The 72,089-nt window shown below is 37.4% G+C and overlaps 2 protein-coding genes across 6 annotated transcripts; one reads left to right on the top strand and one right to left on the bottom strand.

The window, feature by feature from the left end:
- The first annotated feature begins 31,957 nt into the window (after positions 1-31,957).
- On the top strand, positions 31,958-40,024 carry LOC122042149 (RNA polymerase II C-terminal domain phosphatase-like 4). Of its 5 annotated transcripts, none has more exons than XM_042602120.1 (9): positions 31,958-32,177; positions 32,635-32,804; positions 33,710-33,795; positions 34,489-34,613; positions 35,304-35,484; positions 36,999-37,288; positions 38,932-39,120; positions 39,198-39,236; positions 39,497-40,024. In XM_042602120.1, the coding sequence occupies exons 2-9, from the start codon at positions 32,659-32,661 to the stop codon at positions 39,812-39,814; spliced, it is 1,374 nt and encodes a 457-aa protein (XP_042458054.1). In that variant the 5' UTR covers positions 31,958-32,177; positions 32,635-32,658; the 3' UTR covers positions 39,815-40,024. The 5 variants fall into 5 exon arrangements, with proteins under 5 accessions (XP_042458054.1, XP_042458055.1, XP_042458056.1 ...); XM_042602121.1 differs by having other exon boundaries at positions 32,632-32,804; XM_042602122.1 differs by lacking the exon at positions 31,958-32,177 and adding an exon at positions 33,535-33,574 and having other exon boundaries at positions 32,665-32,804.
- A 2,504-nt stretch (positions 40,025-42,528) lies between these two features.
- LOC122039969 lies at positions 42,529-43,126 on the bottom strand. The gene has a single exon (XM_042599372.1). It carries the CDS (start codon positions 42,989-42,991, stop codon positions 42,686-42,688), a length of 306 nt encoding a protein of 101 aa, XP_042455306.1. The 5' UTR covers positions 42,992-43,126; the 3' UTR covers positions 42,529-42,685.
- Positions 43,127-72,089: the final 28,963 nt, after the last annotated feature.

Below are 72,089 nucleotides of genomic sequence, written 5' to 3'. Positions count from 1 at the left end.
ATATATTTTACAACGGATAAAACCATTGTCTTTTATCACTTTTTACAAAAAAAATCCGTTGTGGTTTACATAGTTTTTACAACATTTTTAACTGTTGTCTTTAATGTTCATTAATACCAAACAACCAATCTTATTTTTATATAAGTAAACCACCAATACAAAACTAAATATTTACTACATTAAATCCAAAATAAACATCCATATATAATTCATCTTGTAGCCACACATATACAAGATGAGTAGTATCAAACCATGCATAAATCATATGTTTTCCAGTACTGTTCTCCATATGACTTTTACACATTAGCAAGGCAATTTACAACCTAACAAAGCTCACTCCTTACATCAAAAGTCTCAAGCTACACGAATTGACTGAGTTACGTACCTGCAACAGAAAAATTAAACAAAACTTATCAATTCTGGATTTAGATTTATTCATATAAATCTACATAAAAAACAAGCAATATAACCAACTTATGGTCTAAGAAATAAAACTTATGCAATACAAACTTATGCAATACAAGAAATTCTAAGATTTCGCATAGCTCTAATATAAAACAATTCCATGACAACGGGCAATACCAGAATTCCAGAATTCTGATTTAGATTTATTCATATAAATCTACATAAAATACAAGCAATATAAACCAACTTATAGTCTCAGAATTTAACTTATGCAATACAAACTTATGCAATACAAGCAATTCCAGGATTTCACATAGCTCTAATATAAAGCAATTCAATTACAACGGTCAATACCAGAATTCTAGATTTCTGATTTAGATTTATTCATATAAATCTACATAAAATACAAGCAATATAACCAACTTATAGTCTCAGAATTTAACTTATGAAATACAAACTTATGCAATACAAGCAATTCCATGATTTCGCATAGGTCTAATATAAAGCAATTCCAAGACAACACTCATTTCCAGAATTCCAGAATTAGATTTATTCATATAAATCTACATAAAATACAAGCAATGTAACCAACTTATAGTCTCAGAATGTAACTTATGCAATACAAACTAATGCAATACAAACTAATACAATACAAGCAATTTAACCAACTTAGAGTTGTCTTGGTAACTTCCATTGGAAAACTTATGCACATAGATTTAAATTTGCAGAATAAGTTTACTCTGCCTGTGCCTGTCTATTAGATCAATGAATGTCATTGACCTTGCCATTGAGTTTCTAAATAATCAGTCAAAAATATTCTTAAAAGATACCCGTGGCAATAAGAAATTAACTAAACCTGCAAAAAATGTATCTAAACATTGATTTATGATGCAGACTTGTTGAGTTATAGGCAGGATTGACAAAATGACAAGAACTTGTCTATGCAAATGTTGAAAATAGACAAGGAATTTGATATATGCTTTGTTCCTGGGAAAATGTCTTTATATACAAAACATGCTCATAATTCCAGTCAACATGCTATAAACTCCATCTACTAACTCAGCCGAATTTAATCACTAAACGACGAGCTTATTTCCCAGAGGCAAAGTTTAATAGACAAAATAAAAACAAAATCATAAGAACACCACGACAATACCTATAACTAAATTCACAAAATGTTCAATCAACAAGATAACACATGGATGTATATTAGGTATTGATATATCAAAGCAAAAGATGATAACAAAGAGAGACAATAATATTAAGTATCCACAATTAAATACATATATACCGATGGATATCCTTTACGGAACAGCCGATGAGGGTATACGTTCTGCCTTCTTCTATTCTTTTGTTCATCACTTACTCTCTAGTTAAAAATTAAAATCAATTAAGTTCACTATCAACATTCAAAATATATATATGCGAACTTTAATACAAATTCTCTGTGTTGTAGAGAAAGAATAGCAATCTATGGAAGGTTCAAGGAAACAAACAATTAGAGAACCCAACTATTAGAATTACACAAGGAAACAAGTAATGTTATCTGTTAGAAATATTGTTATAACAATTATCTCTTCAATTAAGAAACAAAGGAAATATTAGAGAGACAACTAACTGAGCAAATGGAAGCAAATGGAAGTATTGATTTCCTATGCTCTGGATGTTGATACAACAACCTACAAAGAAAGAAAAACAAGCATCATCAAGAACAATATATCGAAAAAAACCCTTAAAATATTCTATGAGAACAGTTTCTATGCATCTTTATGAAGGTCTTAACCAAAAGACAGTTTGATCAGATCAGTATCACTGAATTATCGAATCTGCAATCTGAGTTATCGATGCTCACCTGCTATTTCAAGCAACAGAATGCGTAGATCTTCATGCCGAATAGAGCACGAATGGTACTGCAAAGCATGTAAACAAAATCAGCTACTAATGCATTGTGTACAATAAGAAGAGGCATTCACCATTTGTTGCAGTCCCGATAACTTGCATTATGAGGTTAGTATCTAAATTAACTTTCTACCTACTCCTGCCTTGATGATTCTTCTAGGTGATATAACTAAAGGAATGGAACATATCAATTCCTAGAAACTTTTGCCAACAAAATACTGGAAATTGGCTTGTACACTTTTTGTTAACTCTAGAATATTCCAACTCCTAGCCAAAGGTTAACCAAACTGCACACCAAACTAGCTCTAAGTTTAAGTATACCAAATAGCTTCCATGATTAGGAAGCTGATAAGTCCTTCTATCTTGTTGCATATTGACTAATAAAACTCATGTTGGCTCACCTCCCACTCCCAGCACTAATAAAATGTCTTACAACTTACTTCTGTAGTGAGTGGGGAGGCAGTCATTCCTGCATTGCTATGTCTTGAGCAAATTGATGACAACTAGCAAATTAGCACTTACCATCTTTCTATACCATGTATCACTTTCAGTGCAATAGTAGTAGTATAAGCACAGTGAGAACTTCGGACATTCATGAAGAGAGAAGAAGAAAAATCATAAACAAAAATATAACCGAAAATGGCTATTATAAATGGACCTTTTGTAGAGATTCCTTTCATTAAACATCCTGCATCATATTTCTCTTGGTCAATTGCCACATAGACTGATTTCACCAGATCAGTATCCATTGGCTCTAGGGGATGACTTGCTCCATTGAAAGAACTTCTTCCTCCTTCAAAGGAGTCAACACTCTTGAAGCTATCAACCTCAGGGGTTGATTCATTTTGATCAACCAATGTGCCTTGTATTTCAGATTCATTTAGAACAAGTGAATCAGCATTTTGAGATCCCCAAACAACATCCGCACATTGTTCATTCCTTGAGCTACTTGCGTGCACGCTTGAAACCTTATGAAGAGAAGAACTTTGAGTGGATAGCATCTTGAACTCAGGAATCCTATCCATTTGGAGTAAAGTTATATCATCACTTACGTTTGTCTAATCATGTGATTACAAGAACTCCGAATTCTGCTATAGCAAAAGCAGTAGATTACACAGCAAAGTCTCATTTCTTATCGTCTCCCAAACTATAAATCAAGAGTGACTATTAGCTTATTAACTTTGACACTGCAGACATGATGAATTCCAGAAGCCGAGCAGTAAATTCTCCACTTTTCTCTCCAGTAACCTAAAATACCAAAAAAAGAAACACTTATTAGAACAAATCTGATTAACTGATCTCCATACCCAAATCAAAGTGCTATATCATCCTTTGTAGCTTGTAGAAATGGATAATAAAATCATAAATAGGAATGTAATTAGACATTTTTATCTGTGTTCCCTTCCTAATCTTTTTGAAATAACCAGGTAACTGCAAGCATGCCAAAATTAATATTGAAATAATAGTGTATACAAAGCATTCACTATAGGAATGATTTTAGATGATGCACCCATCCTACCTTGACGCTACTTCCTTGCGAACAGTGTAACGTATCTTCTTCTCAAAGTTACGCTCTTTTCGCTTTTCTCGGAACCTCATTAAGGATGCAATTCTATGAGGCACATCTCCACGCTGACACATATCAAAAGCCACTGAACTCATTAATGCATGAAAGCAAATTGGCATGTGGTAATGTTTAAGCAAACCTTAGTTGGGATAGAAGATGATGGAAAAGGATTTAATCCGACCTGCATCTCACGACCTCCCAGTAACAATAGCACGACTTGAACCTAAAATATCAGACAAATGAAGAAAAAACTAGTAAGATTCAAAGTTTAGGACTACAGTGAGTAAACCGAATACTAGATGGTGACAAAACCAACCTTTTCGGGAGAAACATAATCGAAAACATACACTTCGCCCTGGAACGAGAGGGTAAGCTAATTCCCGCCTGGCTGTACTGTTACTAGAGGCTGAGTATCACCCAGATGACTCGAACCAGACAGTCCATCTGCCTCCATCTCCCCATTCTCCACTGCTCCTACGCCTTCCTCCTCTATCCCGTGGCTGCCGCTGCTGCAGTCCGCCTCCTCGTACTGCTGCAATGCCCGCGCATCTGCGGCGACAATCATCTCCAGTGCCTCCTATTGCATGACCTCCATCGACATGGGACGTAAACGACACACCGGGATGAACCTGGTGGCCGACCGACATGCTGTGGATGTGGTGGCTAGGAAATCTCTCGATGACTGCCGGATTAACGCCATCAAGCGGGTCAAGATTTCCGCTCATCCCTAGTAGTGGAGATCTTTTGCTAGCGCTCAAATTCTTTAAGCCTCTGAGTTAGATTAGAAAAAATTTAGGAACAGAAGTTCAAAGACAACAAAACAAGTCAAGTCTAACAAAAAAGCAGAATGGGGGAAAAAAAAGGACACCATCGTGGAGGAAGATCCAGCAGAGGCGGACGGTCGGTCGATAGGACGGCGTGAAGAGATTGTATGAGGAGAGGGAAAGAAAAATGGCTAGGGTTGAACGCGAAGGGGAAGACACTGCGCCGAATAGATATTCAGAGAGAGGGAAAGCAAAAATTGCGCTCGAGGGGAAAAAGACCAAAGTCAAATACAACGGTTTTATCAAAACTGTTGTTGTAACCCCTAAAAACGCGGATAAAGACAATGGTTTATAAAACCGTTGTAAAAAGTGTTGTCATTTTAAAAAGAAGTCGCTCAATGACAACAGTTTTCACAAAATCGTTGTCTTTTATATTTAATGGGGAGTTCAAAGATAACAGTTTTGGTAAAAATCGTTGTATTTGAGCAAATACGCAACACTTTCTCTTAAAACCGTTGTCGTAGGGGTGTTATCTTTTAACATTTTTGTTGTAGTGATTTTAATGAACACTATTGAAGTTACAAAAACAATAGCTACCAATTTATTTTTAAGTCAAAACTTAGTTAGAGATTAAAGCTATGTTACAATACTATTAGAAATTTCCTATCCCATATTGCATACTTAAAACCCACTGTTGGACCTAACCTATTGGAATTTCTATACTAATTCACAACCCAGAGTAAATTTTTAGTTTATAGAAGGGAGAGATGGTCTCAAGTTTTTGATATCGGGATCAGAAACTTGGTAGTGATCGTTGAACAAAGTGGCCAAAGTCTCAATTTATCAGGCTAACGTTGGGCCTGATATGATACCATATTAGGCCCAATATGAGCCTGATAGTATTCCATATTAGGCCCATAATAAGGCTGAAATTTTTTGCAACATTTAATCACCTTTAGAGAACTTTACATCAGTAATGGATAGTACCGTTGGAGTCATTATAATACCAAAATGTCACAAGACTTGAAATATGTGCAATTAGAGGTGTCTAGGTCCATCAGTGTGGTTTGACCAAAACTCACTAATGGCCCTACGGTACTTGGATTTCTTTAAATTCATGTTTCCTATGAAAGTTTGAGAGAGCAGAAGCTATATATGATGTCAAAACTTAGTTATAATCACTACAAATGAAGTTCTTGCTAAATGCTAGTTAACACAGAATAGTGCACTTGATTTTTATTCAATGAACAATAACTCGTATCCTATTTTATTTTTCAAGCACAACAACAATCATTTTGTTTAAGTCATAACTTATTTATAGTTTTAAAAAAATTATAAGACTTTGAAATTTCCAACCCCAACCTGTTGAATTGAAATGCACAGTTGGACTAAGCCTATTATATTTCTGAATATTCACAATTGCTAGCGCATTTTTATTTTACAAAATAGAGATATGATGTAAAGTATTAGGTCTACCTTGATGGGATTGGTTTACACTTCTTATATCATAGATAACACTATATTAAAAAATAAATACTACATACAAAGATATAACAGTAACATCACTTTGCATAACTTTTTTCTTATAATTCTATGGATGTACTGCATGCAAAATATATGGATCCACTCCTCCTAGTTACAACTATTTAAATCAAGCAAAATATTCCTTTACACATATACAAGTAAGTCAAGAACTAGGTACTGGCGACATTTTACAAGTCCTTCGATTATGACCTAGTTGTTTGAACCGACTGTATTTGATTTTTACCTCCCCATTATGTTTCGACTCGATCCGTGCCTTCTTTCGTCTACCCGGCTACACAAGGTTATAGGGACATAGAACTATAATGTTGTTTACACCCCTAGGCTAAAATTTCTTACTTCAACATGGGTAAATACGATCCATGTATGTTGCATTCTAATTCTATGAATAAAAATAATGCTCATAATATGGGAGTGTATCCATGTTCCAGTGAATAATGACGACAATAGTTGTGAGCAAGGTAGTCCTGAAATTTGAAATTCCCCATAGTTACAATATTTTTTTCTAAATCAACAATGAATAAAGCATCCCATGTCTCTACTGTTGGGACCTTGATGCCCGCTAGGGGGGGGGGGGGGTGAATAGCGTCTCACCTAAAACGTCGCTTCCTACAATAGTTAGTACGCACAGCAGAATACAAAAACAAATACTAACAATAAAAAGCAAACCTAACATGTTGATTTAACGTGGTTTAAAGATAAAGCTCCTACTCCACGACTGTCCGTAAGGTAGACGATCCCGATTCGTCGGTGGATGATTCCTCGGAGAACTTCCGGCTAGCTCGCGTAGCTCCTTGTGGGTGGAGAAACCTCACCATAATCTTGTACAAACACGCTAGATCACTTTGGCACTTGGAGACTCTAATTAGGGTTAACCACCACTAATTTCGTTAACCTTGGCCAAGCACCCCGAACTCTATTTAAAACACCTACTGTTTTCCCCGCCACCAGTTAACTAGTCCTAAGTGAAATTTGACCGTTACACACCAACGGTCGCTACCAGTCGACTGCTATAGTAACGCTACATTAATGCTACAGTAACACTATAGTAAAACCCTAATCCTAGGATCTAATCCCCGAGTACATTCACTGAACACTCATTCTCGCTCGACCAACCTAGACCTAGCCTTCTAGCCTCCTCCATTAGCCTTGCGTCCCTCGGATCCCTTCCCATCCTTCACGTCTTGCCTTCTGGAGCTTCCATCGGCCTTGTCATTATTGTCGGGTCTTCCTTTACCAAGAGGTTGCACCTCTGAGACTTCATCCATTGCCAAGTCACACTTGGACTTATGTTGCCAATACTAAATGCTTGGACTTACACCGTCAAGACTCATCTTGGGACTTTCCTCCTTTGCCAAGATCACACTTAGACTTTCCTTGTTATACCTGTATCTTGCATACTCACAATACATATCAAATACAACAATAAACCTAACTTAAACCTTTTCCCAAATATCAAAACCTAGGGCACCTAGATTGCTTCAACAATCTCCCCCTTTTTGATATTTGGCAATCCGTTTAAGTTAGAGAAACAATATAGCAATATATATGCAAATAAACATACAATCTACACATGCATAAGTTATAGAACCTAACCCTAGGCCCCCTTTTCACCTAAGCTCCCCTTGAGCTAGGATTTCCTACAAAGGTAAATTTCTCCTCCTCTGTCAATAAATGAGTAATCGCTCCCCCTTCACCTAAGCTTCCTCTTGAGCTAGGATTTCTTGCAAAGGTGTGTAGGTTTCCCACTTAAACCTAAACTTCTCTCCCTTTGCCATACATCAAAAAGAGCTCCAATAATATCCCAATTATTAGATTCATTGACCTCTAATGACCATAAACATCATGTATTAATCCCCCATAAGATTACATACATGTTCACTACTCTTTTAGTCATTTTCGAATGTTGGAAAATATTTTCAGATTGTATCAGTCGACTACATAAGTCCCAGTCGACTGGCATCATCAAAACGAGCTTACAGAGATATTTTGTGCTCATAAACTATATTACCAGTCGACTGGTATAAGCCCCAATAGACTACCCTCATTAAAATGAGCTCATAGAGACCTTCTGTGCTCAAAAATACTATTACCAATTGGTAACTGTACTAGTCGACTGGTACTCTATTTCTGTAAAAATCAATCTTTCTGACCCAACTTCAGAAATGCACCAGAAATTCCACAGACCTCCAAAAATCCTAAATTTTATGGAGAGTTCTATTTTATTCATGTTTACTTGAGAAAAATATATATAAAGATATATTTATTAAAGATCCCAAGCTTGACACAAAATTCAAAATGATCTAAATGGTTCAATAAAACCTTGACCTAAAGTCCTAGTTTTGGATTCCTCTTGATATATTTGCCCATACTAAACCACAATGCATCCCTAACATTGGTTTATATGACATATATACATCCAAAACTAATTTTCATGCAATATAAAATATTTTTCATATTTTCATGCAAGATACTCAACCCAATTGTGTAAATTTCTTGGATTTGAGACTCAAGTCTGTCTCTAAACCACTTTGGCACATTTGATGACCCATTTTGAGTCCCAAGCATGGTCCGCTTGAGATTCATTTATCATATATCCCAAAGACTCTTTGAGCTCCCCCTAGAGCTCTTAGTCTTAGCCACCTCCCTAGGTGACTCATTTACTATGGCTAGGTCACTTCGGTGCACCTCGGGTGACACTTGACCTACAAAACTCACCTTTTTAACCTTAGACATATTGTCTTTGGTTAGTTTCTTCTTTTCCTTAACCTTGGACACCTCATTCTTGCCATAATTATATGTCACCCTAACATATTTCTTCTTATTGGCTTTGGATGATTCTCCCTTGTTCTTGGTCACACCTCCTTTACCAATGTCATGTGCTACCTTAGCACTTGACCTCCTTTTGGTCTTGGAGGGACCTAATTTGACATTTTTGGGTCTTTGACCACCTAAATACACATCAAGTCCTTTAGGTCCAATAATAAATCTCTCTGGGACTTTCTCTATTTCCTCAAGCTTTGCCTTTAAGGCTTGATTTTCCAACTCTAGGGTTCAAATCCTAGAGTCAACATGTCCACCTAGGACATCCCTAGACCTACCCACCTTCCTAGGCATATGTCTCCCTTTCTTGGGATTAATGCTTAGGTTTTCACCTACATTCCTTCCCTTTGGCAAAGTGGTTTGGTTATTAGGTCTACTCTTACTAGATTTAGCATGAATAGGTTTCCTAGGGTTATCTCCTATATTAACCCTATTCCTATCATTATATCTAAATTCATGATTATGCTTGGGTAAATAATGGAAATTATTTCTAGAATGCATAGAAGAATTTAAATTTGAACTTGAATTCAAGTTAGGGTTTACCTCCCTTACCCTTGAAGCTCTCTTCTTCTCCCACTTCTTCAAGTGCGCCAATTTCATGAGCTCTCATTTCCTGGGCACTTTGTGTGGTAGTGACCATACTCACCACATGTGAAGCATCTAATATACTTCTTCTCCTTCTTCTTCCTACAACTCACATTAGTTTCTAAATTAACTTTAGTGAGTTTAGAATTTATCTTTTTTACCTTCTTGAGCGAAGAACACCTACTCTTGTAGTGCCCCATCTTACCACACTCAAAGCATTTTATGTGGCTCTTCTTGCTTTTCTTGGTAGTTGAGGTTGAGGGTTGAGCTTCCAAAACCTCTTCATCCTTGGATTGCTCTTCTTGTTCTTCACTTGAAGATGTGGATGGTTCCACTTTGTCCTCCCTTGAAGATGTGGATGATACCTCCTTATCTTCCTTCTCCTCCTCAGATGTTGAACCCGTGTCAACATCCGATTGGTCCTTCCCTTCTTAGACCAATGAGTCATTCTCCTTGGGCTCCTCCTTTTCTTGGATTTATGTAGGACTCTCATGAAGCACAATTATCTATTTCCAAAGGTCGTTTGCGTTCTCGTATTCACCTACATTCAATACCGCATTAGAAGGTAGTAAATCAATTAAAATTCTAGTTACCTCCTTATTTGTCTTCAATTGTTCCCTTTGTTCCTCGGTCCAATATCGAGGTCAGAGATGCTTTCCCTTCTTATCCATTGGAGCTTTAAACGGTTCCTCCAACGCAATCCATTGGTTTCAATTCATTTGGAACCACATCTCCATACGCTTCCTCCAATAGTCGAAGTCCTCATACTCGTATGGAGGTGAGATTCAGATGTCCCATCCGAGAGGTCCTTCGGACTCCATCTTCCTCTAGTGCTTTGCTCCCTTGGTGATTAGTCCGTAAAAGAGCGACCTGCTTTGATACCACTTGTTGGGACCTTGATGTCCGCTAGAGGGGGGGGTGAATAGCGTCTCACCCAAAACGTTGCTTCCTACAATGGTTAGTACACACAACGGAATACAAAAACAAATACTAACAGTAGAAAGCAAACCTAACACGTTGATTTAACGTGGTTCGGAGATAAAACTCCTACTCCACGGTTGTCCGTAAGGTGGACGATCCTGATCCGTCAGTGGATGATTCCCCGGAGAACTTCCGGCTAGCTCGTGTAGCTTCTTGTGGGTGGAGAAATCTCGCCACAACCTCATACAAGCACACTAGATCACTTGGGCACTTGGAGACTCTAATTAGGGTTAACCACCACTAATTTCGTCTACCTTGGCCAAGCACCCCAAGCTCTATTAAATATAGCTTGGGAGGAAAACAAAATACCTACTGTTTTCCCCGCCACCAGTTGACTGGTACAACCACCAGTCGACTGGTCCTTAGTGAAATTTGACGGTTACATACCAATGGTCGGCTACCAGTCGACTGATAAAAACACCAGTCGACTACTACAGTAACACTACAGTACTACTACAGTAACACTACAGTACTGCTATAGTATTACTACAGTAAAACCCTAATCCTAGGATCTCACCCCCAAGTACATTCACTTAGCACTCATCCTCGCCCGACCAACCTAGACTTAGCCTTCTAGCCTCCTCCATCAGCCTTGCGTCCCTCGGATGCCTCCCCATCTTTCACGTCTTGCCTTCTGGAGCTTCCATCGGCCTTGTCATTGTTGTCGGGTCTTCCTTTGCCAAGAGGTTAGCGCCTCCGGGATTTCATCCATTTCCAAGTCACACTTAGACTTACGTTGCCAAGACTACATGCTTGGACTTATATCGTCAAGACTCATCTTGGACTTTCCTCCTTTGCCAAGATCACACTTGGACTTTCCTTGTTATACTTGTATCCTGCACACTCACAATGCATATCAAATACAACAATAAACCTAACTTAAACCTTTGCCCAAACATCAAAACCTAGGACACCTATATTGCTCTAACATCTACTTCCATTTTAGATTGAAAGTAGGGGTGGACTTTATATCATCTAACTTTCTCTCTCCTTGAATCCATTTCTTTGGTAGCATGAGGTGTCAAAGCAACATATCATTTCGAGACTTCCTATGGTTAAAAAACCATTGGGCTACATTTCTTCTGGTATTATCAATTAACCTGTTTATGGGAAGTTCACGTGTATGCTTGAACAAAGCATTTAAACTCTCTACACAATTGGTGGTTAACATTGTGCACCTTCTTCCACTAAAGTATGCATTAACCCACCTTTTAGGGTCAATGTTCTGAAGCCATTTATGAGTATCTGGATGTTTTTCAAGCATGGACTGTATTATGAGATCATATTGGAGTGTTGTGTTTGCTCGAGCTGCTACCCAAAATAAGCCTAAACTTGACCTACTGCTAGTATCTGTTACCATATTACAAGACATGTGGTGGCAACAAAAAACATGATGGGCGGTTGGGTAGAATTTCCTAATTGATGATATAATGTCGAAATGTTTATCTGATACTATGCTCATTAACTGTGCATCAATAGTAGAGAATCTCTTCATATGATCCAAAAACCACTCCTAGGCAGACCCACATTCAACTTTAGCGATTCCAAAGACTACTGGGAGGACATTGTCATTAGCATCAATTGATGTAGCTATCAACAACACACCTGGATAGTTTCCTCTTAGATGTGTGACATCAATTCTGATTAATTTGCGTAGATAAGACTTAAATACGCTTTGACAAGCTCCAAAACACTAAAAATAGCGCTGAAACTGATTATCACCATTTCTTTGTAGTGCTACATAGGTTTCAGGATCCTTGACTCTTAACTTACAAAGATATAGTGGAAGATCTCTATAACTTGGTCATAATTGTTGGAGTAATCCCAATGGTTCGTGTGACCATGTGTTTTGGTGTTTGGGCAAAGGGTTTAAGTTAGGTTCACCCTTGTATTTGATATGTGTATTTGAGTTGTGCAGGTTTGCAGGATACACATGTGACTCAGGTTGATGACTTCGGGTCCAGTGAAGGATGGAGCATCCGAGGGACCGTGGACAAGGCAGTGAGGACAAGGGCCGAGGGAAGCGACTTCGAGTCATACGCGAAGGATGGCATTGGGGACGAGCTGCGGGCTTGAATGCATCCGAGGGACGAGAGCCAAAGGAAGTAGGCTTGAAGGCAAAAGGTCAAAGCTGCAAATGAAGTGTCAAATGAGTCATAAGGGTGAGGGTACGAGTGCATGAGAGATTGTACTCGGAGTAAAATCCTAGTTTTAGGGTTTTACTGTTGCAGTACTGTAGCGCTACTGTAGCAGTCGACTGCATGTTTTAGCAGTTGACTGGTGCAGTCGACTGGGGCAGTCGACTGGCAGCGAACAGAATGTCTCTGTTTGTATGGCATCGAGCCGTTGGGATGTAACGGTCAAATTTCCACTGAGGGTTGTCGACTACATGTTTTGGCAGTCGACTGGTAGGCGGGGTTTTCAACCCGCGGCCTATATAACCAAAGCTTGGGAGCTTGGTTAGAGTTGACGAAATAGAGGTGGTTAACCCCTATTAGTAGTCTACCTCTGCCCTAGCTTGTAAGAAGTTCTTATGAGAGTTGTGGTGAGGTTTCTCCACCCACAAGGAGCTACATGAGCTAGCCGGAGGTCTTCCGGGGAGTAATTCACCGACGGATAGGGATCGTCCACCTTACGGACACACCGTGGTGTAGGAGCTTTATCTCCGAACCACGTAAATGATCGTGTAGCTTAGTTTGCATTCTTTCCTTTAGTATTTAGCTTTCTACTTGCTTTGTTTGCATTTCCGCTTGCGCACTAACGTTGTAGAAAGAAGCGAGTATTTGGGGGCGCCGTCTATCCAACCCCCCTTCAAGCCGGTCGTCTGATCCCCAACAAGTGGTATCAGAGCCAAGGGTGCACTTCACCGGACTAACTGCCGAGAATAGCAACGCATAAGAAGATGGCCGGGTTGATTGTCCCTCCAAAGTTTGAAGGAGGAAGCCTTGGGGACATCACCTATTGGATGATGAAGATGGAGATATTCTTCAACACGGATTGGGACACCATGATGGTGGTAAAGGAGCCATTCAAAGTCCCAAAGGACAAGAAAGGAAAGAAGCTCCGAACACGACATTGGATGGAGGAGCAAACCTCACGATCGGAGGCAAACTCAAAGGTAATAGCAATTTTAATTGATTTATTGCCTCCTAATGTGATAAGTGGTGTAGGTAAATATGAGAACGCCCATGAATTGTGGAGCAAAGTGAAGAAATTACCATGGGAGGAATTTTTGCCTACACAAGAAGAAGAAAAATTCGAAGAAAAAGATGAAGTGGTCCAAGAAGAGAAGAAGGACCAATCGGATGTGGAGACCAATTCAACATCAAAAGAAGAAGAACCCAAGGAGATGGGTTTAATTGCTCAAGTTGAGGAGGAGCAAATGGAAGTTGAGCCATGCTCAACATCCGATGAGGAAAATGAAGATGAGGCAGTATCTACATCCTCAAGAATTGAAGAAAATTCCAAGGCAAGTGAAGAAGAAGAAGAGGTCTTGGAAGTGGTTAATCTAGCAAGCACCTCCACCGAAGTGAAGTCAAAGGACCACATAATTTGCTTCAGGTGCAATGAAAAGGGACACTACAAAAGTAGATGTCCTATGGGTAAGAAGAAGGTATCTCCTAAACTCAATTCAATTTATTTTGAATCTAATTTGAGTTGTAGGAAGAAGAAGGAGAAAAAGCACATAGTGTGCTTCACGTGTGGTGAGCGGGGTCATTACCACACCAAATGCCCAAAGAAGAAAGAGATCAAAAAGTTAGCACATTTGAAGAAGGAGGAGAAGAAGTGGAGGAAGAATGGAGGCTCATGTCAAGGGGGAGCTCCAAAGGTAAAGGGTAAGGTAAAACCAAGTTTAAATTTGAAATCAAATTTAAATTCCTCCATGCATGCTAGGAATAATTGTTATTATTTACCCATGTAAAATTTTGGATTTAGATATCATGATAGGAATAAGGTTAATGTAGATCAAAACCCTAGGAAATCTATGCATGAAAAATCTAGAAACAATAGACCTAGGGAGACCCAAGGCATTAATCCCAAGAAGGGGAGACACATGCCTAGGAAGGGTAGGTCTAGGAATGTCAAATTTGGACAAATTAACTCTAGGGTTAGAAACCTAGAGAAGGAGAATCAAGCTTTAAGGGAAAAGCTTGATAAGTTAGAACAATTTCTTAAGAGATTCAATGTTGGATCTAAGGAATAAAGGATGATGTTGGGTAGCCAAAGACCCAACAATGATAGATCGGGCTTGGGATACCGATCTAGTCCCTCCAAGGCTAATGAGAGATCATATGCTAGGGTGGCAAATGATCATGGCAAGGGAGAGTCCTCCAAAGCTAAGCGAAAGTCTTATGCTAGGGTGTCATATGACTATGGCAAGGAGAAACTAATAAATGGCAAGGGAAAGCTATTTAATGGTAAGAAGAAATTAACCAAGGACAAGGTGTCCAAGGTTAAGAAAGCTACGTTTATAGGCCAAGTGTCACCGGGGGTGGACCGATGTGGCCTAGCCATTGTGGATGAGTCACCTAGGGAGGTGGCTAAGACAAAGAGCTCTAGGGGGAGCTCTAAGAGTCAATTTGGGGCACATGGCCAATGGATCTCAGGTGGATTTTACTTGGGAGTTTAGGTTGGGTCATGGATTGTGTCAAGTGGTTTGGAAACGGACTTGAGTCTCAAACCTAGGGAATTGGCACACATGGATTGTGTTTCATGCTTGGAGATATGACATTGGGGTCATATAGCATGATAATTGATTTTGGATGTATAGATGCCATATAAACAAATGCTAGGGATGCATTGTGGATTAGTATGGACAAATACATCAAGAGGAAGCCAAAACTAGGACTTTAGGTCAAAGCTAAATTGAACCATTTAGCTAGTTTTGAGTTTTGTGTCAATCTTGGGATTGGTGATAGATACATTTTTGAGTGTATTTTTCCCAAGTATACATGGGTAAAACAGACCTCTCCACAAAATTTGGAGATTTTTGGAGGTCTGTGGAATTATTAGTGCATTTCTAAAATTGGGTCAGAAATACTGAAAAAGGTTGAAAAACTATGTCAGTCGAGTGCTAAAAGTTGCAGTCGACTGGCAGCGAACAGAAGCATTCTGTTCGCTTAGCTAGTGGTGACCAGTCGACTGGTACTTCTTATAGTCGACTGATACCAGTCTGAAATTGCCTTCAGCACTGAATTTTGACCAAGTCAACTCATACAAGTGTATGAAATCCATGGGGGATAAACACACGAGTTTAGAGTCAATTGGAATGACAAGTTTTCAACAATTGGGATATTGTTGGAGGACTTTTTGGATGTTAGGCAAAGGGGGAGAAGTAAGGTTTAGTTGGAAAAACCTGAAAGTGTCTTTGTGTAGGGGGAGCCTTGGGATAGGTTCTTAAAAAGCCTGTTGTGAAAATCCTTGCTCATTGGGGAGCATAGGTGTAGGGGGAGCCTTGGGATAGGTTCAAATGCATGTTGCATTATTTTTTTTCATACGGCGGTTGCCAAGTGTGTAACCTTGGCAGCGTAAGTCCATTCGGCAGTGTAAGTCCAAGTGTGTAGCCTTGGCAACGTAAGTCCATTCGGCAGTGTAAGTCCAAGTGTGTAGCCTTGGCATTATAAGTCCATTCGGCGTTGTAATTCCAAGTGTGTAGCCTTGGCATCGTAAGTCCATTCGGCAGTGTAAGTCCAAGTGTGTAGCCTTGACAACGTAAGTCCATTCGGTGGTGTAAGTCCAAGTGTGTAGCTTTGGCAACGTAAGTCCAATTGTTTTAAGCATATTATTTTACTATTTGTTTTCCCTAACTTAAACGTATTGCCAAACACCAAAAAGGGGGAGATTGTTGGAGTAATCTCAATGGTCTGTGTGACCATGTGTTTTGGTGTTTGGGCAAAGGGTTTAAGTTAGGTTCAGCCTTGTATTTGATATGTGTATTTGAGTTGTGCAGGTTTGCAGGATACACATGTGACTCAGGTTGATGGCTTCGGGTCCGGTGAAGGATGGAGCATCCGAGGGACCGTGGACAAGGCAGCGAGGACAAGGGCCGAGGGAAGCGACTTCGAGGCATACGCGAAGGATGGCATTGGGGACGAGCCGCGGGCTTGAATGCATCCGAGGGACGAGAGCCAAAGGAAGTAGGCTTGAAGGCAAAAGGTCAAAGCTGCAAATGAAGTGTCAAATGAGTCATAAGGGTGAGGGTACGAGTGCATGAGAGATTGTACTCGGAGTAAAATCCTAATTTTATGGTTTTATTGTAACAGTACTGTAGCGCTACTGTAGCAGTACTGTAGCGCTACTGTAGCAGTCGACTGCATGTTTTAGCAGTCGACTGGTGCAGTCGACTGGGGCAGTCGACTGGCAGCAAACAAAATGTCTCTGTTCGTATGGAATCGAGCCGTTGGGATGTAACGGTCGAATTTCCACTGAGGGCTGTCGACTGCATGTTTTGGCAGTCGACTGGTAGGCGGGGTTTTCAACCCGCGGCCTATATAACCAAAGCTTGAGAGCTTGGTTAGAGTTGACGAAATAGAGGTGGTTAACCCCTATTAGTAGTCTACCTGTGCCCAAGCTTGTAAGAAGTTCTTGTGAGAGTTGTGGTGAGGTTTCTCCACCCACAAGGAGCTACGTGAGCTAGCCGGAGGTCTTCCGGGGAGTAATCCACCGACGGATAGGGATCGTCCACCTTACGGACACGCCTGGAGTAGGAGCTTTATCTCCAAACCACGTAAATGATTGTGTAGCTTGGTTTGCATTCTTTCCTTTAGTATTTAGCTTTCTACTTGCTTTGTTTGCATTTCCGCCTGCGCACTAACATTGTAGAAAGAAGCGAGTATTTGGGGGCGCCGTCTATCCAACCCCCCTTCAAGCCGGCCGTCCGATCCCCAACAATAATCTCCAACAACCTTTTTCATCGCTTTCTCCTGAGCTATGTATATTTTTCTATATGATATGGTCACTCCAAACTTAGCTTTTATATCGGATATAATCATACTTGGTTTATATTGTTCATTAGCAACAAATTGTTCTTCAACAAAAGACACTTCAAAGGAGGAAGAGCATGCTTGATGATCAACACTTTCCCTAATAGTGCCATATTGGTGTTCCTTTATATATTTCGTAACATTAAACTCTACTTCCTCTCGACCAACTACTCTCTATGTACATGGTTGATTGAAGCAGGTGACTTTTACTTTATTTTTCCGGGTGTCAACTGTGTTGTATCTCATATGTTTAACCATAGCATGTTTTACAAGTACATTCTTGAACTCTTGCCGAGACAGAAAAATCTATCCAATACAAAATTCATGTTCATTTGTTGTCTCTTCAATTGACCTTTGGGGCAATCGACAATTTAAAATATATGGATTATCAGCTATTGGGAATGTTAAAGTGTATACTAAAAGCCTAGCTTTTGTAAACATTTATTTTAGAAATAAAAGAATCACATTGGTCAAATGTCTACATTTATTTGTTAAGTGTAGTTGTTCAATTAATTTATATTGTAGATAACATGGTGTGTGGTGTCACACACAGAAGATCATGTTATCAGTTCTTTATAAATTATAAACAGTTGCTCATGACTAAGATGGAAAGGAACAAACCATTGGAATAGTCATAGTGTAATTAGGTATTAGTTTATCTTGACTAATAAATTACACTAGCACACTCTAAGTGTATTGAGTAGGATCATTTTAGGTAAGTTCTTTTTATACTGACTTAATAAAAGAACTAGACCTTAGTTATTATAGAAGTGTGTGCTCTTAATCCTAATATAATAACAAGCACATATATTTAATATTTATTTCTTTAACTTATCAAAGGGTGAGATTTAGCTCGATAAATCAAAAGGGTCGATAAGTTGGGAAATGATATTACTTATAGTGTATGTTGTTGATTATAGAAGGAATATGTGTCCTAGTTATCTAGGTTGAGAATGTCCCCAAGAGGAGTTTATAAGGATTGTCATGTTAAACCCTGTAGGTGGACTTAGTCCGATATGACGATAAGGTTGAGTGGTACTACTCTTGGACTAAGACATTAATTAAAGTGAGTTGTCAATAACTCAATTAAATTAATGGGCATTCGATATCTTAAACACAGGGAGACTAACACACTCATGATAAGAAGGAGCCCATAATGTAATTTGGGATTGGTGCAGTAGTGCAATAATAACTCTCTAGTGGAATGAGTTATTATTGATGAACTTGAGTTGTGTGTTCGGGGCGAACACGGGATACTCAAGCTCATCGGAAGGCCAAAACCATTTTCTCCTCTAGGTCCCTGTCATAGTCTCATTAGTGCCTCATAATCCACTCATGAAAGCCCTTCTTGGTGTCCAAGAGGGGGCCGACCCATGGCTTGGTGACCAAGCCATAGGGGCCGGCCAAATTCCTTCACAAAGGGGCCGACCCTTTGCTTGGTGTCCAAGCAAAGAGGGGTCGACCATAATAAATTCAAATAGGAGGGGCGTTTTGAATTTTTAAAAATCTTCTCTTTGTAGAGAATTACAAATTTTAAAAGAGAGATTTTAAAATAATAAAACTTTCCTTATTTGAATTAGGCCACATGGTTTAAAAGAAAGTTTAAAAGTTCTAGAACTTTCCTTTTTTAACCATCCTCATGGTTTTAAGGAAAAAGGAAGAGAAGTTTTAAATTTGAAAATTTTCTATTTTTGTAACCATGTTTAAAAAAGGAATTTTAGAAGAGAAGTTTTAAATTTGAAAACTTGGTTTTAATTTTTTAAAAACTTTCCTTTTTTAACATCCACATTAGGAAATTAAAAGAGAGTTGTAAAATTTTATAAAAGCTTTTCTTCTTTGCTTATAAAATTTTTACAAAAGTATTTCTTTCCTTTTAAGTGGTCGACCACCCTTGCTTGGTACCCAAGCAAGGGGCCGACCAATCAATAAATCATCCAATCAATGATTTGATGATTGAATCAATCAAGAGGAAAGAAAAGGAAAAATAAAAGGGGAAAAGGAAAAATAAAAGGGGAAAAGGAAAAACAAGAAGAAGATTTTAATTTTTGTAAAAAGTCTTTCCTTATTTTCCTTGGGAAAGTAATATAAAAGAAGGGGAGGGGAGGCTTCATGAGATATCAATTCTTATTCTCTTGGTGGAGACTCCTCATTGTGGCCGACCCTCTCTCATTCTCTTTTCCCCTTGCTCTCTTTTGCTCCTTGGTGGTGGTGGTGGCCGAATACTAGAAGGAGGAAGAAGGCTTTTGGGTGGTGTTCATCTTGGAGGATCGTCGCCCACACGACGTCCAAGAGGAGGCGAGGAATACAACAGAAGATCTCGAGGTTATTAGCATACAAGGAAAATGTATAACTAGTAATTGTTTTCCGCATCATGCTAGTTATTTTTCTTTGTATGAATTCCAAACACAAGAGACATTAGATTATAGTTTTTCGAATTTGTTATTCGAGGTTGTGTTTTTGTTTGTTTTTTGAATTTGTGATTCGATTGTTCCTTTTGGTTAAACCTAGAGTTATATAAGGAAATTAAATATTAACTTTCCTTAAAAGGCTTTGTTTAGGCGGTGGTGGATGCTCTCATACCCAAGAAGGCGATGTGCCTCGTCATACAGTCCTGGAAGCCAATTTTGGAAATTAATATTTAATTGAATTTATAACATAGGTTGATTTGGATCAATAGTGTTAAGTTCCGCTTGCGATCCAAATCTAAACCATTAAGAACAGATAAGTTAAATTTGGAATCAATAATCTTAAGTTTCGTTTGCGATTCCTAATTTAATTTCTAAAGAACACAATAGGTTGTTTAGGAAAGGTTCGACACTTGTACAAAATTTTTGTACAGTGGAACCGGTACGATCTTCCTAGGACCGACCAACAGGGAACTCCTCCTCTAAGTCAATATACTTTCATATTGTTTAATCTGCATATTATCAGCTAAGTATTCTTATACATCTGTATTACATTGTAATTTCTCTCTAATTCAGGTATAATACCCTTCCCCCTTACTCCAATTAGGCTCAAAGTAATCACCAAGTGTTGATCTTCAAAAATACTTACTTTTTCATTTAGAGTAAATGCCAAATTGCTACTTGTATTTCTATTTGTGTTCTACACACCACTATACTCCGAAGACAATGGAATATTTATTCTAGATAATTCTCCTACATTAGCTCCATGTCCAATGCAAGAATTTACATCAAACATATTCCATATCTTAGAGAAAATTTCTTCAGTTATATGATTGCCCTTAATAAATAAATTACAAACTAATTTAGTAAACTTACAACTATATAATCAAGTGCTATTGTACATAATAATTTAGCATAGACCTAGTATACGGTGTATATATATTAGATTTTTATAATTTATCAGTGGTTGTGACACAATCCGACTGATATGTGTAAAATACCGAAAAGGGTGGATAACCATAACGGAATTTTCCGAAATTTTTAGAAATTTTTCGAGAATATTTTGGAGCTCGTATGACTTAGGAAACTATGTTCGAGAATTTTTCGAGAATTTTGCAACCCTTTCTCTTCCTCTTCCCCTTTGGCTCCCGCGACACTGAAGCTCCTCTTCGCCTCTGCCTCGATCCTCCTTGCGCCGACGCGGAGCCCTAGAGCTCGAGCCACCACCCGAACGCCGGAAGGAAGGGCCAACGCCAGCCCTCATCTCACTGAGCCCTAGCCCCGGGCGACCCGTGACTCCCTCCCTTCCCTCTTCGCTGACACTTGAGCAAGAGTCGGCCAACCTTTCTCCTCGAGCCCGCAACCGAAGCTGCTGGATCGGGCCAGACCCTCCGACCGCCGGCGTGAACGGGATAGTTAGGGCTCCGAGGGTGAGAAATTGGATCTCCCTCTCGGCTCACTGTCTCTCCCCTGTTCTTGAGTCGTGCCCTAGTTCCGAGCCAGCAAGGTGAGCATCTTTCTTTGTTGTTCCTTCTTATCTGATCACTGGTTGTAGTAATCTTTCGATCTGCGGTTGGGTTATAGGTCCAATCAATAGCACTTTGAACTTGTTGGATCCCCGCAAGCAAGTCCTGATTTTTGAGTATTTGATTTGGTGATCAGTAATTTCAGCTTGCTTCGGTCACATTTTTCAGCAGTTGTTCCTGGCCGTGGGTCATTAGGGGCAACTTTATATTAAGGTAAGGACTGGGTATGAGCTTAATTAAATTCTGAATTTCCAGTTAAGAGATTGGTAGAGTTAGGAGGATTAGTTGATACATGATTTACTTTATTAGTTGAATGCGTTGATTTTTGGTGGTTATTGTTTATGGAGGAATTGATAAATAAGTATGATAGATCTAATTTGTGTTAGCTAATTTGGTTGGATTGTTTGGGGCAATCCACATTGAGGTTCCTAATGCAATTAAAACATAGTTTCCTAATCGGATTAGGATTTTGTTTAGCTATTTTGTTTTTAGCTAAACTGTACGATATATTACATGATTCGGATTCAGGACGAGCACATCGACATAGAGGTTGATTAGCTTAATCTACATTGGACGCGGATACTTTGACCTATCTATTTTAATACGTCTTGTTGATATGTCTAGTAGATTTTAACAAGTAGTAATAATTATGATTATATCTGCATCGGCATGTCACTATTTATTTCCGATCATGTATTGTTTGTTACCTGTTTATTATTTATGAGGTAGTGACATGTCATGCTCTATGATATATTGTTCTGGTTAGATACTCTACTTGACATGTGTACCTAGATTATATTATTTGATCTATATATCTTGGTACACATTATATGGAGTGGGATAGGATTAGGATGTTTCTCGGCTTAGTGACATGCACCATCTTGCATGATTGCATGCTGAGCGGTTGGCAGCTCTATTATTGTGAGCGCGTCTCCAGTTACATGGATCTGCACACACAACCACTCATGGGTTAGTGGTTTTTATTCAGGCAGGGTGTGTGCAGCAGGTTGCTCTGTTTGGCTCTGTTGGTCCGCTCATGGGTAGTGTGACGCAGCGTGGTAGCCGGCAGAGATCCCTCCCCGTCATCGCATACCGGGAGATGAGAGCATTGCACTCTCTCATTATGATTAAGGTAGGAGGATAGGTGTACTCCGACAGCATCCTGTGCACTCGGTCACTCATCAGGAGCAATGACGATAGAGTGCACGGTTGTCACAACCCTACCCACTCGGTCTCACCATCGTGTGTGAGATGGCTGACTGGCGTTAGGGGTGACCAGGACATGTTATTGGCATCATATGCATTATGTGCACTTATTGCTTGTGTTTGTTGCACTTTATATGCTGCATATTGGTTGGATGCATTGTTTGACATGCATACAGGAGTTATGATACTTTGGGTCTGACGGCCTTGATACCCAGGTTCCGGTTAGTACATGCAGTTACTCCTTATCTTTTGGTTCTGCACTTTCTATATGTTATATCAGGAGACTGTACGCATAGTTATTGCTATTTGTTATAGTTTACTATGCATGTCAACTAGGTATTCACTAAGTGTTGGACTCACATCCCGTTATTACTCTTTTCAGGTTGAGGCTATCCGGAGGAGTTCCAGTCGCTAGTCCCCCTTCAGGTTGCGAAGATTTCCACTTTGCATCCTTGTTTTGGTTTTTCTTATTATGTTAGACTATGTTTCAGACTTATATCTACTGGAATTTGGATTTTGTATGATCCCTTGTTATCAATGAGTTTTTGTTTGGATGATATTGATTTTGTGCTTTATGAGTGTAGTTGAGTAAGATATCGATTTTGTGCTTTATGAGTGTAGTTGAGTAGGATTTTTGCGATATTTTCCTTATCTTTGCTTATGTTTAGTTGTCATTATAAAACTGCGTGGATGTTTACTTATTGTATTGCTATATTGGTACTGTTACTGTTCTGGTCGTGTTGGCCGATGTATATATGGCCCTGGGGGCATTGTAGAAAATTTCATATTGCCACCCGTACAGGAGAGATGTTGTCAAAATTTTCTCTGACAGGGACTACCTGGGGCGTGACAATTTTTCGCGCTCACTTAGCTACCAGGATTCATAAACTCTAGTACTTAGCCTGGAGGTCTAGAGTTTGAATCCTGGGGAAGACAAAAATCCACTGGCCAGGGGTGGGAAAACTTAGTGAGTAACGACACGGCCGAGGGTCGTTGGTTGACGACATAAGGGGTCGCCAAATGGGCCGCCCAAGGGGTCGAGGGGTCGGGTCGTTACTGTTGGTGCGGTTAGTACTAACGATTTAACCCAGGTTTTGATGGAATGACAACCTGGTTAAGTTAGTGAAAACATATGCAAGTAACAACATGCATTTATGTGGTTTTTAAGTTAGTTAGTATTTTCAAATTGGTTTAGCTAACTTAACCACCTAACCCTCCTCCCCCTTTGGCATTCATCAAAAAAAATGAACAAAGGTAAATAATCATAGTGAAGAGTTACTGTAACAGATAATCAAATTTTGAAAGATATCTAAGTTTGGTTCAAAATTTGAACGATAAAAGTGCAATTTTTAACACCAAGTAAAAAAAATAGTCAAGTTGACTTGGGGGAGTTTAAAGTTTTGAAAACTTGTTTAAAGCATTAGCTTTTAGCTTTTAGAAAAATTGCTAAGTTTAGATAGTCTAATTTTCAAACATATGTGTATAAGGTCTAAATTTCAAGATCAAGTTTAAATTTTCAAAACAAGTTTCAACTTTGAAACGCTTTTCAAACATAAGTTTTCAAAACCAAAATTCCAAAACTAAGTTTGAAAAATCTAATTTCCACAATTTTCAAAACTAAGTTAAATCTAATTTTCAAAATCAATTTTCAATAAAAAGTAAAACCCAATTCTTAAAAACAACTTAGTTTTATAAGAGTTAGTTTTCAAAAGTAGGTTTAAGAAATTTTTAAGAAAATATTTTTCAAACAAAATTTAAAATATTTTATATAAAGGAAAATTTTTAATTAATTCCTCCCCTTGAACCTGACATAAAATTTGAAAATATTTGCTAAAAATATTCAAAGTAGATATATATTTATTTTTTAAATTGAGGTAGAATTTTCTAGAGAGATTTTAAAGAGAAGATTAAAAAAATAACACTTCAGGAGATAATTAAACAATAAACCTCCCCCTTAATTTGATACTCCTTTAATTTATTAATCCTCCTTATTTATTACTTCCCCTTAATATAAAATTTTACAACCGTAACATATTTTTGTACCTAAGTGTTTTAGACGATTGTATAATTATCTTTATAAAATTGTTCATTTAAATTTGACTAACTGTAATTAATGTTAGATTAAGTTGAAATAAATTAACCTTTAGTGTAATGTTAAGTAAGATAAGTTGTTATTAATTCAATAATTGATCAATATTAATAATTTATTGATTAAATTTTGCTATAATCTAAATTTTGTATTAATTGATGAAGGTGTTAGTTATAATTTAACTTTTCATTTACTTCCTTTTAAGTTGGATTGACTTAGTTTAAAGTTGGTGGTAATTTGAAGTTAAACTCGTTATTAAACAAGGTTAAGTAAGGTTCAATTTAAGTCAAACTTTAATTATGTTTTAATAAAAATAATTAATATTTTAAAGGTTGATTAAGAAAAATGACTTAGAGTAATTTTAATATTTTTACTAAGGTTAAACCTAGGTTCTAATCAAATCAAGCTTAGTTCTCAAATAAAGTTAAACTTAAATAGTTAAGTTCTACTTATTAATTACATAATTAAGTTTAAAGTTGAAGTTAACGGAATTTAAGTTTTTAAGTTAGGTGTCTAAGTTTTAAATGAATTTAAAAGAATTATAATAATTATTATTTTTAAGGGATTTCTAACAGGAATTTAATGACAATTAATATACGTTCAATTCAGTTTTGATTTTAGATTAAAATTAATATCAATGATTAATTTAGCTTTAAGGTTTAAGTTTAAGTTAAATTTTTAAGTTTTAATTTTCAGTTAGGTTAAATTAAAAAATAATTTTAAGGTTAAAATGATGTTTAAGATTAAAAATGAGTTTAAAGTCAAAATAATAATTTTTAAAGTGAAAATAGTCTATAGAAATAATTTATTATTATTACTATTTTTTTTAAGTTAAAAGAATTTTATTATAGTAAAAAAATAAGAAGAATTTTTCAAAATGATACATAATTTTTAAACTAGTTTTTAAATGATTTTTAAAAGTTTTTAAAATAATTTTTGAAATAATTTTTAAGTTAAAATAATTTAAAAATATAATTTTTATATTAAAATAATTTTAAGTTAAAATAATTTTTAAGTTAAAATAATTTTTATGTTAAAATAATTTTTAAAATAACAATAATTTTGAAAAGGTTTTAAAAGAATTTTTAAAAGAATTTTTTAAAGTTTTTGAAAATGATTTTTAAAAGAGTTTTTAAAAATAATTTTTAAAATGTTTTAAAAGAATTTTTAAAAGAATTTTTTAAAGTTTTTAAAATGATTTTTAAAATAGTTTTTTTTTAAAAAATAATTTTTAAAATAGTTTTTAAAATAATTTTTAAAATGTTTTAAAAGAATTTTTTAAAGTTTTTAAAATGATTTTTAAAATAGTTTTTTTTAAAAGAATTTTTTAAAGTTTTTAAAATGATTTTTAAAATAGTTTTTAAAATAGTTTTTAAAATAATTTTTAAAATGTTTTAAAAGAATTTTTTAAAGTTTTTAAAATGATTTTTAAAATAGTTTTTAAAATAATTTTTAAAATAGTTTTTAAAATAATTTTTAAAATGTTTTAAAAGAATTTTTAAAAGAATTTTTTAAAGTTTTTAAAATGATTTTTAAAATAGTTTTTTAAAATAATTTAAAAAAAAAAAATTTAAAGTTTTTAAAATGATTTTTAAAAGAGTTTTTAAAATATTTTTTTAAAAAATTTGGAAATAATTTTAAAATAATTTTTAAGTTTAGAATAAAATTTTTAAGTTAAATATAAAATTTTTAAAGTTAAATTTAAAATTATTTTTTTTTAAGTTAATTTTTGTTTTAAATAATTTTTTGAAGTTAATTTAATTTTTAAAATAATTTTTAAAGTTAATTTAATATATATATATATTTTTTAAAATTAATTTAGTTTTAATTTGAAATTTAATTTTTAATTAATTCAAAATTTAATTTTAATTTGAAATTCAAAATTTAATTTTAATTAATTTTAATTTAAAATTCAATTTGAAATTTGAAATTTTAATTTTAATTTAAAATTTGAAATTTTAATTTTAATTTGAAATTCAATTTGAAATTTGAATTTTAATTTTAATTAATTTTAATTTAATTTGAAAATTAATTTGATCCTTATTCATCTCACCCGATCTAGATTATCAATCAGGGAATCCTATAATTTTGTGAGATGAATTAGATTTAATTACAGAGTTTGTTTTAACTTTTGTTAGATTCAGGTTTAGCTTTGGTCTCAACAAATAGGCATTCTTTGGATAAACTTCTATGCTTGGTGAGTCACTTGGACGTCATTAGAAGTAGCCAACCTTTCGAGGTTTTCCGAATAGTCCTATCCACGGAGCTTAGTATTAAACCTTGGTCTAACTAGTTAGGATCCATTTAAGGGTAGTTCCACTTGGCCAAATGCACCAGATCGAAGCCATATCTTTCTAGACATGCGATGCCCAAGCTTCCCTAACGTACTATCATCCAAAAACTCCACCAGTACCATGATTCAAGTTAAACTTGGTCTCTTTTTAACTAATCTTAATTACCCTGTCGGGTTAGTTTGTTTGGGTTACCCTGTCGGGTAAGTTAGTTTTGGAGGTACCAGCTATTCTGGAGCCTCCCCCTGAATTATTGGCTATTAATTTAAGATTTTTGTATAATTAGAGTTGGTTTTAGTTAAGTTTTAATGTTTAGTTTGTAATTTAAATTTAAGTTTTTAATTTTGAATTAATTAAATTGGTCAAATTATCTTTCTTTAAGAGAGTGTATTTAATATTTGAATTTTCTTTCAATTTCAATTTTATTGAGTTAATTAAATTATCTTTCTTTAATAGCTTATTTTTAAAATTTAAGTTTTTATTTATTTTTAAATTTGAATTAACTAAACTGTTTGAATTATATTTTCTTAACGGTTTATCTTTTAGCTTTTTATTAATTGTTAATTTTGAAATTTCTAGATTATTTTTGTTTAATTTGTTATCTTTAACATTTAATTTTAAGTTTGTTAAATTCCGTTTTGATTTTATCAAAGTGTTTGATTTTATCCTTATATTTTCTTTACCTTTTAAGTTGATATAATTAGTGGAATTTATTAAATAAGTCTTATCATTAAAATTTAATTTTTTTGTTAATTAAATTATCTTGGGTTTGGATAGAATTTTCCAGATTGATATTGTCTAGATTATTAAATAATTTATTAATTATGTCTAGATTAATATTGACCTTGTCATCCTTTTTGTTCGAATTTTCAAATTTGTTTAGGTTTAAATTCAAATTTTTAGATTTATTGATTATTTTTAGATTTTCTGTATTTTCTAAATTAATTATATTTATTTTATCAGAAAATATCCTAGGGGTATTTTCGCAAGTATTGTCGTGTATACTATTTTCACATATACTTTCAGACATATCCAAATTAACATGCACATATTTTAAACTACTACTAGCAAGGGTGTTTTGGTAATTATTACTAACCTTGAGCGCAACCCCTAATTCAGCAGGCTTCTCCGTTGGATCTGACTCGAGTCCGGATTCGACTTTAACTTGATCTTCTAGCTCCATTGGCGTCTCGTGAAGCTTGATCAACTGGGTCTATAGCTCATATGCATTCTTGTATTTTTCTAGTCTGCATATAATATTGTTAGGTAAAATATTATAAATAATTTTACTTACGTTTTTATTCAGCTCCGAGTTCTGAGAAGGGTTTTTTCAATATTAGCATATAATCGATATCTACGCTTCCTAAGAAGCATTCCATTCTTCGCCTCCAGTAGTTGAAATCTTCATCGTACGGTGGTGGTTCATTGGGGTTCCATCCTTCTTGAAAAGACATTGTTCTTGCACACAATGAAACAAAGACAAAATCCCAAGACTTGGTCTTGGATTAGCAGTGCTGAAAAAAAAATAATATTTCACTACAATTTTTTTTAATAATAAAATATTATTAAAATATTAATAAAAAATATTATCTCAAATTTTTGAAAATGTAATATTTTGTCGATACTAAATAATAGTGAAAAGATGACGATGTATTTTTCAAAACCAGTTTTGGAGGGAAAAAACGAAAGGCGTAAGGTTTTATTTTAAAAACGAACGATATATAATTTTTCTTTAAAAAGACCCCCTCTTTGTCTGATTGGTGGTTGCACCAAATCAGAGCGGTACCTGCTCTGATACCACTTGTAGGACCGTTAGATTTGATAGAGGGGCCCTCCTTATATAAGAGCTTCGGGGCACCCGATACCTCCAGGGCGCACTGAATATGATGTAGCTGACCCAACCAGGATGCTCCAAGTGGTGAAATGACATTGTGGATATATTTTGCATTCCGGGCGCCCGGACCTTCACTTTTTCAGCAACCTGCAGAAAAGAGTTAGTCCGAGGCAAAATGCAAACTACCCTACAAAATAAAGTGTTAGCATAGTTAAAGAAGAATAGTAATTAAATTCTGTCTCCTCGAGACCGGAATCTAATCAAGATTTCGACTTAGATTTCCGAAATGGGTCTAAGTCGGATCGACGCCTAATGTTCCCTTCCGAGGAACGTGTCCTCACAATCACTCCCCTCCAGTGATTTACCTCCACTTACCTGCCAGACGTCCGGTCAGCCCGTCGACCCGCTTGGACTTCTGCCGACTATCCGGTCAGCCCGTCGACCTATTTGGACTTCTTTAGCGTCCGGTCAGCCGTCGACCCGCTTGCCAGCTATCCGGTCGGCCGTCGACCTAGGTGGACTTCGTGCGGACATCCGGTCAACCTATCGGGCTTCTCCGCTTGATCAAAGTGTCGACAATAACAAACTAACCAACCCGATTTGTCATTCATCAAAACCGGGGTTAGTTGTGTTGTTGTCGACACTTTGATCAAGTGCGTGAAAATAAAGCTAGTTAGAGGCTGGGTCGACGGCCGACCGGATAGTGGCGAAGTCCGCGGTCGACGGGCTGACCGACGCTGGCGAGAAGTCGACCAGGTCGACCGGATAGTCGACGAAGTCGGCGGTCGACGCCGACCGAACGCTGGCGAAGTCCGATGGGTCGACGGGCATCTGGCGTAAGTGAGGTAAGTCGAGGGAGGATGAGGACGCTGCCGGAAGGAACATTAGGCCGATCCGGCAGATCCATTTCGATATCTGTCGAGATCGTGACTGATTCGGAAAGACGAATCTAAGTCATACTGCTTCTGTCTACAGGATGTAAATTTGCCTCGGACTAACGCTTGTCTGTAGGACGGTCTGAAATAGTCCGGCGCCGGGGATCCGGGCGCCCGAGGGAAATTTCATCCGATTGCGCCGCGTGGCTGGTTGACTGCGTCTCACCGGCGCCGAAGAATCGGCCCGAGCTTTATATAAAAGAAGGGTCGAGGAGCAGCTTCAAGAAAGCTCCGACACTACGCCTCTTTCTTGTCTTTATTGTCTGTATTTGCCTTTCATTTTCATTAGCATTCATTGTACTATTTTTGTAATCATTATTTCGAATCGCTAGTGAAACTCGCGAGTACGGCTCGAGTAGGAGTTGTCACTCGGCAATAAAAACTTTGTGTCTATTCTTTTCTCTAAGTTTCGAATCGATATTCACCCCATCGAATCTAACGGTCTTACAATAAAAGCGCCTTTTATTGTAACAACCCCGGCGGCCCATTTGGCGATCCTTGGGCGTGGCGACCCCTTATGTCGTCGACGACCCTCGGGGTGTCGTTACTCACGAGTCTTTCCAGCGGTGGATTTGCCTTCCCGAGTTGAACTCTAAACCTCCGGGATAAGTAATAGGTTTATGATCGGTAGCCAAGCGCCACTTGGCTACCGTGATTCATAAACTCTATTACTTATCTGGAGGTTTAGAAACGACACACGCCCGAGGGTCATCGGTCGACGACATAAGGGGTCGCCAAATGGTCCGCTCAAGGGACCGCCAAGGGGCCACCAGTTGGGCTGCCCAATGGGCCGAGGGGTCGGGTTGTTAAAATATGGACTTAGGGTTTTTGTAAATTTGCACAATTTCAACCACTAGGAAGGGTTTAGTGAGGAAAGATACATATAATGTAAAAGTAAAGTTTTGACCAAAGATCATATTGGACCTGATATCATCCTATATCAGGCTCATGTTGGGCCTGATATGGGATGATATCAGGCCCAATGTGGGCCTGATATAGGATGCTATTAGGCCCAATATAGGCTTGATATCATCCCATATTAGGCCCGCATTGAAGTAGAAACTTCTTGTAACGTTGGACCACCACTAAGAGATCTAAATAAGCAATGGATAGGATAATTTAACTCCTTACAATCACAGAAACTAACAACACGTTAAATGAGTGTAATCAAACAAGTTTATGTCCATAAGTGAGTTTTGGTCAAAACATATTGATGGACCTAGGGTAATTAGATTTATACAAACTCCCAATCACTATGAAGGGTTGAGCGAGGAGAAGATAGATATGGTATCAAACCAAAATTTTGATCAAGGAAGAAAGTGGGTCTATTATGATCGCATATCAGACCCAACGTGTTGATAACTATCATTTCAACCTAACATGCATGAGCAAGGCCTAGCTAAAATCTAGCATCACAGTGGAGCATCTTGCAACCCGATTAAGTATTGGAGTACATCATATTGTAGGTGTTGTTGAATATTTATTCCCCACACATCCATGAAACCATAAACACGATTTTTGTCATCACCCTTTGTTACCAAATTATATTTTTTTTATATCACAACCCTATTCTACAGTAGTAAATATATATATATATATTGTTAAATCTTTAACTGTATTCTTCTACTAATTTCACTCTTGCTAGAAGTTTGTCCATCGATGTTGATGTTCTTAACCGTTGTTGTCCTTTAAACTCTTCTCTTGAAACTCTTACGACAATATCCCTAAATCCTAAATAGTCTTTTGTAATCTCGCCAAACAACACGAGAATGTATGGTAAGCGGAGGAGGTTCATGATCGTTTATGTTTATAAGACCCGTCAGAGGGATGAACGGAGAGAGAGGGTGAAAGGACGTGCATCCGAATCACAAAATGATTTTCAATTCAAAATATGACTTGGATACTTGGAAAATGATGATTAAGAAGAGGATGTTGTCAGATTAGCAGGAAGGGTAAAAGGAAAATTTTATTTTTTTATCTATACCTTTTGGTATAAATAAAATTACTATATATCTTTTGATAAATACTATATATAAGATACGCTTTTGATAAATTATCGTTTATTTCATTTTCAAAAGTTAAAGGATTCATTTGATAAACAACACGGCCCCAATTCTCCGTTGGTTTAGATCCCTCGTTCCTCGACACATCTTCGTGACCTCGGCCCTTTGCATAGCCGTCGCCGTAGGAGGTAGCACACGGCGTCGCCTACCGGTTTTTCTCCCCTCTTCCTGCTTTCTGCGGATGGCGACGGTTCCTCCCCTTCTTAGTCTCTGTTGACGGCTGACCGGACACGACGCCGACTCCCGGCTTCTCTCCACTATTTTCTCAACTCTAGCTCGGTATTTCCTCTAACTTATGTTCGCTCTTTCCTCATACTCGGAGTTCCGTTTCTGATTTGTGAGATTATTCAAATAGGCTTTTTATCGTCTAGCCTATGATTTTCATTACTTGGAATGAAGAACAAGTTTGTAAAGTGGTTTTGGATAGAGACTTGAAATCGTGTCTTGTAAAAAAATTTCTTCTTGTAGTTGCAGCTTTTCAATTTTTATGCGGGCGAGCGATTTAAATCTGATCTTATAATTACTGCAAAAACGTGTCTGAATGTAATTTTTAACGTGAAACTTTATAAGCAAGTATCATAATATCATGTGTGTTTATTTTTGTTAAATTTTAGGTAGTCACACTTTTTTATAGCTTAATCAATGTCATTTTTCTTGTATTTTGATGAAATTTACTATCTCAACTTGAGTTTTCTTTCCAATGTAATGATTCTTGATAGAAGTTAATTTGTAGCAGAACCATTCTTTTAATGCTCTAAGCATGAGCCTAGCGGCAGAATCTCCATTGCAATCTTCAAGTAGCGGAGAAGACTTTGCTGCTTTTCTTGATTCAGAATTGGACTTAGCTTCCTCCGAGAGTTCTCTTAATGAAGAGAATGATAAGGAAATTGATTTGCAAGAGCAAAGGTATAATTTAAGATTTCTAAGCATACATAATATTTTTTTCTGAATTTCTTTTGCAGCCCTTTTAGGTTTATGCTTCATTTTTGATAACATATACTTTGTTTGTTTGTGAATAACCCAGTTTTTGATATTATTTTGTAACTTAAATCTATAGGTGCATGTTCCTATACCTATCCCATTATTTTACCACATTTGTATATAATTAATTAATAGATATACGAGGATGAACATAATAAGAAATGAGAATATTAGGGAAAAAGTCCACTCATTTAATATGATACCAACATGTACTTAGACGACTAATAAATGGACCAATTAGGTGATGGGAAATTATGACAAATACACACATTAAATGAGGAAGAGGAAGACTAAAGAAGACTTAGTTAACAATAATAAAATAAGATAAAATTTATTTAAATATAGATGATGATAAGTCTAATGGCATAGGAGGATCCATATAGCTGATCTTATCTAGTGGGACAACGTTTGGTTGTTGTTGTATTTGTATGATAATTAATTATTCAGTATCTCCACATGCTGGGCTTCTGGGTTGGCCGTTGCGTGCACTTCCCGATTTATCATGGTGACCGATGGGAAACTTTCGTGGGGCCAGGCCGGTCACCCCAGGGATAGTCAATGAGGCTAACTAGGATTATCATTTTTTCTTCATTCTTGTCTCATCTTGAATGTATAATGTTAACCAGGTAATTGTGTTCTTTTCTGTTGTTGCCAGTTCACTAATGGCTGTTATGTGCTTTTATGTGGAATGACAGGTAGTCATCCTTCTCTACTCAAATCACACAGTTCATGTTTCACTTGAATATACTAATACTTCGTATATTTTATAATCTTATGTTTTTTTCACAGCATGCGATTACTAGTTTTATCTTGTTAAATGCTTTTTGCAGGAGTAAAAGACAAAAATTGGAGGGGTTTGACACTTTAGAAGATCTTGAAACTGAAACATTGGTCAAGCCAATTGAAGAACATATTGGTATCACTAATTAGTTTGATGAGTAAGATAATGTTGTCATTCCCTTACTGATTCTGCTCTATTAAGATAAAAGGTGCAACCACTATCATATGTGCCCAACTGAAAAGAAATTTGGGATTGATAAGTCTTCTGGATTTTCATATATTAAGAAACATGAAAGGCAACAATAGAAAACTTTCAATTATCTATCATTTCACTGAAACACTATCAACAAATGACCTATCCTGTAGGATATCTAGCTATCAACAGTCATCAGTAGCTTTGACACTATTGTTTGCTCGGTACATTGAAAGTTTCAAGTTCAGAAAGAATAGTCTCACGCCGAAGTTTATTATAGTGTGTATTGGAAATATCAAGCTATAAGTGTGAGGTCTCATAATGTGTAGATTTAATTTGTAAGAGCACAAGATGGTCTTTGAAATTTGTTGCTGGTGCATTTGCCACTTGAAAGACACAACATACTTTGATAATTTTGGATTGATCAATTAGCTGTATACAACGAGATTATGTTGATTAGCCACTATCATTTTGCAATGACATGTGTGACATATTTCCAATTAACCAAAATTTTCTTTCGTTTCGTAACCTTCTGTATTGATTTTATTACGGACTGATAGATTATTTTGAAAGCTTGTGATAACTAACTAAGGACTAAGGTTGCATGATCATCATTTGTATCTGTTACACTTGCAGGAACATCTACGGCTGGAAAGTATGTAATCTGCCCTCCACATCCTGGATTCTTCAAAGGATTATGCATCAGATGTGGACAGATAGAAGAAGATGGATCAGGTGTTGCATTTGGTTATATCCATAAGGTAATTTAGTCCATGTTGAGAGGGAACAACTTTTGTGCTTATGCATGCATTGACATCTATTCAATTAAAGAGAAGTATGAGGAATATAATTGAAACTTGTTGCTAACTACTACCCTGAGACAATGTTGCCAACAAGTGTATTAATGGCTTGACTGTACTGTTCATTACTTTTCTAGTTGAAGGAATAAATGCAAAGGCAGAACAGAGAAATAGGCATGCTATTTAAAGGGTTAAATATGCTACTTGTGTAGATGATGTAATGATTTCCCCAATGCAAAGCATTTTCTTTCAAACTAATTTCATTATGTGGTCATTTCAATTTTGAAACATAGTTGTCATATTTTTGCATATTTCAATTCTGAAACAAAAAATGCTGTCAAGATAAAAATAAATGCCCTGATTTTCAAGTGAACAATCATGAAAAAGAATCTCGAGATGTACTTTTTCCCAATCTCTTGAATCTTTCTTACAGTCTTGAATTGTGTTACTATAAAGAAAATGTTTATAGGGCACCACTGAAAAGCACATATTTCAGTTTTGTTATTTCAAATATAATTCTATATTAGATTTTAATCACTTTTTTTATGTCGTGTTGAATTCTTTTGCTTGGCCTTTTTCAGTAGTTTTTTACTTATTTTTTGCTGTTAGAATTTTAATATTGTATTACCATATGACATGTTCCATTTGCAGGATTTAAGGCTAGGCAACGTGGAAATTGAGAGGCTTCGTGGCGCAGATCTAAAGAATTTGTTGCATAAGAAAAAATTGATATTGATCTTAGATTTGGACCATACTTTACTCAACTCTACACGCTTTGCTGATATCACTTCTGACGAAGAATATTTATTTAGACAGATTGATGGCATGAAAGGTATAATATCTCTTGCCAAATCTCTCTGTCTCACCAAGCTTGTTTTATTATCTATCAACTTGAAAATTAGAGGGGCAACAAAAAGGATGCGTTGAGCTTTATTATTATTTTCTTACCTTCAACTAATTTGTGATCTCATGTAAATTCTCATTTATAACTTAATTCTTGTGACACAAGTTTCTGTTCTTAATGATTACCTGTTTTCTAATGCCTGCTGGTAATGATTATGTAGTCTCTGAAATATACAAGAACAATTAACAAACAGAGAGTCATAATTATTTTAATTTTCTATCTGAATCTTATGTCACCATTTTAACTCTATTATGACTATATCACTAGTTGATGACTTAGATGTATCGCAACTGCGGTTAAGATCCATATTCATAGGGTTGACATTCTTTTACAATGGGCATTAGAGCCCAGTGCCACACTTCATATGTTTCTTTCCGGATTAGGACTGACATTGTTGATGTTGGTTTTATAATCTTGAAATATGGACCTGTCAAATGTAGAGGTAACTAATAACTCTAGGGGTGCGTTTGGTTCGGGGTTATTCTTGATAACCTTGGTTATCCATCCAAGGTTATCAACAAAAACCTTGTTTGGTTTAGGTATTCGATGATTCCTAAATAATGTTCCATTCCTGACACGTCAGCAAAAGGGTCATGCAGCCCGGAATCGGAAAACCTCAGAAAACTAAGGTTTTTCTTGATTCCGGGGTTAACGAATTTTTTTTACCAAAAATACCCTCCGATAAGAAAAAACATGAAAAAAAGATAAAAAATATTAAAAAATGTAAAAAAAAAAATAAAAAATGTTTTAAAAAATTTAAAATTTTAAAATATATTTTTTTAAAAAATTAAAAAATATAAATTTTAAAATAAAAAATAAAAATTTTTAAAAAAATTAAAATATTTAAATTTTTTTTTTAAATTTAATTTTTTTAAAAAAATTTAAATTTTTTTTTAAAAAAAATAAAAAATTTTAACATTTTAAAAAAAATTATAAATAAATAAATAATATTAAAAAATGTAAAAAAAAATAAATAATATAAATAATATAAAAATATAAAAACATTAAAAAAATAAAAAAACACATAAAAAAATAAAAAAATATACAGGAAAAAGAAAAGTAAAAAACATTAAAAATAAATAAATAAATAATAATAATAATATTATGTATAGTTGGTTTTGTAATTGAGGGTAATATGGTAAAATATTAAACTAGGGTATTCATTAAAACCTTCAAACAAATAAGTTTTTGTTGCATTACCTAGGTTGAACCAAACAACATTTGGTTATGTTTTATTTCCCATAACCTTGGTTATGTGATTACCTAGTAATCATATAACCAAGATCATACATGATGACTTGAACCAAACACACCCTAGAATATATCCTTGAAGTTTGCTCTTCAAATTCTTATTGCAGTAAGTGTTTCACTGTGTTACCTTCAGTTTTATTAGATGCTTTATTTTACATCTGTTTTTTTTTGTGTGTGCATGCGCTATGTAGATGATCCTGACAGAAGCTTATTCAGATTGGATACTATGCATATGTTGACAAAGTTGAGGCCCTTTGTTCATAATTTTCTGAAAGAAGCAAGTTCTTTCTGTGAGATGTACATTTATACTATGGCAGAGCGTTCTTATGCTATGGAAATAGCCAAGCTTCTTGACCCTGATAAAGTGTACTTTGACTCAAAGGTTATCACTCAATCTGATTGCACTCAGAGACATCAAAAAGGCCTGGATGTGATACTTGGTGCTGAAAGTCTTGTGGTGATTCTTGATGACACAGAAGCTGTAAGTTGTGTAGGTCTCTTTTTTTATTTGAAAGTAATAAATAATCCTATTGTATGATATGGAACCCACGCATCCTATTATATGATATTGCACCCACACACGACACAATTAATTTCATAATTATGATCAGGAATTGTGTAAAGCCGCATGTATATGATGCTTTCCTTACGTTGAAGCTCCTCCAAATGAGACTTGCAACTAAGAAATGCTGGGATTCTCGGCCACCTGCCACATGGTGCTTCCCGATTTATCCTAGGGATTAGTGGGAAACTTCCGTGAGGCCGGACCGGTCACCCCAGGCTCAACGTTACCTAGCCTGGTTAATCATTTTTTTTTCTCTTAAGTTGAATCATAGATGTTAGTTGATGTTCAACTTATTATTAAAGAAATAGAAAGATAGTTGTACGAAAAAAAAAGGAAAATGAAAAAGGGTTTCACCAAAAAACAAAGAAAGTGGAGCCTTGGTTGAGAGCATTGACGTTTTAATCTTATAAGAGAAGATACAGAGAACCTAGTTTACCTCTCATTTTAATCTTTTAAAAGATTTCACTTCACCTTTGCATGCATATTTCATATGTACATAATTTCTAATTTGAGATTAAACAGAGGTGAGGAAAAATATTCTTTCGAAGAAAAATAAACTGTTCAATTTAGCATTGATCTACTAAAATTCTCAACCTTCTCCGAAGTACTCTCCTACAAGGAGGTTGTGGTCTCCTCTTAAGGGGAATGAAGGATATGAAATTTTATGGGACAAAGGTGGGCTCTATCCTCTGTCACTAAGTTGAAACCATTAGGACAACGTAAAATTATACATAATTCAACCATATATATCATCATAATATGATAACTAATAAAAATATCTCATTTGAGACTAAACTATATATTCTAACATTATATTTTCTAAGTTTTTCATGTGATGCAGATTGAATCTTTGACATGGTTCTAGAACATTATTTTATTGTTTAGCTGGAATATTTTATCTGTTGGCTGTTTGTCTTAGGTCTTTATATTTTTTAGATTGCTGAATATCTTACTCGTAGTTGGTTATTAACTATGAACCAGCAGTTTAAAGGTATGCAATAAAGGAGAATTGATAAATAATACTAAAGATCAGAAAAATGATTTAAGAAAATGAAAGGGAAGATTATTTGTTTTCAAAATAGATTGGATGCAAGACATAAATTTGTTGTATCCAGTGTTGCTGGCTTTCTCTAATAGCAGGATGCATTGGTTGTTTGATGAATTTGAAAGAACAATGAATGATTGAATACACAAGAAAACACTGCAGTTTTTTTACAGGAGATATTGTGCAAACTACCATCACCACATGATCTTGTGCTTAGGCAAATCTGATGTGATATCAAGGGATGAAAAACGGTTTAACAAATGATTCATGTGAATTTTTTTAATGTTTTCTTTGTTTAGTGATTGAACTGTAACATGCTCTTTTACTTTTTCCATAGGACAAATGTTAAGTCATATGACATGATATAAATATATCTTATTTTAAATTAGATTAAATTAGTCATATTTGGCCTAATGGACATTTTAAGAAAGTAAAAAAAAACAGCAGGTTGAGCTCATATAATTTACCTTTTTATTTTTCTTGGATTTGGCTTATGCTTAGATGCTTACTGCAGGTCTGGCATAGGCACAAAGACAATCTAATTCAGATGGAGAGATACCATTTCTTTGCTTCTAGTTGTCGTCAATTTGGTTTTAATGCTAAGTCATTGTCTCAACTGATGAAGGATGAAAGAGAATCTGATGGTGCACTTGCGACTGTTCTCAAGATTCTTAAGCGGACTCACCAGATGCTTTTCGATCCAGTGAGTTACACTACCTTCAATTTTAGTTGTGTTACGATTTCCCCTTCCCTTTGTCACTTATTGGTAGCGTATTTCAGGACGTTGCTTCTGATGTGTCAACAAGAGATGTAAGGCCGGTAAGTGTGCAACCTTAAAGAATTCATTTAGTTTCTATCGTGTTTGCCTTCTCCACTCGTATGTGAGTTTTTTATATTCTTTTGCACTTCTAAGTTTTAACCAATTTTGCTATGTTTGACAGTGTTCTATGTGATCCTATATACATGTTGCATCATACCCCTTGTTTGAAATTGCTCCTTTTAACTGAATCATGGCATGGATTTGTCCGCATTGTTCGCTAAGCTGAACATTATCGTATTTGTTTTTCCTTTTTTTGTAGTTGCTTAAAGGTATACGGCAAGAAATATTACAAGGGTGCAGAATAGTTTTTAGTCGAGTATTTCCATCAAAGTCGCCGGCCCAGGATCATCCAATCTGGAAGATGGCGGAAAGATTAGGAGCTACATGCTATACAGAAGTCGACCCATCGGTGACGCACGTCATCTCGACAGATACAGGTACCCAAAAGGCACATTGGGCAGCACAAAAAAAGAAGTTCTTGGTTAGTCCACACTGGATCGAAGCATCAAACTTCCTGTGGCAACGTCAGAAGGAAGAAGATTTCCCGATTAGCAATCCACGAAGCCGCAACAGTTGATTTCACCGCGAAGGCTTCACAAACTGTTTGATGAAGGATCTGTTCTGTTGGTCTGCTTGAATCAGTTTTACCCATCTATATTTGTTGTGGATACTTCAACTAACTACTACAAGCTAATACACCATCTCATTGTATGAGCATTTTTAGTTGCCAAACCATTTATATCAATGGTAGTACATTGAGCTGTTTTATCTCTGTTCATTTAGTATTCGCATGGTACTTGTAAAATTTGCTGTTCAGTCAGCAACAAATTTAAACCTCGGAAGAAATATATATATATATTTTTCTCATAATCCACGTATCCAAATTCTTACCTATCCTATTAATCTTTTAGGTAGACGGTCTTTTCTTATTTGCTCTTAAGATATATCCGGAAGTATTCTTAATAATTTGCCTAGTAATCAATCTTCACCGTCAAAAATTGACTATAAAATCTGCTCTTGTCCCTGTTGGATTTCGAATTGTTCTGGTTTGCGAATAAAAATTAAATAAATAAATTTGAATATTAATGAGTTTGGTTTAATTATTAGTGAATAACGTTTACGAATGGGAATAATTTATGCTTATATATATTTATTAATTTATATAATTGTCAAAAGGTATACCAACAACCATAAGACGTCTCAAGGTCTCAAAAAGTTTAAAAGGCGTATCTTTTATTTTTTTTTTCCGTTTTACCCTTCTGTAATATCACCGTCTCAACTCTTTTAGAGGTCTATTTTTTTTAAAAAAAATAAATATTAATTTTCTAATATATATATATATATATATATATATATATATATATTCAAATTTTTGAGATGTAAAATTACTAATAAAATTATATATTCAAGTTTTTGATAATAATTTTTAAATTAATAAATAATAATTTATTTAATCTTTAAACAGTATACAAACTTTGTTGATAGTAGCTGAAATTTAATTTTTAATAAAATTTAATATCAAGTTTATTTAATTATGAATTTATTATTTTTTTTAAAAAATATTTAATTCTCAAACTAAATCTAAATAATCCCTATCAAAAAACACCTCATATTTTAAAAAGTGTTGATTTTGATATTCAAAAAACTAACATATTATTTTACCCAATGAATCAAAATATGCTACTTTTTATTTTTATCAACGAGTAAAGAACTTTGAAAGTGAAAAAAACACCCTTAGCATCATTAAAAAAAAATAAAATAAGACAATGATATAGAATATTCAATTTGTCATCTAAATATATATCTATGATTTAATCTCAACTATAATGTATTTATAAAAAAAATTTCTTCAAATGGAATACACAATCAAAGGATATTGGACTGTCCATGTATTTTTCAATTTATTCTGATAATTAATAAAAAAATTTTATAGGATCAAATTAATCTACCCAAAACTAGTCATTAAAAAAATCATACGGCTCCTAAGCAAATGGTACACTGGCAGAGTATATTCTTAATTTTTCAAATTTTTAAGGTGAATCTTAACTCGAATTAACGGATTTATATCTCTTAATTATGGTTGACCTAAGCTGTGGTGTTGATGCAAGCGTGAATACAAAATAGAGAGCAGAAAAACAAAAACAAAGAGAGATCAGAGAGAAAAAGAATACCGAAGAGCGTTTTTAAGACATCGAAAAGAAAGAATCGACGCAGTTTAAAAAATATATATACAATTTTAAAAATCAATAAATAAAATTAAAATTATTTAAAATAAATATTTTTTAAAAATTAATCTAATATTAAAATGAATATTTTTTCCTAAAATAAATATAAATAATATAAAAATATATAAAAAAAAACGTTTACCGTTTTTATGATACCTAGGCATAGGCCATTATTATAGTCTTGCCTTGAGCTAGTCAAGTCATCAACCTCACGATTTAATGACATTTTATTTCAGCACTACCATGAGTTTTATTTTTTAGAACCATATTCTAATTAATTCTTTAATATATTTTAATATTTTTGAAAAAATTAAAATAAATAATGAGCTATAACATTAAATATTTTATAGTATTAAAAATTTATGGAATCTAAAATAGGTCAAATCAAATGTATTTTGGTCAAAATTTATTGATAAATCTAGATTGACATTTTAAATTTTATAAATTTATAAAATTACAAGAGTCTAATGATATATTTTATTACTTATTTTGATGTTTTCGGAAAAGTTAAAATATTATTAGAAGAATCAATTTAAATGTGATCTTGACCTTAGGGAAATTAGGCCTATAATGATATTAAAAGATAATGTAATTAAGTTATGATGTTAATTTTTAAAAATTAGTATTATCATAGTTATGCATATGTAAAAGGAAGAAGAAAGAGAATAGAGGTCGTATGTACAAGTGCCGAGTAACAAAAAGTGCTAACGAAAAGTGGAAAAAAAAAATCAGATTTTATAGAACGGTAAAAAATGTACCTTAGGTATTTTCAAAGTTTGGAATATAAAATATATATATAATTATAGAAAAAATTAAAACAAATTATAAGAATAACAACTTTTGAGCTCGATTAAAAATTTGAACAATGAGTTCGATAAAAAAAAACTAATAAAAAATTTGTTGGATAAATAAATAAATTTGAATCCAGACATCTGGAATTTTAAAAGCTGCAGTTTTTAACTTTATTGCAACGCTAGAAAAATTAAACTGCGGCATTGAACCTTTTTGTTTCTGAATCAATCGCCTCAAATCCCAAGCTCCAGCTTTTCCCTTCCTTCCTTCGATCGATCAAAATAAATCAATATATATAATCAAAATAGGGGAGTGGTTGAGTAGAAAGAGCTAGAAATCGACGAACAGATTAGAAGAGTATATTGCTACAACTAGAGACTCCTCATTTAATCAAACCGATCGAGCTGTTCTTTCGTAGCAATGGATGATGATCACTTGGAAGGCGGAGGAGGGAGGCCGAGGCAACTGCTGCACTTGCGCTCCACCCAGCCCTCGACGTCGCGCTCACCGCCCCTGCCTCGCCCGGCGCACGCCCGGGCGAACACCCCGGCGATCACCGCCGCCATCGTGATCAGCGCCAGCACCACCGCCAGCGTCTCCAAGGAGTGCCAAGTCGACGGCGACCTCATCCCGCATGGCGGCGGCGGGGGCAGAGCCTGACCTGCCGCCACCGGCCTCGACGTGGACGAGGAACCGTCCTGCAAACTGCCCGATGCCGCCGCCCACACCCACAACATGGCGCACTGCTTCAATTTCAACGAAGGAGAAGAAGCAAAAGAGAGGAGGAAGAGGAGGAGAGTACTCTTGTTCTTGGCCAAGGAAGTGGATGTCGTAATTTTTTCAGGTGACCGTTGTTGCTTTAATTTGACATATCTTTTTTCTTAAATTGAAAAAAAAAACATTCGGTCGATTGGTTGGATTCGGAAGTAGACGCTTTATTTATGTTTCTTGTTGTCGTTTTGCATGGAAGCAGAGCAGCGTGGTGCTGCTGCAGCTGCTGCTGCGGCGTTTGAAACAACAGAGCAGAGCAGCGAAGAAATTAAATTAAAGCCTCCCTCCCACTCTTCGTCTCCTCGATCGATGTCGTCTCGTGACCAGATCGACGGTGTGGGGTCCTCTTGCGCCGTCCCATCGTGCTTGTCCTCTCCATCTTTAAAATACATAGAGGAGGCGATTTATGTAATATTAAATTAAATATTAAAATATCAGTAAAATAAAAAAAAATTAATTATAATTTTAATTTTACATGTAATTTTTAATCATAAAAAATTTTATTTCTATTTTTTTATGTAAAATTTTATTTACTTTAATTCTTTCATATAAATATTATTATCTAATTATTCATAAAATTATTTATATAAAAAATCTAAAAATAAATATAATTCTTCTTAAAATCAGTACTCTATATTAGAATCAAGTATATTTTCTATTAAATTGAGCATGATTTTTTTCTATTTTAATATAATCCCTCCTAAATTTAACACTATTTAAAAAAAAATTAGTATATTTTTTTATCCAATTAAGTATCATTTAAAGAAGATCTTGTATATTTTCAATCCAATTGAGGTGGAAAAAGAATCGAGCTCAATTTGATAGAAAATATACTAAAATAAGTATAATTCCTCTTAAAGTCAGCACTTTATATTAGAATCGAGTATATTTTCTATTAAAATTGTTCCTCATATTTTTATGTACAAATAGTCTAAAAATGAGTATAATTTCTGTTAAATTCAACACTTTAAACTAATATCGAATATATTTTCTATTAAATTGAGCACACCTTTTTTCCTACTTAATATAATTTTTCCTAAATTCAACGTCATTTGAAGAAAATCTAGTATATTTTTTATCCAATTGAGTACCATTTAAAAAAATCTAGTATATTTTTCATCCAATTAAGGTGGAAAAATAATCATGCTCAATTTGATAGAAAATATATTAGATTCTAGTTTAATATACTAGATTTAGGAGGAACTATACTCATTTTTAGACTTTTTATACTTAAAATATCAAGGACAATTAGGTAAATATATTTAATTAGGGAATGAAAATAAAGATTTTTTTCAATGAGAACTATATGTAAAATTTTATTTACCAATAAGGGCTGCTTGTAAATTTTTCAATGTAAATAATCATAAAATCTATTAAATATATTTTTTCCATCTTGTTACGAAGAACTTTTTTAATAAGTTTCATAGTTAAAAATACTCCTTTTATTATTATCATAGAAATGGAAAAAGTTAAAACAAGACGAATCAACCTACTAATTAAATAAATATATTAGATTAAGTATATAAGTAAATGATAAATTATAATTATCAAATATTGTAACCAATGAATTATTTTCCTAAAATTTACAACAATAAAGTTTTTAGGCCATAAATCTAAATTTGGAAATTGATATACATCATCTTTAAATATCATCATAACTAATAATCATAACTAAATATTCAACATAATTTTAAAATTATCATATTTTACCTCAAAGTTATACAATTTCAGAATTTACAATAATAAATCAACCAATAAATAATATTAGCTTGATACATGAGTTGAAAATCAAACTAAATCAAATGGAAAAAAATTTCTCTCAAGGCAACCCATAAATCGAGCAATACAAGTTGAAATCAATCTTTAAAACTTTCAAAATCACATCTAAATTGATCAAGTAAAATTTCTAATAATCGACTGTATGAAAAAAAACTCAAACTAGGGATCTAGAATCAAGTTGAAAAATCCTCAAAAAATGAAGCAAAATCTATTTAGGTCATAATAAAGTGGTTTTGCTAAAATTATTGTTGAAAACTCGAAGAAAGGCGAAGGTGATTATTGGTGCGAGAAGCATCCGACGATCGAACCTAAGTTTTGATAATGGCAAAGGGTTCAAAGTTAAGTTATCTTGGTATCTAACAATGTTCATTGAGCTTGCAGGAAAGTTCTAAGTTATCTTATGCAAAAGTCCTAGTAGATTCTAGATAGGTGAAAAATCCCTAGAAGGTGGTAACCCTAGGTGGCGTATAGTCCTAGCTGCGGTTAGGCAAGTGGAAAACCCTAGGGGGTGGTAACCCTAGGTCCTAAGGGGCGGTAACCCTAGGCTGAGGAAAACCCTAGGGGGTGGTAACCCTAGGTTATAGGAAGTCGTAACCCTAGGCAAAAAGTCCAGTCGGTCTGGAGGATCGATCTGGCAACAGGTAAACTCTTCTGAGAGGAGTAGGTGAGGACGCGTTCCCCGAAGAGGGAACAGTAGACATCAGTTCGACCTAGGATTTTCAGAGAAAATCGGAAGTCAGAAACGGACAGTCCGAAAGCTGTCAAAGCTTTTTATTATATATTATTTCCTATGTGCTAACTCTGTTTTGTAGGAGACTAACATTTTGTGCAGGGTTAGATTCGACCTTTATCGGTCGACCGAACCTTTGGATCGGTCGACCAAACCTTTGGATCGGTCAACCGAACCTCAGTACTACAAACCGAGTTCGATCGAGGGATCGGTTGACCGAACTTGGGGATCAGTTAACCGAACCAAGGATAAGCCGTGACCTGGTCGAACCGGGTGGATCGGATCAGATTGACCAGCGAGGTCAGTGGGAGCGATCGACTGAATGGCAGGATCAATCGACTAAACGAAGACTTATTCAGGCGGTAGAAGCATGTGGACGAGAAGCTGGACATGTTCAGAGGGTTCAATTGACCGAACACCTGGATCGGTCGACCGATCATAGTTGGGTCAAAGACTGATCCTGAGATCAGTGGATCTGGATCAAGTCTACCTCGGCTATAAAAGGAGGTCGACTAGTAGCTTCAAATACAACAATTGTCGAGATCAAGAATGCTTCAACAACGCTCAACTGTTGCTCCGACAATCGACGACTTACTCATCCTTATATTGTCGGTATACTCTGTTTAATCTTGTAATTGTAATTGCATACTTGTAAAGAATTTCCAAACTTATAGTGATTGCCTAATGTAAGTGATCAACGATCGCGGGCCTTGGAGTAGGAGTCGTCACAGGCTTCGAACCAAGTAAATCTCTGTGTTTGCTTTGTCTTGTTTACTTTTCGCTGTGTTACTTTGAGTTTTTCGAAACGAACAAAATAGCCACGAGCGCTATTCACCCCCCCTCTAGTGCTTTCAATTCAACAATTGGTATCAGAGTGGGGTCGCTTCGAATTGGTGAAACCACCGTTCAAGCAATTTCTTTTTCTCTCTTCGTGGTAATTTTTAATTTTTCGGAGTCAATCGGAATCGGTAAAATTGTCGTCTTCCGAATTTTTTTTTTGATCGAATTCTTTTGTTTCTCAAAGTAAGTGCAACACTACTCGAGCTCATTTTTTTATTATTATCCTGCACTACTAATCCAAGACCAAGTCTTGGAACAAGTTTTCTTATTTTTTTTCTATCGTGCTAGATTTTTAAATGACCCACCAAGAAGGCTTCACCACGGCTCACCCGCCTCTCTTCTCTGGCAAAGATTTTGGTTACTAGAAAGGGTGAATGAAATACTACCTCCAAACCCAACTCGAGATGTGGATGATCATTAAAATTAGCATATCACTCCCACTTGACGGCACTAGAAAACCAGTATCTTGTGAGAACTGGGACGCAAGTCTGATGAAGAAGGTTGAGGCCAACACTAAAGCTACATGCAGTCTACAATGTGGTTTAATAAAGGAGGAGCTAAACCGAGTAGGCTCATTCTCAAGTGCAAAAGAACTATCGGAGAAGCTGATCGAGCTCCACGAGTGAACTTCCGACACGAAAGTAAGTAAAAGAGATCTAATTTTGAATAAATTATATAACATAAAATTACAGGATGGTGAATCAGCAAGTTAATTGCACGCACACATCCAAGACTTCCTCAATGGCCTCCACGCAATTGAATAGAAGGTGGAGAATTGAGACGTAATAAGGTACGCACTAAACGCTTTTCCGAGGAATACATTGTGGGCATCAATGGTGGGCGCCAACAAAGTATCTACGGATTTGTCGTTAATTAAATTAGATGAACTATTTTCAGAATTTGAGTTACATGAGCAGACTAATACACCTATGGCCGAGAAAGGTATTGCCTTGATTGCAGGTACGAGCAGAACACGAGAAGCAAGAGTAAAGCGTAGAACCGAACCTGAGTCTGAAGAAGAATCGGATTCAGAAGACGAGGGCGACGAGATAACAACCGAACTCATCACCCTAGTACGAAAACTCTACAAAAAGAAGAAGGGATTCACCAAGAAGAACATCAAAAAGGTAATTCAATCTAAGACAGTGCAAGCAAGCCCAAAAATAAAGACCGGGGTAACCTACTATGGTTGCAACAAGAAGGGACACATCAAAGCCAATTGTGCTAATCAAAAGGAAATAAAGAAGCAAAGGAAGAAGAAAACACTACAGGTGACGTGGGATGAGTCTTCCTCTGAAGATTCTGACAAAGAGCTCGAGCAGAGGAGTTTCCTCACGCTTATAGCCCAGGAACAAGTCGACGAATAAAAAACCGAGAGCAAGTCAGAAACAGAGTCTGGGAGAATCCGTGGATCCGTATCCGTTTCTGAAGGACCTAACCCCACTGTAAGTACTTCTTAGATAACTAAACTACATAACTTAGTTAATTATCTTATGCATAAGTTAGCTAAATCCAACGTTTGGGTCAAGTCACTCCAAAAGGAGCTAACACTCCTTAAGGAGGAGATTAAACTAAGTTCTTTGACTGAGCCAGTTCAAAATGGAAGTTCAACTCAAGTCCAACAACTTGAGGAAGAAAATTTCAATTTTAAAACTCAAGTTAAAGAACTTAAGGACATGTTGGAACGGTTTACCTTGGGTTACAAGAATCTAGATCTGATTTTTGAAAAACAAATATCCGTATACAACAGATCCGAACTTGGATTTAAGGCTAAACAAAAATACAAGTCGTACTTATCACTTGTAAATAGAACTAATAGAAAAATAGTCCAAGCATGGGTCCCCAAGTCGAACTTGATTAATCAAGTTGGACTTGGTCAATATTGGATCCCTAAGGATCATATCCATTACCTTGATAAACCTTATCGAGGCTATGATCCAGGGAGAGCCAATAAAAAGACCATCTTCATCGATAAATAAATTTGTTTGATGCTTTTTTTTTTCTGCTTTATTATACATGCTTAGACTAGGCTAGATAAGGACCTAGGCGTGATTTACACTTAATTAGTTAGACCTAGGGGTTTCAAAAAGAAAGTTAAATATCTAATTTCTTTGAAAGGCTTGGTCTAGAAGTGGTGGATGATCTCATATCCAAGAAGGCCTAGTGCCTCGCCACAGCCTGGAAGTCAATATTTGAAATGAATATTTAATTGATTGATTGTAAAATTTGAGTTTAAATCAAATGTAAATCAATCCTTAGATGATAATCTAAATCAAAGATAAAATTAACTATCTCACAAAAACCTATAAGGTTCCCTGATTGATAATTTAGAAGAGGGTGAGATGGACTTAGGTAAAATATAGAATTAATTAATTATTTAATAAATTCTAATAAATCTAATTTAATCTATTTTAATAAATCTAAATTTAATAAATTTGAATTTAATAAATCTAATTTAATTAATCATTTAATAATTCTTAATTAATCTATAAATTTTAATTAATCACTCGATAAATCTTAATTAACAAATCAATATATCTTAATAAATCTAATAATTAATTATCTAAATTAATAAATTTAATTAATCTAAATTGATAAATCTACTTAATCAATTAATAAATCTCAATAATTGATAAATCTTATTAAAACTAATCAATCTAACCCATTCACAACTTAACTTAATAAATCTAATTAACTTAATAATTCAAAACCATCTCACAATCACCTATAGAAATAACATGTTTGATAATTTAGACTGGATGAGATGGAATATTAAGGAGCTTATTTCAATCAAACTATTTTTTGATTCGTCAAAATGAATAAAATCAAATACTTTATGTGTAGGAACATAAATGTTTGGATCAATGGATGTTAGATAGTGGATGCTCCAGGCACATGATTGGAGACAAATTGAAATTCACTAAGCTACAACTCAAGAACTTAGGATTAGTTGCGTTTGGCAATGACAGAAAACTTAAGGTAATCGGAACAAGTAATATCGAACTGAGTTTTGATTTTATTTTCGAAAACTACTATTGATTGATAAATTGAATTCTAACTTACTTAGCATCAGCCAGTTATGTGACTCTGGGTACTTAGTCACATTCTCAAAATCTAAATGTTTAATTAAAAATGTTAAAAATTCTGAAATTATACTTAACGGAATTAGAAAACAAAACATCTATACAATTGACCTACCAATGTCCTCACTAAAGTGTCTATTGACACAACAAGAGGAAACTAAGTTGTGACACAGAAGACTGGGCCACACTCATACCAGACTCATCTAAAAAATGAGTCAAAATGGCTTAATTAGAGGTTTACCCAAATTAAAATTTATAGAAAATATAATTTGTAATGCTTGTCAACAGGGCAAACAAACCAAGTCAACCCACAAGTTAACCAACTTAAATAGAACTAACTCGATACTTGAGCTCTTACACTTAGACCTGTTTGATTCACATGGAGCCAAGTCACTAAGCAAAAACCAATATTGCTTAGTTATAATTGATGACTGCTCAAGATTTACTTGGGTAAAATTTCTAAAAACTAAAGATGAAGCCATTGAAATCTTTCATAATTTTTGCAAGTTAATAGAAAATGAAAAGGATACTAAAATTAAAAGAATTAGAAGTAATCATGGAGGGAAATTTAAAAATCATAAATTTATTGAATTCTGTGAAATTAATGGATACAAACATGAGTACTCATGCCCTATAACCCCCCAACAAAATGGTCTAGTAGAACGGAAATAGGAATCTACTTAGTAGAATAGAGCTTATTCCTGGGTAAGGGTGACATTGTACTTAACTATGTTGAGTCCAAGTCAAACATGACAGACATTTTCACAAAACCCTTACCTGAACTTGAGTTCAGTGCACTTAGAAGACAAATAAGAATATGCTTAGTAGAATAAAGCTTATTTTTAAAAAATATTCCTCTTTATTTTTAAAACAACTTGATTTTAAAACTCTAGGAAAAATATTTTCAAAATTCCTATTTTATTAGTTTTTTTTTAAAAAATTGGACTTAGCCTAGGTATTTACCCCCTAGAAAGCATGTTCTCCTAGGTCTCAGCCAGAGCATCTCATAAGCACATTAGGATTACCTTGTTTATGTATGAAAAATACTTAGAATGATGTGAGATGCATAGGGTACTTCCTGAACTTTAGAATACTTATATCTGTGCATCAACATAAGTCTGGACAATAAATACCAAATTTAAATTAATCAAATTAAGTTATCCGTGATTAGTCAAACTAACTGGAACACTTACTTAATTTGACTAACCAAGTGAAAGCTACTACCTCATGGTAAATAGTTAGTAGCTAACGGTTAGACATTTGTTTAAAAGTAGATGTTTATACAACAACAACAACAACAACAACCAAGCCTTTTCCCACTAAGTGGGGTCGGCTGTATGAATCCTTTTACGCCATTGAGCTCTATCTCCTATTATATCATCATCTATATTTAAATAAATTTTATCTTGTTTTATTATTGCTAACCAAGTCTTTTTTGGTCTTCCTCTTCCTCGTTTTATATGCATGTTTATCATAGTTTCACATCGCCTAACTGGAGCATTTATTGGTCGTCTAAGTACATGTCCGTACCATCTTAAACGTGTCTCTCTGAGTTTTTCCTCAATAGATGCAACTCCTACTTTCTCTCTAATGCTCTCATTTCTTATTTTGTCCATCTTCGTATGTCTACACATCCACCTTAACATCCTCATCTCTGCAACTCTCATCTTCTGCTCATATGCTCGAGTCATAGCCCAACATTCAGCTCCATATAACATAGCAGTTCTAACTACGATTTTATAGAACTTATCTTTAAGTTTAAGAGGTACTTTACGGTCACATAAAACACTCGACACTCTCCTCCATTTCACCCATCCTGCTTGTATTTTATGTAAGACATCTCTCTCAATCCCTCCATCATTTTGTAAAAATGATCCTAAATATTTAAATCTCTCGGTTCCGGGCAACTCGTCCTCTCTTATCTTAACAATTGTTTCATTACTTCTAATATTACTAAACTTAAATTCCATATATTCTGTCTTTAATCTACTAAGCTTAAAACCTTTTCCTTCTAGTGTTTCCCTCCAAGATTCTAGCTTAGCATTTACTCCTTCACGTGTCTCATCTACCAAAATAATATCATCTGCAAACAACATGCACCACGGTACTGTGTCTTGAATGTGTGCAATGAGTTTGTCCATAATTAGTGTAAAAAGATAGGGACTTAGGGCTGATCCTTGATGTAACCCTATCTTTATTGGAAATGCTTCTCACCTGAAGTCTTTACTCTGGTCGTTACATCCTCATACATATCCTTAATTAGTTCAATATATGTTACGCTAACACCTCTCTTTTCTAAAATTCTCCATATAATTTCTCTTGGGACTCTATCATATGCCTTTTCTAAGTCAATGAATACCATGTGTAGATCTTGTCTTTGCTCTCGATATTTTTCAATTAATTGTCTAAGAAGATGTATAGCTTCTATTGTCGACCTTCCAGGCATGAACCCAAATTGATTTTCTGTCACTATGGTCTCCTTCCTTAATCTTTTTTCTATTACTTTTTCCCAAAGTTTCATAGTATGACTCATTAGTTTAATACCCCTATAGTTTGCACAATTTTGTACGTCTCCCTTATTCTTATATAAGGGAACTAGAGTACTTATCCTCCATTGATCAGGCATTTTTTTCGTTTTCAATATCATGTTAAATAATTTTGTAAGCCATTTAATACCTTGTTTCCCTAAGCACTTCCATACCTCTATCGGAATATAAAAAGTAGATGTTTATGCTTGAAAATAAATTGTTACTCATGCTTGGACTTTAGGACTTTAAAACTTAAAAAGTTTTTTTGCATTAATTGAGGGGAAGTGAAAGAGGAAGTTTAAAATTATTTTTGAAAAGACAAAAACCAAGTAAACTAACTAAGTTTCCTTTTTGTTGGTGCAATATCCCTCAGGTCAAGGGTGACCTGGTTAACCAAGCTGAGTCTTGGTTAGGGTTTAGATGTTTGACAATAAGATATTGATTGAAGAAGAGTCAAGTAGGTCAAGGGAGTGACTGGATACTTGACTGGAAAGTCCTAGTGAGTGAAGCTAGGCAGAAGGAAATCCTGGTGAATGAAGCCAGGCGAAAGTCCTAGTGAGTGAAGCTAGGCAGAAGGAAATCCTGGTGAGTGAAGCCAGGTGAAAGTCCTAGTGAGTGAAGCTAGGCAGATGGAAAGTCCTAGTGAGTGAAGCTAGGCAGATGGAAAACCCTAGTGAGTGAAGCTAGGTGAAAGTCCTGGTGAGTGAAGCCAGGCAAGGAAGGAAATCCAGATGGATCAAGGATGATCGGACATCTGGTGTTGGGAAGTTCAAGTAGGTCAAAGGATTGACTGGATACTTGGCAAGGAAGGAAGTCCAGATGGGTCAAGGTTGACCAGACATCTGGTGGAAGTCCAAGTAGGTCAATGGAGTGACCGGATACTTGGCACGACGAGTAAAAGTCCAAGTGGGTCAAAGGGATTGACCGGACACTTGGTGGGGAGTCTGGCAGGTCAGGGAGTGACCGATGCGAGGCATGATGTACCAACAGTCAAGGTTGACCGGATGTTGGTTAGAGGTTTGGGACTTGGTTTTGGGCAAAATCCAAGCCTTTGGATCGATCCGTGGATCGATCAGCATTGGATCGATCGGTGATCGATCCGACTTCTGCAAATCAGAAGCTCGGATCGATCCGTGGATCGATCCAGGTCGCTACGGATCGGGATCAGGATCACCCGGCGTAGCAGTCCGGATCGATCCGTGGATCGATCGGCAGCTAGTTGGGAAGCTTAGATTCGATCCGTAGATAAGCCTCCGATCGATTGGAACATTCGAATCGATCGGGATCCGACCGTTGCGTCGGGTAAAGCCGCAGGCGAGCGTGGTCTTCGGCATCTCTTACGAGCTCTTCTCAGATTCATTCCGGCTCCTCCAGCTCTCTACAAGCACGTGATCGCCGGTTCTTGAAGGTTCTTGGAGGCTTTCAAGTCAAGAGGCGGATCTATTGCAAGAGGAAGAAGTTAGGTTAGGGTTTTCCGCACATCTTGTAAGCTTTTGCTTAACTTGTATTTCCTTTCTTCTTCTTGTATTGAGAGTGTTGTAGGGCTTCTCCGCCTTTGGTAGTTACCATAAAGGAGTGTTATTCATAGTGGAGGGTGTGTGCGTTGGTGTGGATCCTTGGATTAGTCACCTCTTGTGAGGTGGATACCAAGTAAAATCCTAGTGTTAGCGTTTTGTGTTTGTTTCTGTATTTTCCGCTGCACATCCAAGAAGAAACAAGCAACGCCAAGCAACAAAGCGCACCGAGCGAACGCGACAAGCTATTCACCCCCCCTACTGGTCCTAACAAGTGGTATCAGAGCGAGGCCGCTCTTCACCGGAATCATCGCCGGAAGGGTCAAGCATATCAAGAAAAGCTAGAGGGTGAAGAAGTTGGAGCAAATTCTTCAAGTTCAAGACTTTATCAAGCTCAACTTCAAGATGCAATTCCAAGATGGGCTTGGATTTGACACAAGGGTGGCTCCACCATACACTTCTACGAGTTTCGATTCTTGGAAATCAAGAATCGAAAATTTTCTTATGATGGAGATAGAGCAATGGTTTGCTCTAATGGAAGGCTTCAAGGCTCCAAGAAATTCAAAGGGCAAAGTTCTAAAGAAAAGCAAATGGAGCCCTGAGCAAGCCCAAAGGTGCGAGGCAAATGACAAAGTGACCAAGCTTTTGGTCAATTTATTGCCAAGCACCATCCTTTGCAAAATTGGAGAGTTTGAAGATGCAAAGGAGCTATGGAGCAAATTGGCCAAGCTTCATGAAGAGATCCCCTCCACTGTACAAGATCATGAAGAATCCAGAGAGGGTGACTCTTTGGAGCAAGACCAAGAGGAGGATTCTGAGGTTGAGAAATGCTCAACCTCCGAAGAAGAGGAAATCCAAGAAGCTTCATCCTCAAGGGAATGCAACGAAGGGAACAAGGAGGGAGCATACTCCTTGTTTCATATTCAAGATGATGAAGCCTCCACCTCTAGGATTGAGGGGGAGCAATCCTTGGTGACACCGGATCAAGAAGAAGGAGAAGCTTCTACATCCGGGTCAAGAGAAGAAGAGGAGGAAGAAGCTTCTATCTCCACAAGTCAAGAAAAATCAAATGGAGGAGAATCAAGGTCCGATCAAGAGGAAGCTTCTATCTCCGGATCCAAAGAAAAAGATGTCACCCCTACAAGCAAAGGTATAAATATTTCAATTAATAATAAATATCATATTATATGCTTTGAATGTAGGGAACATGGGCACTACAAGAGCAAGTGCCCTAAATTAGCCAAGAAGAAGGGCCAAGTGGCACAAAAGGGCAAGGTGAAGCCCAAGGAGACCATCCCCAACACAAAGAAGAGCAAGGAGCATATTATATGCTTCTCTTGCAATAAAAAGGGGCATTATCGTAGTCAATGCCCCAAGGGGAAGAAGAGGGTCAAGGCTCAAGGAGGCACTAAACAAGGGGGAGCCTCCAAGGTAAAAAGGAAGGTAACTTTTATTGAGCCTATTCCCTTGCATTATGGTAAAAAGCATGATAACTCTAATTTTTATCATTTTAATGCTATTTACCATAAAAATAGAGAGCATGGTAAAATTAAGGAAAATCATGTGGCCCTACATGCTAAGACTATCACTCCTAGGGTTAGGAATGTAGGTAAAAGTCTAGGCAATAACTCTAAGGATTTTAGATACAAGCCGAGAAACCAAAATACTCATGGACTTAATGAAAAACCAAATTCTAAGGATTTAATGATAGAAAATCAAGTCTTGAGATCAAGACTTGATAAAATGGAAAAGACCCTAAAAAGGATGGAAAATATCCTAAAAGGGCAAAATGATCAAAACCTAGGGCTAGGAAAGTCAAAGCCATCAAATAGCCATAGAGGTTTGGGATACAAACCAAAGGCTAAGAAGGATGTGCCTAGTTATCATAGGGTTCCATATAGTTATGGAACAAACCCTAGGTTTAATGGTCAAGTCAAGAATACTAGGGAAGTCATCCCTAAGAGTATTTCTGCAACCAAAGTGACTAAGACTTCTAAGAAGTCTAAGAAAGTCACTAACAAGGTCACAAGGGAGGCTATCCCTAGGGTTGACCTAGAAAATGTGACCAAGGCTTCTAAGAAGCCCAACAAGGTCACTAGGAAGGTATTTAGGGAAGTTATCCCTAGTGAGTACCTAGAGCATCCAAGGAGCACCAATAGGTGTTGGGTTCCTAGGAGCATCTTCTCTACCCCATAAATGGGTAGAGAGTGTCAACTCCAATTAGAAGGGTAGTTAACCCAACTTTGAGGAAATTGACACTCAAGGAGCATTTTCAAGGTTTGGTTAACCTTTGAAAATGAAATGGAACTATTATTTACTCCTTGAAAGAGTAAAATGTGCCTAGTGGTGAAAATTTGATTTTAATCTTAAAAGGCACATATTGGGAAATTCATAAGAGCTACCAAGTTGGGATTTTGGTATGTTCTTAGGAAATTTAAGGCAATCCGGGCCTTAACTTTAAAGTGCTACTCTTGTGGAAAAATGGAATATGCCAACATTTGAGGATAAGCTTAATTTCAATTAGCATAAATTAATCAAGAGAATTAGAAATGCCCATTTAGGTTTTGGCACTCTCTTGAAGCACTTTGGGCAATCTAGGGTTTAAGTTTTAGGATTAGCTAAGATTAACGATACTTAGATAGGTAATCTAGGTATATTTTATTTATGCTAAACCTTGCCATGATTGTTTGCTCATAATATGCCATGACATCATATTTTATCTTATTTGTATTTTGCATTCATGACTTATCATGAAAATACAAAAATACCATGTCATGCCATACATACATCATGTAGTTATAGGAATCTTTCTTTTGAAAGCTATTTTATTTTGATGTATGCCATAACATTATCATGCATTATGTTTATTTCCTTAAAAATTAAGGACATATGGCATTAGTTAAACAAGTGGCATCTGTTTACAACAAGTGGAATAAACAAGTGACATTTGTTTAACAAGTAAATCAACAAGTAACATCCTTTGTGGATGTCTACCTCTCAAAATGCCTAGATAGATATGCATGATCCCTAGAATAGGGCAAAACCAAAATTTTACATCTCACAAAGACCTATAAGATGACTTGTATGTGTTTCAGTGCACATTAGATACAAGTGAGATGTTAGGATGATGAACAAAACTCAAGATGTTGATTTAGTGCATTCTTTTGAGTTTTAAGTTCATCAAAACACATAGTTATGTGTTTTCCCATCATTGGGAAAGCTAATGTACAAGTCATGTGCATTATGCTCAAGGAACATGATGGGATATTGGTTTTGAAAATATTTTTAAAATGTTTTTGGAAAACTTTGGTGAAGGCTATCTTTTGATAGTAATCACTATTGAATAGTTAGACACAAACTTGAAGAAAACGCTAAAGTTTTTGCAAGTTTTCAAGTTTGTGTCAATCTTTGAAAATATAAAGTATTTTCATAGAAAGCTATTTTTCCATGATTAAGTATGCCCTAAATAATGTCTACACGAAATTTCATGATTTTTGGATTTTTGTAGAATTTTCTAGGGGTTTCTGAAGTTGACTGAAATGGAATTTCAGCAACTATCAGAACTCCGATCGATCCATGGATCGATTGGAGTTCCTGAATCGATCCGTGGATCGATTCAGAAGGTAAATCTCGCGAGCAGAAGCTCGCTGGATCGATCAGTGGATCGATCCACACATACTGAATCGATCAGTGGATCGATTCGGTTGGTTCAATCGATTGGATCCCAACTCCAATCGATCCAAGTTGCTGATTTTGGCTGGGAAGGCCTGACTTCAGCATCTTTGAACCATGGTTAGTCTATGTAACCATTCCAAACCCTTAAAATACATTTGTATACATAAAAAGGGTGTTTTCGTGTTGAAAACAAGGATGGAATGGTTAAGGAAGACTTCATTGAAGTTTAGGTTGAGGTTTGTTTCAAATTTTAAACATTTGAACCTCAAAACTTCTAAATCTGGGTTTCCTAAAGGTTTAGGGATTCCAAGTCATTGTTGGTGCAATGACAGAAGTTACCACCATGTCTTTAGGGGGAGGGACTCTTTAAAGGCATGAAAATTATTTTTCATGAACCTTGGAAGGTGGTTAACCTTCTTTATTGAAAATGCTCAAGGTTGGGTATTTATCAACATTGAGGGAGAAGTTTAAGGATAATGAAGGGTATGGGACCTTCAATATTGAGTTGATCACAATGAGTGAAATTGTGATCACGATGAGCAACTCTTCAGGGGGAGAGTCTTCAACAAATGGATTTGTTGAAGTGTGCCCAAAATTGGAGCATAGGTTGATGTGTGTCCAAAGACGGGTTGATGTGTTTTATTAGTAGGGGGTTGATGTGTGCCAATAGGGGGAGAATGAAAGGAAGTAAGTTAGGTTTTCATTACCTAGAGGGAGTTTGCCCTCTTAGGGGGAGAATGAAAAGCTTAATTTATGGGTTCATTACCTAGTGGCATGAAGAAGGAGGCTATAGGATTAGCCTAACTTACATGTGGGATTGTAAGTGTTATTGTGGTATTGTCAAACATCAAAAGGGGAGATTGTTGGTGCAATATCCCCGGTCAAGGTTGACTGGTTAACCAAGCCGAGTCTTGGTTAGGGTTTAGATGTTTGACAATAAGATATTGATTGAAGAAGAGTCAAGTAGGTCAAGGGTGATCGGTTGATGCGGAAAGTCCTAGTGAGTGAAGCTAGGCGAAGGAAATCCTGGTGAAGCCAAGCGAAAGTCCTAGTGAGTGAAGCTAGGCGTAGGAAATCACGGTGAGTGAAGCCGGTGAAAGTCCTAGTGAGTGAAGCTAGGCGGATGGAAAGTCCTAGTGAGTGAAGCTAGGCGGATGGAAAACCCTAGTGAGCGAAGCTGGGTGAAAGTCCCGGTGAGTGAAGCCAGGCAGGAAGGAAATCCGGATGGATCAAGGATGATCGGACATCCGGTGTTGGGAAGTCCAAGTAGGTCAAAGTTGATTTGGATACTTGGCAAGGAAGGAAGTCCAGATGGGTCAAGGTTGACCGACATTCGTGGAAGTCAAGTAGGTCAATGGAGTGACCGGATACTGCACGACGAGTAAAAGTCCAAGTGGGTCAAAGAGATTGACCGGACACTTGGTGGGGAGTCTGGCAGTCAAGGGAGTGACCAGATGCGAGGCATGATGTACCAACAGTCAAGGTTGACCGGATGTTGGTTAGAGGTTTGGGACTTGGTTTTGGGCAAAATAGGTCGGATCGATCCGTGGATCGATCCATGATGGATCGATCGATGGATCGATCCAGTTCTTCCCAATCGAACCACGGATCGATCCGTGGATCGATCCGGAGGTCCCGATCGATCAGTGGATCGAACGATCGATTGGAATAGCCGGATCGATCCGTGGATCGATCGGCCGCTCGCGCGCGATAGGCGCTCGATCGATCCGTGGATCGATCCAGCCTCCCGATCGATTCGGAACATTCGAATCGATCGGGATCCGACGCTGCGTCGGGTTTAAAGCCGCAGCGAGCGTGGTCTTCGGCATCTCTTTACGAGCTCTTACCAGATTCATTCCAGCTCCTCCACCGCTCTCTACAAGCACGTGATCGCCAGTTCTTGAAGGTTCTTGGAGGCTTTCCAAGTCAAGAGGCGGATCTATTGCAAGAGGAAGAAGTTAGGGTTAGGGTTTTTACTGCACATCTTGTAAGCTTTTGCTTAACTTGTATTTCCCTTTCTTCTTCTTGTATTGAGAGTGTTGTAGGGCTTCTCCGCCTTTGGTAGTTACCATAAAGGAGTGTTATTCATAGTGGAGGGTGTGTGCGTTGGTGTGGATCCTTGGATTAGTCACCTCTTGTGAGGTGGATACCAAGTAAAATCCTAGTGTTAGCGTTTTGTGTTTGTTTCTGTATTTTCCGCTGCACATCCAAGAAGAAACAAGCAACGCCAAGCAACGAAGCGCACCGAGCGAACGCGACAAGCTATTCACCCCCCCCCTCTAGCTACTTTTGGTCCTAACAAGTGGTATCAGAGCGAGGCCGCTCTTCACCGGAATCATCGCCGGAAGGGTCAAGCATATCAAGAAAAGCTAGAGGGTGAAGAAGTTGGAGCAAATTCTTCAAGTTCAAGACTTTATCAAGCTCAACTTCAAGATGCAATTCCAAGATGGGCTTGGATTTGACACAAGGGTGGCTCCACCATACACTTCTACGAGTTTCGATTCTTGGAAATCAAGAATCGAAAATTTTCTTATGATGGAGATAGAGCAATGGTTTGCTCTAATGGAAGGCTTCAAGGCTCCAAGAAATTCAAAGGGCAAAGTTCTAAAGAAAAGCAAATGGAGCCCGGAGCAAGCCCAAAGGTGCGAGGCAAATGACAAAGTGACCAAGCTTTTGGTCAATTTATTGCCAAGCACCATCCTTTGCAAAATTGGAGAGTTTGAAGATGCAAAGGAGCTATGGAGCAAATTGGCCAAGCTTCATGAAGAGATCCCCTCCACTGTACAAGATCATGAAGAATCCAGAGAGGGTGACTCTTTGGAGCAAGACCAAGAGGAGGATTCTGAGGTTGAGAAATGCTCAACCTCCGAAGAAGAGGAAATCAAGAAGCTTCATCCTCAAGGGAATGCAACGAAGGGAACAAGGAGGAGCATACTCCTTGTTTCATATTCAAGATGATGAAGCCTCCACCTCTAGGATTGAGGGGGAGCAATCCTTGGTGACACCGGATCAAGAAGAAGGAGAAGCTTCTACATCCGGGTCAAGAGAAGAAGAGGAGGAAGAAGCTTCTATCTCCACAAGTCAAGAAAAATCAAATGGAGGAGAATCAAGGTCCGATCAAGAGGAAGCTTCTATCTCCGGATCCAAAGAAAAAGATGTCACCCCTACAAGCAAAGGTATAAATATTTCAATTAATAATAAATATCATATTATATGCTTTGAATGTAGGGAACATGGGCACTACAAGAGCAAGTGCCCTAAATTAGCCAAGAAGAAGGGCCAAGTGGCACAAAAGGGCAAGGTGAAGCCCAAGGAGACCATCCCCAACACAAAGAAGAGCAAGGAGCATATTATATGCTTCTCTTGCAATAAAAAGGGGCATTATCGTAGTCAATGCCCCAAGGGGAAGAAGAGGGTCAAGGCTCAAGGAGGCACTAAACAAGGGGGAGCCTCCAAGGTAAAAAGGAAGGTAACTTTTATTGAGCCTATTCCCTTGCATTATGGTAAAAAGCATGATAACTCTAATTTTTATCATTTTAATGCTATTTACCATAAAAATAGAGAGCATGGTAAAATTAAGGAAAATCATGTGGCCCTACATGCTAAGACTATCACTCCTAGGGTTAGGAATGTAGGTAAAAGTCTAGGCAATAACTCTAAGGATTTTAGATACAAGCCGAGAAACCAAAATACTCATGGACTTAATGAAAAACCAAATTCTAAGGATTTAATGATAGAAAATCAAGTCTTGAGATCAAGACTTGATAAAATGGAAAAGACCCTAAAAAGGATGGAAAATATCCTAAAAGGGCAAAATGAGCAAAACCTAGGGCTAGGAAAGTCAAAGCCATCAAATAGCCATAGAGGTTTGGGATACAAACCAAAGGCTAAGAAGGATGTGCCTAGTTATCATAGGGTTCCATATAGTTATGGAACAAACCCTAGGTTTAATGGTCAAGTCAAGAATACTAGGGAAGTCATCCCTAAGAGTATTTCTGCAACCAAAGTGACTAAGACTTCTAAGAAGTCTAAGAAAGTCACTAACAAGGTCACAAGGGAGGCTATCCCTAGGGTTGACCTAGAAAATGTGACCAAGGCTTCTAAGAAGCCCAACAAGGTCACTAGGAAGGTATTTAGGAAGTTATCCTAGTGAGTACCTAGAGCATCCAAGGAGCACCAATAGGTGTTGGGTTCCTAGGAGCATCTTCTCTACCCCATAAATGGTAGAGAGTGTCAACTCAATTAGAAGGGTAGTTAACCCAACTTTGAGGAAATTGACACTCAAGGAGCATTTTCAAGGTTTGGTTAACCTTTGAAAATGAAATGGAACTATTATTTACTCCTTGAAAGAGTAAAATGTGCCTAGTGGTGAAAATTTGATTTTAATCTTAAAAGGCACATATTGGGAAATTCATAAGAGCTACCAAGTTGGGATTTTGGTATGTTCTTAGGAAATTTAAGGCAATCCGGGCCTTAACTTTAAAGTGCTACTCTTGTGGAAAAATGGAATATGCCAACATTTGAGGATAAGCTTAATTTCAATTAGCATAAATTAATCAAGAGAATTAGAAATGCCCATTTAGGTTTTGGCACTCTCTTGAAGCACTTTGGGCAATCTAGGGTTTAAGTTTTAGGATTAGCTAAGATTAACGATACTTAGATAGGTAATCTAGGTATATTTTATTTATGCTAAACCTTGCCATGATTGTTTGCTCATAATATGCCATGACATCATATTTTATCTTATTTGTATTTTGCATTCATGACTTATCATGAAAAATACAAAAATACCATGTCATGCCATACATACATCATGTAGTTATAGGAATCTTTCTTTTGAAAGCTATTTTATTTTGATGTATGCCATAACATTATCATGCATTATGTTTATTTCCTTAAAATTAAGGACATATGGCATTAGTTAAACAAGTGGCATCTGTTTACAACAAGTGGAATAAACAAGTGACATTTGTTTAACAAGTAAATCAACAAGTAACATCCTTTGTGGATGTCTACCTCTCAAAATGCCTAGATAGATATGCATGATCCCTAGAATAGGGCAAAACCAAAATCTTACATCTCACAAAGACCTATAAGATGACTTGTATGTGTTTCAGTGCACATTAGATACAAGTGAGATGTTAGGATGATGAACAAAACTCAAGATGTTGATTTAGTGCATTCTTTTGAGTTTTAAGTTCATCAAAACACATAGTTATGTGTTTTCCCATCATTGGGAAAGCTAATGTACAAGTCATGTGCATTATGCTCAAGGAACATGATGGGATATTGGTTTTGAAAATATTTTTAAAATGTTTTTGGAAAACTTTGGTGAAGGCTATCTTTTGATAGTAATCACTATTGAATAGTTAGACACAAACTTGAAGAAAACGCTAAAGTTTTTGCAAGTTTTCAAGTTTGTGTCAATCTTTGAAAATATAAAGTATTTTCAGAAAGCTATTTTCCATGATTAAGTATGCCTAAATAATGTCTACACGAAATTTCATGATTTTTGGATTTTGTAGAATTTTCTAGGGTTTCGAGTTGGTGAAATGGAATTTCAGCAACTATCGGAACTCCGATCGATCCATGGATCGATTGAGTTCTGAATCGATCCGTGGATCGATTCGGAAGGTAAATCTCGCGAGCAGAGCTCGCTGGATCGATCGGTGGATCGATCACACATCGAATCGATCGGTGGATCGATTCGGTTGGTTCAATCGATTGGATCCCAACTCCAATCGATCCAAGTTGCTGATTTTGGCTGGGAAGGCCTGACTTCAGCATCTTTGAACCATGGTTAGTCTATGTAACCATTCCAAACCCTTAAAATACATTTGTATACATAAAAAGGGTGTTTTCGTGTTGAAAACAAGGATGGAATGGTTAAGGAAGACTTCATTGAAGTTTAGGTTGAGGTTTGTTTCAAATTTTAAACATTTGAACCTCAAAACTTCTAAATCTGGGTTTCCTAAAGGTTTAGGGATTCCAAGTCATTGTTGGTGCAATGACAGAAGTTACCACCATGTCTTTAGGGGGAGGGACTCTTTAAAGGCATGAAAATTATTTTTCATGAACCTTGGAAGGTGGTTAACCTTCTTTATTGAAAATGCTCAAGGTTGGGTATTTATCAACATTGAGGGAGAAGTTTAAGGATAATGAAGGGTATGGGACCTTCAATATTGAGTTGATCACAATGAGTGAAATTGTGATCACGATGAGCAACTCTTCAGGGGGAGAGTCTTCAACAAATGGATTTGTTGAAGTGTGCCCAAAATTGGAGCATAGGTTGATGTGTGTCCAAAGACGGGTTGATGTGTTTTATTAGTGGGGGTTGATGTGTGCCAATAGGGGGAGAATGAAAGGAAGTAAGTTAGGTTTTCATTACCTAGAGGGAGTTTGCCCTCTTAGGGGGAGAATGAAAAGCTTAATTTATGGGTTCATTACCTAGTGGCATGAAGAAGGAGGCTATAGGATTAGCCTAACTTACATGTGGGATTGTAAGTGTTATTGTGGTATTGTCAAACATCAAAAAGGGGGAGATTGTTGGTGCAATATCCCTCAGGTCAAGGGTGACCTGGTTAACCAAGCTGAGTCTTGGTTAGGGTTTAGATGTTTGACAATAAGATATTGATTGAAGAAGAGTCAAGTAGGTCAAGGGAGTGACTGGATACTTGACTGGAAAGTCCTAGTGAGTGAAGCTAGGCAGAAGGAAATCCTGGTGAATGAAGCCAGGCGAAAGTCCTAGTGAGTGAAGCTAGGCAGAAGGAAATCCTGGTGAGTGAAGCCAGGTGAAAGTCCTAGTGAGTGAAGCTAGGCAGATGGAAAGTCCTAGTGAGTGAAGCTAGGCAGATGGAAAACCCTAGTGAGTGAAGCTAGGTGAAAGTCCTGGTGAGTGAAGCCAGGCAAGGAAGGAAATCCAGATGGATCAAGGATGATCGGACATCTGGTGTTGGGAAGTCCAAGTAGGTCAAAGGATTGACTGGATACTTGGCAAGGAAGGAAGTCCAGATGGGTCAAGGTTGACCAGACATCTGGTGGAAGTCCAAGTAGGTCAATGGAGTGACCGGATACTTGGCACGACGAGTAAAAGTCCAAGTGGGTCAAAGAGATTGACCGGACACTTGGTGGGGAGTCCTGGCAGGTCAAGGGAGTGACCGGAGGTGAGGATGTACCAGCAGTCAAGGTTGACCGGATGTTGGTTAGGAGGTTTGGGACTTGGTTTTGGGCAAAACCAAGTGCTTGGATCGATCCGTGGATCGATCCAGATCGATCGATCGTCGGATCGATCGACTGTTCCAAAGGGATGATCCACGGATCGATCCGTGGATCGATCCAGGGTCCGATCGATCGCCCGATCGATCGGACGGACGTGCCGCGTGATAAGTGCCGGATCGATCCGTGGATCGATCCGTAGCTTCTGAGCAGGGCGCTCAATCGATCCGTGGATCGATCAAACCTCGTCGATTCGAAACCATTAGATCGACCGTTGCGTCGGGTTTAAAGCCGCAGGTGCGAGCGTGGTCTTCGGCATCTCTTCGAGCTCTTCTCGATTCATTCCGGCTCCTCCACAGCTCTCTACGCACGTGATCGCCGGTTCTTGAAGGTTCTTGGAGGCTTTCCAAGAGGCGGATCTATTGCAAGAGGAAGAAGTTAGGGTTAGGGTTTTTACGGCACATCTTGTAAGCTTTTGCTTAACTTGTATTTCCCTTTCTTCTTCTTGTATTGAGAGTGTTGTAGGGCTTCTCCGCCTTTGGTAGTTACCATAAAGGAGTGTTATTCATAGTGGAGGGTGTGTGCGTTGGTGTGGATCCTTGGATTAGTCACCTCTTGTGAGGTGGATACCAAGTAAAATCCTAGTGTTAGCGTTTTGTGTTTGTTTCTGTATTTTCCGCTGCACATCCAAGAAGAAACAAGCAACGCCAAGCAACACCGAGCACCGAGCGAACGCGACAAGCTATTCACCCCCCCTCTAGCTACTTTTGGTCCTAACAAGTGGTATCAGAGCAAGGCCGCTCTTCACCGGAATCATCGCCGGAAGGGTCAAGCATATCAAGAAAAGCTAGAGGGTGAAGAAGTTGGAGCAAATTCTTCAAGTTCAAGACTTTATCAAGCTCAACTTCAAGATGCAATTCCAAGATGGGCTTGGATTTGACACAAGGGTGGCTCCACCATACACTTCTACGAGTTTCGATTCTTGGAAATCAAGAATCGAAAATTTTCTTATGATGGAGATAGAGCAATGGTTTGCTCTAATGGAAGGCTTCAAGGCTCCAAGAAATTCAAAGGGCAAAGTTCTAAAGAAAAGCAAATGGAGCCCTGAGCAAGCCCAAAGGTGCGAGGCAAATGACAAAGTGACCAAGCTTTTGGTCAATTTATTGCCAAGCACCATCCTTTGCAAAATTGGAGAGTTTGAAGATGCAAAGGAGCTATGGAGCAAATTGGCCAAGCTTCATGAAGAGATCCCCTCCACTGTACAAGATCATGAAGAATCCAGAGAGGGTGACTCTTTGGAGCAAGACCAAGAGGAGGATTCTGAGGTTGAGAAATGCTCAACCTCCGAAGAAGAGGAAATCCAAGAAGCTTCATCCTCAAGGGAATGCAACGAAGGGAACAAGGAGGGAGCATACTCCTTGTTTCATATTCAAGATGATGAAGCCTCCACCTCTAGGATTGAGGGGGAGCAATCCTTGGTGACACCGGATCAAGAAGAAGGAGAAGCTTCTACATCCGGGTCAAGAGAAGAAGAGGAGGAAGAAGCTTCTATCTCCACAAGTCAAGAAAAATCAAATGGAGGAGAATCAAGGTCCGATCAAGAGGAAGCTTCTATCTCCGGATCCAAAGAAAAAGATGTCACCCCTACAAGCAAAGGTATAAATATTTCAATTAATAATAAATATCATATTATATGCTTTGAATGTAGGGAACATGGGCACTACAAGAGCAAGTGCCCTAAATTAGCCAAGAAGAAGGGCCAAGTGGCACAAAAGGGCAAGGTGAAGCCCAAGGAGACCATCCCCAACACAAAGAAGAGCAAGGAGCATATTATATGCTTCTCTTGCAATAAAAAGGGGCATTATCGTAGTCAATGCCCCAAGGGGAAGAAGAGGGTCAAGGCTCAAGGAGGCACTAAACAAGGGGGAGCCTCCAAGGTAAAAAGGAAGGTAACTTTTATTGAGCCTATTCCCTTGCATTATGGTAAAAAGCATGATAACTCTAATTTTTATCATTTTAATGCTATTTACCATAAAAATAGAGAGCATGGTAAAATTAAGGAAAATCATGTGGCCCTACATGCTAAGACTATCACTCCTAGGGTTAGGAATGTAGGTAAAAGTCTAGGCAATAACTCTAAGGATTTTAGATACAAGCCGAGAAACCAAAATACTCATGGACTTAATGAAGTCAGAACCGGACAGTCCGAAGGCTGTCAAATATTTTTATTACATATTATCTACTATGTGCTAACTTTGTTTTGCAGGAGACTAACATTTATACAGGGTTAGATTCGACCTTGATTGATCAATCGAACCTTTGGATCGGTCGACTGAACCTTAGTACTGCAGACCGAGTTCGATCGAGGGATCGGTCGACCGGACTTGGGGATCGATCGACCGAATCGAGGATAAACCGTGACCTAGTCGAGCCGGGTGGATTGGATCAGATAGACCAGCGAGGTCAGCGAGATCGATCGACCGAATGGTAAGATCAATTGACCGAACGAAGACTTATCCAAGCGGCAAAAGCATGTGGACGAGAAGCTGGGCAGGTTCAGAGGGTTCGGTCAACTAAACACCTGGATCGGTTGATCGATCATAGTCAGGTCAATGACTAATCCCGAGATCAGTGGATCTGGATCAGGTCTACCTTCGCTATAAAAAGAGGATCAACCAGCAGCTTCAAATACAACAATTGTCGAGATCAAGAATGCTTCAACAAAGCTCAACTGCTGCTCCAATAATTGACAACTTACTCATCCTTATATTGTCGGTATACTCTGTTTAATCTTGTAATTGTAATTGTATACTTGTAAAGAGTTTTCGAACTTATAGTGATTGCCCAACGTAAGCCATCAACGATCGTGGGCCTTGGAGTAAGAGTCGTCACAGGCTCCAAACCAAGTAAATCTCTGTGTTTACTTTGTCTTATTTACTTTCCGCCGTGTTACTTTGAGTTTTTCGAAACGAACGAAATAGTCATGAGCACTATTCACCCCCCTCTAGCGCTTTCAATCCAACAGTGATGACCGAGTTTTGTTGGGAATTTTCCTAAGGTTAAAATACACACATCCCATGACCCAAACTCTAGGAATTGGCTGACAAAATGATAGAAATCAAAGGAGAATGACTCGTATATGACCAGCACAAATTAAGGTTTTGTTTTCACCATTTCTTACTAAATATTCTAATTCAAGCTTTTTCTGATAGTTTTTTTTTGTGGTTGATACGGGATGTTATGAACGAACTCAGATATGATGTGGCAATCGAAATCAAAGTGAGGTGGCTGTCTAATTCAAGGGGAGGTGTCAGTCAGAGGGTTTCTCTGAACAAGGTTTGGTTCCTCGCTAGCGCTAAGGCCCTCAGTATAAGAATGACCGACCAAGAGGTTGGTCGAACTAAAGGGTCCTAGTGCTCCTCGCATATAGTAAGACACCTAGTATATATATTCGACCGGCCATCATCCGTTTGGGGTTCAAGAGAGGCCTGACCAACAACAAGGTCGGATGGGAGTAATATTCGGACGGGTCCCGGGGACCTAGCCTTCCTCTTTGAGTGCCTAGTATATAGTGGGTCGATCTGACAATCGGTCAAATATAAGAACCTTCATTATTCATTCTCTCGTCCTCCTGCATATAGGTGATCGGGTATAAAGTTAACCAGAGTTACATGGCTCAGTATCTATCTCTAAAGAATCAACATACAAGGCAAACCTCAAAAGAAACTTGACCGAATTTCTAAACCTCAAGCTATCACTTCATGGACAAACCTCCATGTACAAGGCCGATCGACTGAAAGTACTGATTGAGCCTCTCGGGGCTCAGTTCTCCATTTATAAGCAAGTATCTCCACATATAGTCGGTCGGTCATAAAGTCGTCTGGACCTAGGGGACTTGGTTTTCTATTACTTTATAATGAGATCTCCAACATTATTCAATATATATCTGAGAAGCCTTAAGGGCCTATAAATAAATAAATAAATATATATATATATATATATATATATATATAAGCTAAATATCCAGCTGGGATATCTTCAAGGGACCATATGGTCAGAGAATTACAACAGTCTATCACAGAATAACAACCGCTTGTTAGATAATATTCTTTTGTTGTTACTTGAGCATTCAATAAAACCTTCCTCGAAGGTGATTCTACACTTTCTATCAGCCGATATATTGTGACAGCATATTCATTCAACCGCTACATTAATAGCGTAAGTTACAAAAAGGGTATACAAGGGTAACGGAAGATTCCACGGACAATGACTATACGCCTCCCATGCTATACATGTTCTCTTACTTGATAACTTCTAACATCCAACATTATCTGCCACCTCATGATTGTGGAGGTTATTAGAGGTGGTATATAAAGTGAGGGTACCTCGCCGTTGGTAAGGTATGCTTTTATAGAAGTCTCATTTACGCGCATGCATTCTACTGTTCATCTCTTCATTTTCTCGCTCGGCCACTACACTGACTTGAGCGTCGGAGGACCTTTGTTAGAGACCCCTTCCCTGGATTTTGGCACTGACATTCTGTCTACTCATTAGAGTGTGTGCAGAGAGGATCTTCACTCTCGTTCGCAGTCTTTTCTTTGATTAAAAGTCTTCTCTTAGTCAACATTCCAGCCACCTGTCCAGCTTACCATCTCTCCAGCTTTCAGACATGGTGGCAAAAGGCGAATACGCTCGCCCCCTAACGCCCCCGCCAACCCGTCCCAGGGTCAACACGGAGGATGTAAATCACGGACGTCTCCAGCTTTCAGACATGATCATATTTGGCGTTGTCTATGAAATCTTCACCTAAATCTAAACATAGGGATGGAAGAAGCTGGATGGCTCACCACTATTACCTTGACTCAAGAGGAGTTAGAAATGTTGATCAATGCCTGAGCCCATTAAGAGTAACTCCCGACACAACAAGAAGAAAACCACAGCAATGTTGCTCAAGGAGATATTGGCATGATTGTTGGAGGCCCGACCGATAGGAATTCCAATCGGACGAAGAAGTCGTATTCCTGCCGATTAAAGATCCACACAATCGGCTGCAACCAAGAGCAGACACAAGGGTCTGAGATTAGCTTCGGGCCTAGGGATTTATAGGGTGTTGAAGTGTCCCATGATGACGCTTTAATAATTAAAGTTGTTATAGCCAATTATAATATCCATCGTACTTTTGTTGACACAAGCAGCCCTGTTAACATCATCTTGAAACAAGCGTTTGAGCAACTATAGATAGAGCCGAATGAGCTTCAGGCTATGGTGATGCCCTTGTATGGCTTCACGAGCAATGAGGTCCAACCACTTTGCCAAATAAAGTTGGACATATCTGTTGGTGCAACCTTAGGTCAAGGTTGACCTGGTTGACCCGACTCGAGGTGACTTGACTCGAGTTGTATTTTGATGTTTGACTTGGGAAGATTGTCGGTGCAACCTCAGGTCAAGGTTGACCTAGTTGAGTTGCATGTTGATGTTTGACTAGAGCCGTCAATTTGGGTTGGGCCCGTCGGGTTGGCCCGGCCCGCCAATAAAATTAAGCGGGTTGGGTTGAAATTTTATCAACCCAAGTCCGCCGTGGGCCGACCCGCCTAGGCCCGCGACCCGCACGGGTTGGCCCGCTCGGGCTTGGGTTGGCCCGCGGGTTGAAAAACACATGTAAGATAAGTTTTAAACCAATTTATTATCTTTCTTTGTTATAATTTTGAAATAAAAATAGTACTTTTCATCCAACATAGGTATTCGTTTGTGTTCATTTATATTTAAAATATATGTTTATGTATACATTTAATTGTAGAAAACTTCTTCGAAGTAAAATATTGAAGATATGAAATATTTTTAAATTTTTTTAAAAATTTTTTATGGGCCCGCGGGTTGGCCCGCCAAACCCGCAACCCGCCTTAGAATGGGTTGGGTTGAAAATTTCCCAACCCGTCAAGTAGGCGGGTTGGCCCGCCCCGCCCCGCCAAATAGTTAGCCCGCCACGGGCCGACCCGCCCCGCCACGGGTTGGCCCGTTTGACAGCTCTATGTTTGACACTCGTGAGAGAGTTCTATTCTTGATATGGGACAAGAATAGATGTTTGAGAGATTATTGGTGCAACCGTAAGTCAAGGTTGACTTGGTTGACCTGATTCGGGAAAAAGTCCAAGTATGGAGACTTGGCACTGGAGAAGTCCAAGCAGGGAGCTTGGCATGAGGGAAAGTCCTAACAGGGATGTTAGGCAGTTGGAAAGTCCTGGTGAGTGAAGCCAGGCAGTGGGAAAGTCCTAACTGGGATGTTAGGCAGTTGGAAAGTCCTGGTGAGTGAAGTCAGGCAGTGGGAAAGTCCTAACTGGGATGTTAGGCAGTGTGGAAAGTCCTGGTGAGTGAAGGCAAGGAAAAATCCAGATGGATCGAGGGTGATCGGACATCCGGTGGAAAAGTCTAAGTGTGTCAAAAGGATTGACCGGACACTGGGAGTGCTAGTCGAGGGAGTGACGGATGCTAGGGATGATGTACCAACAGTCAAGGTTGGTGGATGTTGGTGTGGAAGCTTAGGTTTAGGGTGAGAAGTTTGGATCGGTGCGATCGATCAATGATACATAGCTCATCGATCGGTCGGTGACCGATCGGTGACCGATCGAATGCTATCGATGATTATCTGATCGGTCCGAGACCGATCAGAAGAAGATCGGGCAAAAGCAAAGCCTGATCGGTCTACGGACCGATCGGAGGTTTCTGACGGCGTGGACCGATCAGGAGGTTTCTGATCGGTCCATGGACCGATCGAGGACAAGCGAGCTTCTTTCACGATCGGATCTCGATCGGATATGATCGGTCCACGATCGATCAGGGTTCTAACGCAACGCCTAGTTTCTTCATTGTTTATTGTTTCTTCTTCGCGGTATAAAGGGGCTGTTGTATATGTCTCTTCTTGGTGTGCTTGTCGCTAAACTTCGAGCTTTGTTGAGTGCTTTGAAGCTTCGCGTGAGCTTCTTCCTTCGGCTGGGACTCCGACTGAGAAGCTGTTGCTTCTTCAACAGTCGACAAGAAGGCAAGGGTTGTTTACATTTGCTGTGTATTTATCTCTTGTTTCTCTTGTATTTGTATTCCTTGTATTCTATCTTGCTGTTGCAAGTTATTGTGGCGAGGTTTCTCCATCCACAAGGAGTATCTATTAGCCGGGTTTCCGGGGACTCATCCACCGACGGATTGATTGGGTTCGTCCATCTTACGGACACGCCGAGGAGTAGGAGCATCATCTCCGAACCTCGTACATCGCTGTGTTAAGGTTTGATATTCTTTCTTTCGTTTCTTTGTTGTATTTTCTGCTGCGCTAACGAATTGTAGGAAGAAACGAGCGTTTTGGGGCGGCTATTCACACCCCCCCTCTCTAGCCGCGTACGAACGATCCTAACAATATCCTTAGGGGAGGAGCCCCTAATGAGGATGCACTGATTGACTTTTATAATCGTGGACACGCCCTCTGCATACAACATCATTTTGGGCCGACCAACCCTAAATGAATTCAGGGCAGTCATCTCTATCTTCTGCCAAAAAAATAAAAATTTTCGTGGACAATCAGGTTAGGGAAGTTAAAGAAAATCAACTGATAGCATGCAAGTGCTATGTTGACATAATAAAAATCGAAGCCAATACCGCCGAAAAGATCCAGTGGATGGAGATCAATACCATCCGTGAGGCACCTCCTACACTTGT

This window comes from Zingiber officinale, chromosome 2A (assembly GCF_018446385.1).
Source record: "Zingiber officinale cultivar Zhangliang chromosome 2A, Zo_v1.1, whole genome shotgun sequence".
Classification (NCBI taxonomy): domain Eukaryota; kingdom Viridiplantae; phylum Streptophyta; class Magnoliopsida; order Zingiberales; family Zingiberaceae; genus Zingiber; species Zingiber officinale.
The sequence above is the reverse complement of the archived record's forward strand: the minus strand, read 5'-3'. Positions and strand labels throughout refer to the sequence as shown.

Excerpts from the sequence above, each read along its gene's own strand:
- LOC122042149 (XM_042602120.1), top strand. The coding sequence starts at position 32,659 with ATGAGCCTAGCGGCAGAATCTCCATTGCAATCTTCAAGTAGCGGAGAA. Across the intron at positions 34,614-35,303 it reads CATTTGGTTATATCCATAAG|GATTTAAGGCTAGGCAACGT; the intron begins GTAATTTAGTCC and ends TTCCATTTGCAG. Across the intron at positions 37,289-38,931 it reads TTCTTGATGACACAGAAGCT|GTCTGGCATAGGCACAAAGA; the intron begins GTAAGTTGTGTA and ends TGCTTACTGCAG.
- LOC122039969 (XM_042599372.1), bottom strand. The coding sequence starts at position 42,991 with ATGTTGTGGGTGTGGGCGGCGGCATCGGGCAGTTTGCAGGACGGTTCC.